The sequence below is a fragment of the Lonchura striata genome, chromosome 2 (assembly GCF_046129695.1).
Source record: "Lonchura striata isolate bLonStr1 chromosome 2, bLonStr1.mat, whole genome shotgun sequence".
Classification (NCBI taxonomy): Eukaryota; Metazoa; Chordata; class Aves; order Passeriformes; family Estrildidae; genus Lonchura; species Lonchura striata.
In genome coordinates, this window is record NC_134604.1 from 39632518 (window position 1) to 39686723 (window position 54206).

Sequence of the window (54206 nt, forward strand, 5' to 3'; positions counted from 1 at the left end):
GGAAGTTGGTTTAATGAAGTCCTTTCAGAGGTGCAAGTGACAGTTCTCATCACCAGAAGAAAGAAATCTAACAGGACCCCAGCTTCTTCCACTCTGGTTTGGTGCTTACAACCTCCGTTGCTGCCTCGTTTCACCACCAATCCCAAACACCCATGTGCCACCAACTTCAATATGGCAGCCCCAAAAAAAGAGAGCAGCCATCATGGACCCCATCTGGAAGTAAGCAGACTAACTGGCAGATGCATCCTTCACCCACATCCAACTCAAATTCACAGCTTGTTCTCCCAGTGCAGTTAAAATAACCATTTTTCACTGGAGAAAACCCAACTGCTTGAAATCCTATCCACTAGAAACAACTCAGAAAAAAAACCAGAAATAGCCCAATTTCTTAACAGGACTATTTCTGAGACAAAAGCTGGCTGGAGTGGCAGATTTTAAAGTAATGCAGATACCAAGGGGAAAAGAGGTCAATACTCAGCATCCAAATACAGCTTTTTGTGGGACTGAACAGCCTGTTTTCACTCTGCCCCTCACCCTGACTGCTGAGTATTTAAGCCCTTCAGCACACAGCCTGCTATACAGCCTCTGTTTCCATAAAACTTATCCTAACAGATGTCCATTGTGGTCTTTGAAATAATACTCTAGTATAAAATGCAAAAATAATGTTTTTCTATGCAGATGATACTGGTTTCAACAGAAAGCAATCAGATTTCTCTGTTCCATTCTTTTACCACCTGTACAGTGCTTTTCCCCTGTACTTCAGAATGCATTTCTTAGGCTTGGTGGCAAACTGGTGGGATTTGGATTAGGAGACATAATTTTTTTAGACATACATGACCCTTTCTTCTCATTAGAGCTGCACTAGACACATTAGAATTCCAAGCAATTTTGTGTGTTTATTTTTCTTTGTCTGGTTTAATGAAGGTTTCCTACTTGAAATGACAAATTTTGGTAAAAGCAGTGACATGAAGGCTCTGGTCCTCAGTTACTGGTCAGATACTACAAAGGGAAAAGAAAAACCTACTACACAACCCTCAGGTATATTCCAACTCTGAACAAAAGCAATTTAAAACTAGACATAGTCATTGTTTGATTTTCAATCTTACTTCCTCACCAGACGCAATATTATGGTCATTCTTGAGTTATATCTCATGATACTGCCACCTATGCCAAGAAAACAAAGTCAAGCCTGAGATACAGAAAAGCCAACCTGCCTGACCTCAGTCCAAGGAGGAAAGCAGCACAATAATATCTGTGATTGAACAATGTAAGATTTCAATTTAGTTTTGGTTGGTTGTGGTTTTTGTTTTTTGGTTTTGTTTTTTTTTTTTTTTTTTAATTTACTTCAAATTACTGACTGGGCTATGTATTGAAACATTAATCCTTTTCCTGCGTATTCACACTTCAAAAAGAGCTCAAAGCCTTTCTTAGGAAACATGAATTTTCCAGATGAGCCCATTTCTACTCTGCTTGCACTGTATCTTAGGACATGAAGTGTGGTAGCAAGGCTGTACTTGCTTCTATCACTAGATATGACCTTGTCAATCTGTCTTGGTAAGGAAGATACAGCTGAACTCACAACAAAACTCACAAAAAGATTTTGTTTCCTTGGAAGAAGCTTCCCAAAATAGGCATGACACAATTAGACAGGGAGTTTTGTTTTTGAGTAACAACTAATTGAAGTCCATTCTAGAAGCTGACAGGAGATGGAATAAGGGCTTCCATGGATGGAAACATTTCTCTGGGTATTTCCTTTCCCTCCTCCTGAATCTGTATCGCAGAGCACTATGCCATGAGAAAGACAGAAAATCAGAGAAGTGCCTACATGTGGTTCTGACTTTCCTTACAAAACCATAAAAAGCTTTGACTCCAACTAGCCCTGGCTGCAGATATGAATAAACACTTGAGTCTGAAGCACTTTCTGAGCATCAGCACATCCCTGCAAGTCTTGAATCCTAATTTCTTTGAAGTGAAACACTTGAGGGCAACATCCCCCATGCATTTCATGCTTTGACGTTATGTTCAAATCTCTCCTCCAGATGAAATACTTTCAGGTATTTGTAGTTGTAGAGAGAAATTTCAGTACCTCAGTGGGAACTGATGCCTGCCTGGCTGAAAAGAAACACTGGGCTGTCACCACAGCAGGCACCAGCTGAGTTGCCCATGAGACACTCCAAGGGAAACAGAACAAGAAACAGATCACCTCTGCACCAGGATTTTACTTCAAACAAAATACAAGTGAACAGAGAAACTGGAACTCACCAAAAAAGGTTTGTTTGGTTGGGTCTTTAAAAAAAAGAACTCTTTCTAGGCATTCATAGGATGCTTACCTGGTACCTATAATAATGTGAAATCCTGAAAAATGCAGATGGCAATCCTGCTGGTTGCAATAGGCAGCCTGTAATATTCAGCCATCTATTTGAGGAAGACAAATAGACACTAAATGTTTTAGAACCCTGTATACACACAGCACAATTATTTCCAGCTGCAGGACTATCATCAGTCTTTATTATTAATTCCTACTCCCCTCATAATGCATAATCCCCCTCAGATTCATAAAACATACTCAAAAAAATTTTGAAAGACGATGCTTTGTAAAAAAAACTTAGAAGTTTAACTGTTAGCCCCTAGAAAATAGATTCTAGTTTTCAGTTGCAATACTATTCCAAAGGTAGCCATAAAACAACAGGGAAACTGTTTATCAAGCAGATAGGCTTTGTCTACACCTACCTACCTCAGTTACCAGTTACCAGGAAGTTCAGGTGTTGCTTACAAAAACACAGGATTGAACAATTCTGATTGCTAGGAACTGCCAAATAATGACTTCCTTGAAATACTGAATGTTAACTCTGCTGAGAGCAGAGGTGTAGAATGTCAATCTGATTTATTTTTAAGAACTCACAGTCACACTGCAGTTTTACAAAAACAAATTACCTGCTTATTTTCCTAGATGCATGCAAGGAGCACAGTAGAAAATTAAACATCAATAAAGCATCAATACTGAAAGCACTTCCCTGACAAAAAAATCACAGAGCACTTCAGATTTTCCAGTACTAGTAAAGGAAGTTCAGGAATTAATGAAACAAAACCTACCAAAAGGTAAGATTTGAGATTCCTTAATTAGCATATTGTGTTGGTGTATTGCCAAGTCCTCAAATTGTGGGTCAGCTTACACTCCAGGAGGTTAAAATACAAAAACTTTGAGGGACAACATCAGAGATATAATCTGTAAATTCTGTGGAAAAACAATGCCAACAAAAAACCTCAAATGAAGCTGCAGTCCCTACAGACCCTTCTCCAGAACCTGCAAGGGAGGGAGCTACTGGGAGAAATGACCCAGCAGAGCTATGTGTAATGCCTCAATTTAAGAAAGGGATGCTCCTGCAGGTGTGCAGAACAGCTGCCTGCATGCCTGTGGAAGACTTCATTCAACCACAGCCATCTGACTGCTCTAAAGTTATTTTTTCCAAGAAAATTACATTACTTCAGGAACACAAATGATGGTCACTTTGCACGTGTGATTTTCCATGAGGGCATGGAAACTGGCATTCCATTTAAGTCTCCCCATCCAGTAAGACTCTATGCTCACTTTGGCACAGCAACCAGATCTCACAATATTGCGAGACCAAATGTATTTTTTGTTGTTGCCATGACAACCATGCTGCTAGGCTGGACCTAAAGCAGCAGCTGGTTTCTCCACTGCCAGGCCCTGAAAAGGACAGCCCTTAACTTCTTCCCATCTTCTAAGCATGTTGCCTATATACTAAGATTTTAGTAGCTTTATTTTAAAAGACTTAAAAATTACACCCATTTTTCTGCTTCCCAAGAATCATTTCTATCATAAGGCAGGCAGCAGAAATAACACAAACACATATTCCTCCAGTAGCTCACATGACCCCAAGCATGCTGAAAATCTCATTTCCAAGTAAAGGCGGGTATGAGCTGCTGGCATTAGTATGCTATGCATAGCTTAGTGAAAGGGTGGCAAATACAGCTAAAGCTAAGGAAAGCTTCTACAGGATACCAGTCATGCCAAACAAAAATCTGAAACATTCTGCTCTACATTTACTCTCTTAAAAAATAAGGTAAGTTTTCAAATTAAGAAATTGAAAATAATACTAAGAAACAGCATCTGGGAGAATGAACTCAATTGAGCATAACATAGGCACGGGAAAGGGCGAGAATTTTATATAAATACATCTGAGTTCTGCTACTGTCACCTCCTAGGCAGGGAAGTTAACTACTCCATTTTGAAAATGTTATGTTCCTATCCAATGTAACACTTGGCCAAAATTTCAAATGCAACTGAGATGACAGGAGAACAGATAAAAAAAAAAAAAAAAAAACAAAAACCTTCACATTTTAGCTTTTTTTGCAGTCATTCATATTTTATATCATCCTAAGTGTTAACATGGACACAGAGAAGTAAACAAAGTGTACTATGGTATCTTGGTATCACTTGTTTGATAAAAACACAAGTTTATGACAATTCTATTATTACCATTAAAGGATACACATGCAGACTGAAAAAAGAAACTTAACAAAGATTAATTAAGTTTCTAACTAGCTTTTAAGAGGGAGTCCAGTTTGCTACAGAAAGTATGGTTCTTTTCAGCTCACACTGCTTACCATACTCAGCTCTTCCTCACCTTAGACTGATGTCAGTATTAATCAAAGTTGTGTAAGTTAAAAACCATCATCACTACAAATACAGAGCATTTTGGAAAGCAATTTAAATGATCAGCAGTATTTATTGCAAATCAGTTTCTCTCTTTTACCATTTACACGTGGATAGTAAAAGTAAACACACACTAAGAAAAAAAACATTATTGAGACACAAACTGGTTTAATTAAAACACTAAAGGAAAACAATATGCAGGGATAAAAACTCCAGAGTCATAGCACTTATTATTATGAAGTTGTTGCTGATCTTGGAAAAGCATTTGAGAATCCATGACCAAACATTCAGCCTTAAATTCTGAGGGAAAGGGAGGGAATGGCCACAACCTACCAAGTCCTTCCACACTACTTGATATATTTTTCCATGAACTTTTTGTGAAACTCTGATCGCAGAGTATCATTGACGAATCTTTTGTCCTTTTTTGTTTCATCTATCCCCTTGGCACAGTTCTTGAAGACAACATCGTCATCCCACCTGAAAACAGAAGTTTTTAATTGCAGTAAGCTTGTAAGAAAATTAGGTGCAATATGTAAAAACATACAAATGGGTTTGACCGTCTTATAGAACAACTAGTCATTAGGATTAGATTTTAGCTTGGGGTAGAAAAATAGATAATCTTTTCTGAAAGACTATCTCCTACATACTTGCAACAAGATCTGAGGAAGGAAACAGAAACCAGCTACAGTGATAACATTTTCTGACTCTGAACAGCAAGACTCAGCAAAGGGATGGGTGTCACTGAAAAGACTGCACAGTACCTCCTTTTAACTTTGAAGTTTGCCTGAGGCTGTGCTGGCCCAGTGAGGTTCAGCAGTGGGTTACCACTCAGGATGTTCTCCATACGAATTCTTTCTTCTTCAGCCTTTTGCTCTTGTTCCTGAGGACCAGAAATGGATATATTATTTTCCTAGGCCACTTTTCTCCTCTAGTTGGTTGAGATACACATTATTTATCTTTGAACACTCAGCAGATGAAGCTTTAATTCTTAGCTCAGATTTTTCAGTGTTTGGCACTTGCATATGAGGAGAATAAGGATAGGAGCAGAGATACTCTTCAGAGCTTAACTTTGCTAATAAATTGTCAAACTAGCAACACTCCTATTGGCTCTACTTAGCTCTGAGGCACCATCAAATATTCAGGTAAATTCTAGCTTTACCATATACATATTTATTACATTAAAAGGTTTTCTTTATCCTCATGAGAAAAGACAGCACACCATACTATATTCACTAGGTAGAATAAACCATACAGCACGTTGAAACTTCTGTTTTCAGCAGCTGTTTGAATTTTACTACTACAACTTCCCAAGGGACTAATTAAAAAGAATACTGAGAGCCCCACAGTGAAATGAACAGAGGATGTCATAAGACTATTTAAGAGTTTCAATATTAAGAAGCAGACAAATTTTCTTGTCCTTGTACTCTTAAATGCATATAACTCAGGCCTAAGGGAAGCAATGCACTACAAGTAACACAAAAGTAATTTCACTGCCTACACTCACTTCTAAGCTCTATTAGCACATCTAGTGACTTAAATGTTTACAGACTTCAAAATTAATGTTTACTATTAATTTTACATATTTTTCCACAAGCTTTCACTATATTGCAGGGAGTGTTCTTTGATGAAAGAACTAGTAGGGAAAGAAAGTAATTCTTTAAATTAGGATGACTAAGTAGGTTTCCTACTCTGAAGTATGGTCTGAAGATACTGGTTAAAAAATGAAACCTCATTAGCACTTCAGAAGAATCAAACTATGGCTTTTACAAATTATATACACTAAAACCAAAGAGATTATGAGGTCAAGGTTTTCCCCAAGCTGGGAAAAAAAAACCCAAAAACTGCAGAAAATTAATTGCTGAGGACTTCTATAGGGTCCTAAGAGAGGAAACAATTTCCTTGTTGCTGGAGTTAACAAGGTTTAAATGCTAAACTTGATGCTGATGATAGCCAGAGTTCCCTAGCTTCTAACATTTAACCAATACTAAGTTATTTATTATTCTCTACAACTTACAGTGTTTTTCCATTAAAATGGTCAGGCATGTGAAATTTTGGAGGGGTGCCCTATCCCTGGATGTGTTTAGGGCCAGGCTGGATGGAGCTCTGAGCAATCTGGTCTAGTGGAAGGTATCCATGCCCACAGCAAAGGGGTTGAAAGTAGACGACTTTTAAGGTCCCTTCCAACTCAAACCACCCTGTGATTCTATGAAATTTTCTTTTAAAGTACCTCTGCTTTCTTAAGAACATGGATTTAATGTATACACGAATAGCAGATGATGCAGGATCACTGGTAAAGATTTTACTTTTCAAAATCTACTCAAGTTTTAGTTATGAAAAAACACCTACCATTACACTGCTTGTCACAAATAAAATGTAGAACCAGCTGCAATTAACTGCCAGTGGGACAGAAACGCTCCCCAGAAGGGCACATTGCTCAAAAACAACACACAGCTTCAGGACAAGCCCTGTAATGCCCTTATTAAAATATAAGCCTCAAAAAAACTTGCTCTTTCCTGCTACTGTATCCATGGAGCTTTAACACAAGCCACAACAATTAGAAGTTATTAACACTAATCAGCTGAGGTTTTGAATTTTCAAACAGCTCTAAATCTAACATTTGCAGTCCAGCTTCTGTTATTATCACCCCAGTAAGTATGAAAACATGGAGAACAAAAATTTCCTCCCATATTAGAAATATAAACTCAAATTATACTTTTCTCTGTGGATCAGAGACGAGAAATGCATGCAGCTGCTTATGCACAGAATGCTAACCTTTGATTTAGCATCTTCCTTCCACATAACATGGAATAGCCGAGAGCCAAGAAATCCCATTTACTGCAGTCTGTTGCCATGTGCTCCCACCAGAAGTCCAGCAGGCTCGGAGTGCTGTACAGCACATGCATGCAAAGCTGCTTTGAAAGCAAAATCTAGGATACTGGATCAAGCAAAAACCCAGTACTGATGTTCAGGTGCCTCCCAGGAGGTGATCAGATACTGCTTATGACCATTAGCAACTTTACAGATGGATGCGAACATGTGAGGCTTTCTCTGTGTTGTCCAAAATGAGGTGGGCTCTGCACCACTGTGCATCTCCAATCTCCAGTGCTCCACTAAAAGTGAGGCTTTGAAAATATAACAGGCCAGGGAAAAACACTGAGAGCAAAGGAAAAGGCTACAAACCAAAAATTCCTAATCAAGAGAAGGCAGCACTACTAAATCATTGTAAGAAATTAATAGTCCTCTATTGAAAAATGGTTCTGTGCAGACAACTTCTTCCAAGTTTATACATGCAAACAGATGCAGCAGTTTTTCATTTTAGAGCTGGACTCCAGCCAGGTGAGCTTTTCTGAAGGTGGCACAAAGACCATGGCACAGTCTTGTCCTCTAAGACATTAACTTCAGCTATGATCCAAAGTCACTGAAGCTGTGCACCATGCATTACCTCATCTGAGGCAGACATTACTATTCTGGTTTGGGTTTTTATGATGCATGAAAATGCATTCACCACCACTGACATACAGAGAAGCACTTCACATATGAATTTTTTAGTGGTCAAAAATCGACTGGAGTCAGGCAGCACCTCTTCAGGAAGAATTAGAGTTCCTCTTCCCTCCCTTTCCCCATTTCAGGTTTAATCTCATCAATTCCTACAAAGCTAATGATTCCAGCACTCTCCACCATGCATGAAGAGAAGCAAAAAGCACTCAATCATTTGAATGGCAAATATTTAGATACACTAGAGAAAGACAAAGCCAATATTAAGAATAATAAAAAATATGCATACAGTACTCCCATGTAGTTCCTACACACAGATGCACATTCTAATCTTCTACATTAAGATTTTTTAAAGGCATGTTACACGTCATCCTAACCTTTATCTGCTTTGACATAACCCACATAATATCCTTCAGCCTCAATCAGCCTGACATAGTTTGATTTCCGATAACAAAGAAAAGCATTAAGTGATAAAATGTTGTGATAGAAAAAAAAAAAATCAAAGCTGAAATAACACTTTTAAGAAGTGTTATACTGCAAGCACTAGTGTAAGACTGAAAGAAGGATTTAGCTCTGGGTTAAGACACCAAGAGCTGGACATGGTCCCACAGGCACCTGAGCTCACATCTTGGCAGGGACCTAGAGGATACAACAGGGAGCCAAGACAGCTTTTAGTGCTCGCACTAAACTGGTGTTCACACGGAATTATGACACAGGAGACCAACCACACTCCAGGCTCTGCTGACTGCATCTCCACTGCACCACCATGCAGGTTACGAGCCACAACTTGTACATTGTCCCCAAAAACTTGGCTTTTCAGGCTCAACTGAATTCTGTCTACAGTTGATTATTGCTAGCAAAAAAATTGCATAGACTTAAGTCAACTACACTTGCAGAGGACTGGCAAGTGGCATGTAAGTGGTAGAGGCAACCTTGGGAATTTCTTTGTTTGGCATATTTGTCTCTGACAGCATAGGAAAGAAAAACATCGTTACCATGTTTATTTTGAGCATGGTTCCTACCCTTAGCACACAGCAAGATTACTTTTGCAGAAAGTGCTGAAATTCCCCAAATGACTCCACTGTATTAGTTATCCTTCTCAGTTTTTATAGATGCTGAGCAGCTGAAAGAAAACCTGAAATACCCACATTTTATCTAAGGCTGAAAAAAAGTTTAAAAATATATAAATTGCATAACTGATTTAAATGCTAATTTTTGAATAACAAACTGGCAGCACTGCCTTTAGCAGCAGGGAAAGAAATTCAAGAATGTACAGATACACCCCAGTTATCTGACCCTGTGCAAGTTACTAACTCTGTGCAACACAGAGATTCAAATGATTTATTGAAACTTCAAAAACACCAAGTAATCACAATGGCAGTGTCCACATGCAGCTTTGTTGTGATTTTGTCCACAAGGAAAGAGATATCATCATGAGTTCCTGGCAAGGTTTAAGTGCTCCTGGCATATCTTAAACATTGAATGAATAAACAGACTCTGCCATCTGCTTTTGCCTCTTTACTGAAATTTTCTTAATCACTGATTTGATGTAGTTTTAGTCAGACCTGCAAGATTTACGTGAAAAAGTTAATATCTATCAAGACTCATTTTCTGATGTTTTATTTGAAAGCCTGTGACATGGCTAAAACAAGGGCCAGAGCTAAGATTTACTCTGACCACTGGTAAAGTAAAACATTCAGTTCCAGAGAAACTTGGTGAAATAAAACTGTTAAGAAAATAAATTGAAAACTTTAGGTCTGCTCTCGGCTAAGCAAAAAACAACTGGATATTAAAACAGGTTTTCCAGAACTGCACACATACATTCAGCTGCTCACTGGTTTGAAGTTTCTTTTCAATTATTTCAACTCAGTTTCTAAGGAAGCACTTGAAAACTGAAAAACAAGAACACTGTAAAGTTTAATTTAGAATATTGACATGTTTCCTGAAACCTATCCATGGATGGTTAACACAGACACTGATTTAGTGTTTGTACAGTTTTATAGAGACCTAGAATAATCCCACAGAAAGGACTTTCAAAACCAGAATTTCCTGGTGAGTTTAGTGTCTACTAGAAACAATCTGAGATTACAATTGCAGAGGAAATGTCAGGAGGACTCCCACGGTCAAACAATTTTTTAAAAACATCCATAGTATTTATTGAATGATTCTACATAACTTCAGGGAACTAAGCATTTTGAGACATTAACAACTTTCAGAGGAACTGTTTATTTGACTGACAAACTATTAGAACCTCTTAATATTAATATTGTCAAAATTAGATTTAGAGGATTTCTATGGAGATTTGTGCTACGCATAAGGGAAGTTAACAGAGAAGAGGATGCCCTGTAAAAAGCAGACTCTTATATTTTGTTTTTAACTACTGTTCCAGCACAGATGCATTTGGAAAGAAGCTCTTCTCCTTTAATGGCAGCTTAAATAATGGACACCGAAGTGATGAGTGAAGACTATTAACAAAAATACAGTTTACTCTAAATGAAGTCTCAGAAGTAATTGGACTAGCATTTTAATAAACCAAAATAACTGAAGTACCAGGGAAAAATCTACATTTGGCACAGGTTTGGGATATATTACCGTAGTTTACCCACCTAATCTTATTAAGACCATAGAATTTTCCAAGAAGATGACAAGAAGAGACACAATATTCAGCCTGTATAACAATGGGGTTAGAGAATGATGATCAGTGTGAAGGGAGGTATTCACTCCACAGTTTCTCTTTGCCTGGCCACTGGCTTACCCACGTTGTCTATGGACAGCAGCATTTCAGCAGGTAAAGCAATCCTGTAATTGAATTTGGATTGACAGCAATTGCACAGTTGAGATTTTCCATTAGATGCTATCCTGAAGTCATCTGAATTATTAATACAAGTTTGCTTACAAAATTAGGTCTGAATTATGGCTTGCAGTACATAGTAACATGAAATAACATGCATCTTAAGAGAAAATTATTTTATATAAAATAACTCTAAAATGCTTAGCCAGTAACACCTTATTCCAAAATCATGGAAAATAAGGCATAATCTAAACAAATTGCACACTAAAGCCAACAAACAGAAGACTTCTTTCCAAAGATGAACCTAAATCCTAAAGACTATTTCCAAAGCTGTGCCCCACCCCGGCTTTTACTTTTTCCATCAAAATAGTCTTAGTTTCCTATTCCCCAAAAAATGATAAAATAAAATTTCAGGTACCTGTAGAGCACCCTCTATTTATTGAAGATGCCAATTTTAAAGAGACCCTACCTGCCACCAACCAGTGAAAGGATGAACACTGTAGGTCTAGATTCCGAGTGTGCAATAATGGGCACTACTGCAAATAAATAACACGATTTTATTCAGTATGCATGCAGCACTGGACATTACAAGCCCTGCTGCTGCTGCCTAAGGAGAACATCCATGAAGGTAACACATTATACCTGTAAGAGACAGGAAAATAAAACAAGCGCTATCCCCAAATACTTCGTGGCTTTTAGCACCCTCTAGTGACAAAATCAGAATTTCACAGAGATTATGATGTTCCTGCTTTCCACACATGATAAAAGAAGCAAGCACTTGGTCATCTGAGCTGCAATTTACTAACCACTATCTTCCTAATCCAAACTTTCTACACTGAAATGTGACAGGTTATGCAGTTTAATCTTGATGTGTAACTTCAGCTATCAGGCAAAGTGGAAAATCCACACAGACCTACAATTTCATTTTAAGCACTGTGCATGGACAACTGAATTCAAAATCTTTCCTACAGGTGGCTACACTTAATTTGTAGTTTAGTACATTTCACATAGGAATACTGTTGAACTGCTGACAGTGTTTTTAAGAAATTTTCACCATGTTGTTACTACAATTTCATTGTTTCACGATGTGCCTCAAATACATAGATAAAGACACAAGAGATACTTTCAGACATCCTTTAATGCAGAAGACCTCTGACAGGCCAGATGGGCAATCAAGTGGCAAGTCTTGTACAGCACAATTTCTGCAATGAAGCAGCATGGTACAGCTTTCAGCCTTGCATACTATTTAAGTGTAAAACTGCAGAGCTCACTTGTTTTAACAGGCCTTGTTGATTCTAAAGGTAAATTTTTATATTGTTAGGCAAGAACAGGCTTGCAACTACAATGCTGGCAACAGCAGTTAAAACATTATCCTCTCTTAGCTGTTCCTAGTGTCTGCGTCGGCTGGAAGCTCAGCCCTGTTCACTGCCAGCTAAGCATTCATGAAAAACATTAAACTACGTATGTGTATGTTAAGCTACAGGAAAGATTACAAGTAGTTCAGAGGCACTAAAATGTTACATTGTCAAAGCAGCCTTTGATTAGTCTCCTGATCATCATCTAATGTAATTATTTAGCATGTTCTAAAAAAATACCTCAGATAAGTTTATACCCAGGTGACAGGTGGCTTGGTTTTCAGACAGACTTTTTGATGGTTTGGGGTATTTGTTTTGTTTTACACTAATGGAGAGTATACTTATAAAAATATACAAAACTATTCCAGGTGAAGGCACCAAAGTTTCACAAAAGCACGGAAATTATTTAAGCCCTACTCAAAAAAAGAGAAAGCACTTAGTAAAAGCAGATGAGGGAATGTTGCACATATCCACTAGTTCTGTTGCACCACCAGAGGAGAGTGTTTCAGCAGTGCAGATGAAATACCTGGACCCTAAATTCTGTTGCAACACAATGTTAGAACCAGTACCCAATATGAACCTAAAACCTTGTAAGTTTGACAACACAAACCACTCCCAGAAGCTAGTCCCAACTCCCAGTACCTAGAAGTCAAATCAATAGCTAGGAATTTTGCTGATGCACTCCATCCCAACAATCCCTCTTACACCAAGGATGTAATAGCACCACCAGCATAGTATTTAATCTCACTCACAGGAAAACATCTGTAACTATTTGAAAGGGGACTTTCTTCCCCTTTCAAGGGCAGAACATGGTGTTTCTGTCTGTAGAGAGAGAGAGATTACAGAGAGGTATGGAAGCTACATGTGAATTGAGTTTCCCAGTTCTGGAAAAACTGCTGTATTATTATTTGGTTTTGCAGAAAACTTTCAAATGAATTTGCCTGTGTATAAGCATATCAAAATAGTTCTGGTCTTACAGTTCAAATAGGTGTTTCTTGCAGCACCAAAGCTGCAAAAGTACAATTACTGTATAAAACCTGCAGCCATAAGAAGCAGCACCAAAAAGCACACATCTTTATTTCATAAATAAAAAAAGTATTTCTTCTTTCCTAAATCTAGTTAACAAACTAAATTACCCCACACTGCATGCAGCTCACTAATGCCACTATATCCTTTGGTATGACAGCTGAGTGCAGAGGACTTACACATGAAATCAAGATTATCTTGACTCACTGGCTCTACAAAGTGTAGGAAAAGGGAATAAAATGTTTCAATGAGTAAAATATTCAGTATGACTTATATAGAAAAAAATTCTTAATAATGATTAGACAGAAGAACAAATCCATCGTATCTGAGAGGTTTGAACAGCATTTTGTTTACCAGTTCTCACTCATTCCAAATATGTAAGACACACCAGTTTTAATAGACATCAGTTCACAAAAAACCAGTTGCTTTTTAATGCGTGAGGTTTTACCTTTCGAGCTTGTTCTTCAGCTCGTTCTTTCTTGATTTTTTCCAGTTCAGCCAGAAGAGCTGCAGTGTCATCATCATCACTGTCTTCCAAGTCCTCATCTTCATCATCTTCCTAACAGTAACAAATGGAAGGCAAGAATCAGCCCATTCATTTAATTTAATAAAAAATGGCCCTGGGCTGCCCAACTAAGGCTACAACTGGATGGCTAATTTCTGAAGTACTGCTGATTTTTTAAGTACTTGGGTAGCAACAAATACAGTACAAAGAGGGATTTTGCTCTTTTATAGTAAAGTCAAGAGAAACCCATATTTGTGCTTTTGGGATGACTGCAATTAAAAATGCTACATAACCAACAGACTCAAGAGAGTGGCTGTCTCCAGTCATTCTCTAATCACTGTGATACAAGTCATTCTGTGTACCTGATTAACCTGTCCAGTACTGCTGGGACCAAATACCATAGGATTAAAAACCTCAGAGCTTATTGGCAGACCTTTGACTTAACTCCTAGATGTCAGCAGTAAGAAGCATTTGTTGCTCATGCAGACAGTCATTTGCAGGTATCTCAACAGTTCTACCCTTATTAAGCCAGTGGCAATTCCCCATAAGTGGTATTTTCAGTTCCGAGATTTTTTGTGCTTTCCAAGAATACCATTACAGCATGGGCCAGAATCCTCTGAACCACTCTGGACTTTCACCACAGTACAGAAGCTGTAAAAGGAAAATACACTGGAACCTGTCTGAGATCTTTAGGCAATCTAGAAGTACATATAGCATTAATAGCAAATCCTTAAGGCAGGGTAATGAAAGGAAAGAAGACAGAAAACAAGACACATACATCAGTAAGAGGATCATCTGCATCAAGATTTGCTGCAGGAATCTGGTCTAGCCGAGGCTTCTTAGACACAGAAGATGATGTTGTATGTTCTATGATGTAAGAGTAAAAACAGAGAGTGTCTAAGTCACTTAATTTAACAGCATCTAATGTCAGAAAGCAAAACTCTTCATAATTTGTATTGAATTAGAGTGAGAGAAACAAGCTTATGCTTTACTTTCCCCTCACTTCTCAATCTTAATGTCCAGGTTAATTCCTCCCCCTAGGAAACCCCAACAGCAGCAATAACATCCCAACCTTACAATTTGGCCTCCAGAAGTTTTTTGAAGTCATTATTATTTCAATCAGAAAAAAACCCCATAAAAACAGATGTGGAGAAATATTCTTATTACATATATCCAGATGGAGGGTTCCCATTTAGGATGATCCCAAAGCATTACTGTTGGCTAGTTTGGTCCAAAACACATCTACTTTCTTCTGTGAATTTGAAAGCCATGCAATAGCTTCACACCTAAACCTAAAGTACAAGAGGTTGTACTTAAATACTAAAAATGAGTATTTCTCAAAAAGCTCTTTGATTTTGTTATTACTTCACCATATCTGAAAAGAGTAGCATACTTTTAAACAGATTTATTGTTACACTGGTGCTATAACAGCAGAAGATGAGTCATTACTCTTTCTCCTTCCTGTCTTGCTCGTCCAAGTACAAAAAAAAGCCCTTTATTAGCTGTGCACACTTGTTGCCAATTTATTACAATTCTATTGTATCAGCTGGGCATGTTTTTCTACTGGCTGGCCTAGATTTCTGCTAGCATGAAGCCAGCGTGAAAGACAGTGGACATTCCTTTGCAGGTCAACAGCTCTGAACTATCAGGCCAATACCTTAAATTCTACTCTCATGACATGCTGTCTGCAACTGCAAACTTCTTACAACACCAAATTTCATGCAGGAGCAATGTTTCACAAAGGCATTAAGATTTTTGTTTCTTGGTTTTTACCTCTGGTTGGTCTGTCTCTGTTCTTTTCTCTGGCAGCAACTCGCTCTCTCTCCTCCAGCTCCCTTCTGAAATCACGGTTACGCACCTCTTCAGGAGCATCCTGAGTGGTCTGTCTGAAACAACAAACAGGGAAAAAGCTTGAATTTTGACAGTCTGCAGCTGGGGACAATTTTTTCATGGAGGCCAGTAAATCCTGGGCTGAACAGGTAAGGATATGGAACCAGAAATGGGTTCCATGCAAACGTATGCTTATTCACTCTTCAGCAGAGCCCTCCTGTGTACATATGCATTACACACACAGACCTGCCACGCCACACACTCCTGCTCCTTCTGGTGGCTCCTGAATGAATGGAAAGACCCTACTCAAATTCCTAAAAAACAGGATGGTAATATCTGTCTGTATTTCACTATGTTGAAATATTCTATTCTCCAGCAGTCCAATCCCAGTGTCCTAGTAGACATCCACAAACATCATGGTCACCTTCCTTCATTGCTTCACTACCCAAAGCTGCTGCTGCAAATCCAATCTCTAAGACTTACAGAAAAGACCAAGACCAATAATAAAAAAGTTGGGAGAACAGGCAAAACACTTCATAAATACATGCCACCCCTCTTTTATGTAACAACACACCAGCAAAAAGCGATGAACTACATATATCTGAGCCAGATTAAATTCCACCTAGAGGCTGCTGAAATTTTTGTGGATGTCTTGAAAAGAACTAGTGAATAAAACAAGCAGCAATTGCTTTCACCTCTCTGTCAACTCAGTGCTGGAAGTAAGAGTGCCTGGAAGAAACCCAGACGTGAGCCATTATAAACACATTGTTTGCACAGCCTGTCTTTATGATGAAGCATTTAATTTGCTTTTGTAATTAAAAAACTGAATTTGGAATCATTGTTAGAGCTGCAAAATCTCCCCAAAGCCTGTGCCATGCAAACAAACATGAGTAGGATTGAAACACTGGAGTTGTCCTGCAGTGATGCAGTCCTGGCAATTTAACAAAGACAACATTTTGTTAGGTATTTGGGAGGAAGAACAGAAGACAATTGATGCTCCCTCTCACACAAAAGGATGGATTTAAAGCATTCATTGTATATTCCCATACATACCTATCCTCGCAGACTTCTTCCAAAGCAATAGACTGGTGTTCCAAACCCCACATGTTTTAAAAACAATCCACCAGGAATTTTCCTCATACCAGCAAAACACATTTGACAAAACTTTCCATGTTCTTTGTTTTGGTACTCTCCAAAACACTCAGCTACCTTATGAATATATATTCTTAAAAACCAAAGGGACAGGAGGGAACAGGTGACAGGGTAAATATCTACACAAAAGAGTGCAAAAGTAAAACCTTGACAGTAATTCCACTGAGAAGAGTAATACCAGTTAGATAAAATGAGCATTTTTAGACTGACACATTTAATTTAAATTCTATCATACTGACTCCAAGTTTTATTTACTCTTTCAAAAAGCTAAAAATTTATTATTCATTTCAAACATAGGAAAATATTCCAAAGATCACATTATCTTGCTCTTTGGTTAAAGAAATTTCTTCTCCCAGGACCTGCATAAACCACTTGCAGCTTAACATCAGCTCTTCCAGCACATCCCATTACCTGAGTGCTATTCCATGGCTCCCCTGCCTCCTCTCAATGCCCTTACACAGTGGTCCTTTGCCAAATACATAATGTGGTTTTCCTGCTTTTAAGATGTGCTCAACTTCACCTCTCTTACTCCAATGTGCTCTGCAAGTGACAGTACTCCTTGTGGCTCAGCCACAATGCCAACTCACTTTCCAACTCACTGCCCAAGAAATTCACCTTCTGATAATGAGTGAACATAAACAGCAACAAATTATCACTAAAATTAAACCTCCCCAAATCACCTACAATGCATTTGAGCTCGTAGCTCTGCTTTTGAGACTTTCAGCCCACTTGTTCAGCACTCCTGCACAATCTGTGGACCTTGCTCAGTGTCAAGCACATCAACATGTTTTGAGGAAATTTTAGAGTACCACTCAAAACAAAACAGTCATTCCCAGCCTGTTTTGCCTGACACTCAAAAAATGATACTAACCTGTATTTGATTTTTGTATGAGAAGGAAGATCTCTGCTAGAATATTGTTTGGATAGCTGGCTTAAGTCTCCTTCACCTTTTCCTCTTCCTCCTCTTGCAGGTTCAAACGTTGGCCTTGCTGCTGTCGTCATTTTCACTCCTACAGAATCAAGGGATAAAACAAGCTGTTACTACAATTCACAGTGTAAGGCACTTATTAGGAGCTACTTTGCTCCTGGAACTGAAGAAGCAGTGACAAGTCCCACTACAGTATACCAGCTGTCACCCAGCACATGATCCTCAAAATTTAAGCAGCATTTTATGGACAGATTCTATTCAGGTTTCACAACAGAGTCTCTTCCAATATGCTTAGAAAAAGATACATGGAGTCTAACTAAAATATGAAGCCACAATTGTAAAGTAAATAACGCCAGACAGAAACTGATCTTCCATCCTTAAAGCGAGCAGTACAGTCTTGTAACTAAGCTCTTTCCTCACCTGAAAAACTGCAGTCAAAAGTACCTGCCTACTGGGAAGAGCCCTTCACTATTGCCCAGACCATTGCTAGGTACCACCACCAGAAACGCCAGCTCACCGAGGCCACAGTGTGCCTAGGATGGTGCTGATCATACCCACTGATGGACACCTGGCAACATAAACAAAGTGCGAGGAAAAAAGCTTGGATAAAAGGGAGAAGCTGTCACCAGCTCTCCCCTAGAAACTGCAGGAACTCAGCATGTCCTAAAAACCAAACTGGCAGATGCCCAAATCTCTACTGTCATTCTGTGCCTAAGAGTGAAGCAGGTTGCAAGCAGCCTCAGCTGCCCTGGGAGTACACAGTGTGTTCAGCACTGCCTGATGGGACTGCAGAGCCCAAACCAAGTTTATGTTGTTAGTTTGTCACTTTGAATGAAAGCACAAAATACCCAACTTCAGCACCAAAGTGAGAATGTGTAGCTCAGAGTAACATTCCATCAGGCAGAACAGTTACAGCCACTGAACTATTACTCAAAAAACAAAATTAACAGAGGGAAACATCTTTAAAAAGAAGCGAGATGGTAACTAGCCTTGGCTTGTTAATCAAGGACAGCTGCCACTTCACAGTGATGCTGTACAAGTCAGCTAAAGCTCAGTGAAGCATTTTAGATCTGTTGGCAGACATTCTGTGAGGCCCATGATCCAAGAAAGTCACTTATTCCTATAACTTATCCTGTGCTAATTATACGTAACACGAGGGATCCATGAAATCAGGCAAAGAACAAGATCTGGTGTGGCTGCAATAGTCTGGAAAGCATCCCTGCTTCTCTTAGGTTACAGAATTAATCAGTTTGGAAAAGACCTCTGAGCTGAGTTCAACCTGTGACTGAAAACAGCCTTGTCAACTAGACCAGGGCACTAAGTGCCAAAATTCAGTCTTTCCTTAAACACCTCGAGGGATAATGGCTCCACTATCTCCTTGGGCAGGTCATTCCAATGTCCAATCACCCTTTCGGTGAAGAAATTCTTCCTAATGTCCAACCTAGAGCCCCACTGGCACAACTTCAGGTCCCTTCCTCTTGTCCTGGGAAAAGAGGCCAACCAAGTGGCTCCAACCTCCTTTCAAGCAGTTCTAGAAAGCGATAAGGTTCCCCTGAGCCTCCTCTTCTGCGAGCTGAACAGCTCCAGCAGCTCCTCGCAGGACTGAATCGGTCTGTATGCAGTCTGGCCTCCAAAGCCCAGACTCAGCCTTTAGCCTCTCAGATTTCAGAAATACTTGCAAAAGCCTCTTTAGCGCTACGAGGAGCTATCGGCCAAGAGAGAGTGACCGAGCTCGGCCTGCAGCTGAACCGCCTCGGCCTTGCCGGCCTGCGCCCTGACTGGGGGCTCCAAATCACAGCGCCAGCCCCGGCCGCAGCCCGGCCCCTCTCCGAGCCCGCCTCCCCCCGACACCCCCTGCCCCAGGGCCGCCTCCCCCCGACACCCCCTGCCCCAGGGCCGCCTCCCCGCCTTCAGAGCCCTCCCGAGCCTCCCTGCGCTGCCCCGGGCACTCACAGCGCGGCCTCCTCCGCCCCGCGCGGCCCGGCCCTACACCGCCGCCATCATCCCGCCAGGCACCCACAGTGCCCCGCGGCGCGCCCAGGCACGGCGCCAGAGAGGGGCCGGCCATGGAGAGAGGGGCCGGCCATGGAGAGAGGGGCTGGCCATAGAGAGAGAGGGGCTGGCCATGGAGAGGGGCTGGCCATGGAGAGAGAGGGGCTGGCCACGGAGAGAGAGGGGCTGGCCACGGAGAGAGGGGCTGGCCACGGAGAGAGAGGGGCTGGCCATGGAGAAAGAGGGGCTGGCCATGGAGAGGGAGGGGCTGGCCATGGAGAGAGAGGGGCTGGCCACGGAGAGAGAGGGGCTGGCCGTAGAGAGGGAGGGGCTGGCCACAGTGAGGGCCTGGCCATGGAGAGAGAGGGGCTGGCCGTAGAGAGAAAGGGGCTGTGACCAGAGAGAGAGGGGCTGGCCACGGAGAGAGAGGGGCTGGCCACGGAGAAAGAGGGGCTGGCCATGGAGAAAGAGGGGCTGGCCATGGAGAGAGAGGGGCTGGCCGTAGAGAGGGGCTGGCCATGGAGAGTGAGGGGCTGGCCGTAGAGAGAGAGGGGCTGGCCCTAGAGAGAGAGGGGCTGGCCATGGAGAGAGAGGGGCTGGCCGTAGAGAGAGAGGGGCTGGCCGTAGAGAGAGAGGGGCTGGCCATGGAGAGAGAGGGGCTGGCCACAGGGAGAGAGAGGGGCTGGCCACGGAGAGAGAGGGGCTGGCCACAGGGAGAGAGAGGCTGGCCATAGAGAGAGAGGGGCTGGCCACGGAGAGAGGGGCTGGCCATGGAGAGGGGCTGGCCACGGAGAGAGAGGGGCTGGCCATGGAGAGAGAGGGGCTGGCCACGGAGAGAGGGGCTGGCCATGGAGAGGGGCTGGCCACGGAGAGAGAGGGGCTGGCCATGGAGAGAGGGGCTGGCCGTAGAGAGGGGCTGTGACCATAGAGAGGGGCGGTGGCCATAGAGAGAGAGGGGCTGGCCGTAGAGAGGGGCTGTGACCATAGAGAGGGGCGGTGGCCATAGAGAGAGAGGGGCTGGCCATAGAGAGGGGCTGTGACCGTAGAGAGGGGCTGGCCATGGAGAGAGAGGGGCTGGCCATAGAGAGAGAGGGGCTGGCCATAGAGAGGGGCTGGCCATAGAGAGAGAGGGGCTGGCCATAGAGAGGGGCTGTGACCGTAGAGAGGGGCTGGCCATGGAGAGAGAGGGGCTGGCCATAGAGAGAGAGGGGCTGGCCATAGAGAGGGGCGGTGGCCATAGAGAGGGGCTGGCCATGGAGAGAGAGGGGCTGTGACCATAGAGAGGGTTGCGGGCGGGCCCGCCATGGCGGTGCCGGTGCGGAAACGCGCGGCGGCGATGGCGGCGGCCTCGGCGGCGGCGGTGGCTATTAGAACTAGATACTCTTTAAGGTCCCGTCCAGCCCAAAGCGTTCTGTGATTCTATAATCAGTGTAAAAAAGCCGAAGCACAAACGACGATCACTAAGGAATTAAATTCCCCCTCTTAAAGTGCAGCTCCTTCCTTGTGTTTGTTGCTCCTTTTAGACGCACGTTATTGCCAAGGCTCTGGAAGGTGAAGTGAAGGGCTCTCTGCTGCAGCTGCGGATGAGCGCAGCCACGCTTTCCCGAGTGCTGACACCCCGCACGCAGCTCAGGAGCGAGCCCGCAGAGGTCCCGCAGGCATTGCCGAACGCGGAGCCGAGCAGCAAAGGCACCTTGCATCAGCGAGCCGTCAGGGAAAGCGCTGGGGAGAACTGGGCCTTTAGAAAGAAACCAAACATTTCAAGCAAGTTGAGCTTCACTCTGAAGTTGAACAAATAGTGACAGTAATTACTATGTCACATCCTAAGAGCTACACCTGTCAATAACCAAGTATCCAGCATTGCGTTTTCTCATCTGCAAGTGTCCATTGTCACCCTTTGAAATGGGTTTATGATTTCTTCCACCACAGACAGTTTAGACTTAAGATCAAACCTTGCAGAGAAGTCTGGCTTCAGGGAATTGGTGTTGTTGGGCTGCAGACCACAGCAGCCTGAACTAAGTGCATCATTCTGCGATGCTGGGTGTTACTCCTAGATTACAAATCTGTGGACTTTAAATCAAGAAGCACTGACTGTTATGGTAATTTGACTGTCCTGGTGCAGCAGAATGTTGTGTTTTGCTCAGTGACATGTCCTGAAGGCAGTGCCTGCTGTTCAGTTGTAATTTCCATCTGGCAGAAGGTATCAAGTCTTGATTAAAGACCTCCAGAACTGAAGGGACCTCTCCTGCTCTTGGGTTAGAGGAAAAGGAGAGTATTCCATTGCCTGTTAAAAACTAACACAATCCCTGCTCTGAGCAGATTGGAAGATTCTTCAAATAGTGAAGGAATGGCTTTGTGTCTTTGGCCAAAACTCTTCCCCAGGGAGCTTCCTTTCCCCCAGATTGTGTGTACCAATGAAGATGTGTTTTATGGTGAAGAGCTTGGTTTCCTTAGAAGACTTGAGCACTAAAGAAGGATATTGGTGAAGTGGAAATGCCTGAGCTCAGACTCCTAAAAATACAAACTCAATTTCATTGCAGAAGCACTTAACCTTCACAAGTCCACAACTTTTGGGTGTAAAGATCTCAAATCATACAGAGCTTTTCCCAATCTTGAACTTGTTTGGATTTAGTTTAGGAGTAAGAAGTTTAGCACCATATTGTCTCCAGGGCCTAACAATAATAGCTGGTTTACTTCCCAGCTCAAGTACTCAGAGATCCTTCATCCAGTAAATATTCTCAGAGCATGCCTGCACTCATCAATATCACCATCAGCTTCTCAGTTCCTCTGGGTCATATCACAGGGCTCTTTCCCAAGGACTCACCCCACACATGGAGAATTATTGCCCCACACCAGGCATGCTTTGACATTTATGGACATTCTCCTTGTGTTTTTGACTAGCCAAGCATAAGGGAAAGGATTATAGATCTACCGAAGTGCAGGGATGTAGACGGGGATACCACTCAAGTTCAGTGTAAAGGTGGCAGGTGTGAATTCCTATGTTCCTATGATTCTGCATTGAAATGTCTACAGAGAGTGTAAACAAGTAGACAGTAACAAACCCCCAGATCTTCCCCCTTCCCATGGCTGCTCCAGTCATTGCTGAGCAATTTGGCTGTGGCAACACTTAGAAAGGTATTGTGTGCTGCATGGAAAACATGAAAAGCAGAAGTCACCACTTCCCTTGATCATTTCCTCCAGTGATTAATTATTCTCACAATTTAAAACTGCACCTTATTTTTAATTTAAGTTGTCTTTGTTTCCAACCACAGGTGCCTTTTGTGCCTTTCTGTGGTAATTTTAAAAGCCTGTGTTCTCACTGGGTATTTATCCTTTATAATCTAGTCTTGCTGCTGCTTGGACTCTTCTAATCTTCTAACACCAGTTATTTGAGGGCTTTTCTTGCTCTCTATTCAATCTATCAACAATAAAAATATAAAAATTGTTTCAGCATCAGCTCCATCAATGTGAACTAGAGAGATATAATCACTTTCCTGCCACAGCTTTCTGTGTGGTTGTTTATCTGAGGATCACACTGGCCTTTTTACACACACCACTACACTGGGGGCTTGAACCCAGGTACATGTCCATGATGACTCTTGAATCCTTAGAGTTGTCATTTTATGGATTAGAAAATTCCATGTAGTCTTTGAGCTGCAACAAATAAACATACTTGCTTGTGTTACGGGCATTTGTCTTAAAAGTAAATCCTTTGCTGGTGTCACTGGCAAAGCCTCTTAGTGTCCCAAATCCTTTATGGTACCTGTACACATTCTCAATACAATTTGCTTGTGGATCACACCAGGAGACGAACATTATTTGGTTATCCCAGTGCTTTAGGATGTTGGTCTCACCAAAGCGATCCTTTGAAATCATGGCAAGACTGCAAAAGACATAGTGTCCTGAAAAAGAACAAAAACATTTCTAAAAACCCTGTGCCTGTTTGGAACCTTGTTAATGTTTTTGTAGTCTACTTCTTAGCTTGTAGTGTTATGAAGATTGTTTATATTCCTAATGGACTTTAAAAACTCCCTTTTAGCCTTGCCAGTGTAGGGATTTTTTTCCTGTTTCCTGTGTAATTTTTCTATTCTTGAAATCTTACAATGTATATTCTTTGGATTTTGGGTCCCCTTTCTTCCATCTCTAGCATTACTCTTACTTACTGATTTTCACTGGTTTTTTTCTGAATCCAGAAAGGCATTTAGTTGAAGCAATTGTAATTCCTAAGTTTTCATGTCTCCCACTGCAGGCTGTCTTCTTCCCACCCTTGAAGTACAGCAGGACGATGTGCAATCTCCTCTTTCAAAGCAGTGCTCTGAAGGTGAGCATTTTCCCCAGCAGGGCAGAGGTTCAGTGCCAGTATGGAACTCTCCCAGCTTGAATTTCCCCCTTGCCTCCCCTTTCTTGTGCGAAACCGATTTTGGCCATCTGAGGCACAGCTTGCATGGCTGATCAGCAGTAAATTGTAAATCCTGTTTCTGCTTTGGAGTGGCCACAGCACTACAGCACCATTTCCTCCCTCAGGACACCGTGTGCTTTGAAGGATTGTGCCTCCTGCTGGGAAACAGATACAGAAGGCCACAGAGGATTGTCAAGAGTGGAAACTTGGTGCAGGAATGCTCAGCATCCAAACCAGCCTTAAAAGAAGTTCGTGGGAAGTTGCTGTTTCCTTGATTGGAAAAAGAATAGAAGCTGGGCAAAGCTGTGACTCAGCCGGTGAGTCAGCAGGGGCTGCTTTCCGAGGAGGCCGTCTTGTGTTCTTCTGCTCTTCGCCACACCTTCCCTGCTGCCTGCCATGGGACCGTAAAGGCCATTTACTGCTGCTTCTCTATGCTCACAAAGTCATTCCAGCCCGTGACCTCTGCCCTGACACCTCCCACTGCACCATCTCTCCAACTTTCTGCTTCTTCGCTCCATTCCATTCCACTCCTTGGGCTGCTGGGATTTTTGAGCCTTCAGTACTCCAGTCACGGGTGCATTTAGCAGCTGCAAACTCTTGCTTTGCAGCAACAGAGACAGACTGTGACCTATTCACCACAGAGGGAAAATCCCAGGAATGAGTAGGAATTCCCTGGAAGAAAAGACAAAGGATGAGGAGCTGATCTGGATCCTCCCAATGGCAGTGATGACCTGCATCAGACACCGCAGAGCGTGGTTCCTCAGCCAGCCATTAAACGAGCCAGACCAGTGCTGCAGGTCCAACACACTGGTTTTGAATACATCTTCTGTTCTTGTGCCTTTCTCTGTCTGCTTCCCCACACGTGTGGATCCCAGTGCTTTTCCAACGTGAGGGGTGATGTCAGCCAAAAGGCACTCGGGGACATAGGGAAGGGAGGGTGCTGCAGGAAGGAGTGGCGCCCCAAGACACACACAGCTAATGCTTCCTGGACTCACAGTCTTGGATGCATGCTCAGCTCCATAGAAGCTCTCTTGTTTCTACTGAAAGGATTTTTTTGAGCTTGGACAAAGCAAATAATTTTAGCCACGCACTATTTACATCCAGGCAAGCAGCCAGGACATACCTCTGTCTATGGTTGCATCCACTGTTAAGCAAAACTGTCCTACTGTTTTATTTATTAACCAAACATTTCTAATAGCCAAGCTAATTTTATCCTTTCCTTAATGCTGTCTGACAATGACTCAGTCTGACTGGGAGGAATCTCAGTAGCATGCTGCCCAGATTTTGAAAACTGGTGTTATATGGAGGGAGGGGCTGGCTGTCTGTGTACCATAGTGGCTCTGGCTTTGAACCTACTCACTTTACCTCTCCCTTTGTGTAGGTGTGGAATAAAGAAACCAGTGAAATATTCCACAAGTGAGTTTGTTAGGCAGGGTGGAGTGGAGATGACCTTGTCTCTGTAAGAGTCAGCTGCAGCTATAACTTTTAGCAATAACAGCAGCTGGTACACATACTTCTCTGTAAGTTTTTTAAATGTTTTAACACTTTATCAATATTTTCTGTCTGAATCAGTCCTCAGTTTATGGACATCCCTCCCTTAACTCTAGGAGTACTCTCATACAACTCCAGGTAAGTGAGATATGTAGTCTAAGCAAATCTTTAGGACCCTTTATCTGTTCAGTGGAAAGTGGCAGGTTCCTCTGGGAGGTGATTCACTCACTTAATTGAGCAATTCCAGAAAATCCTGATTTCTATTTCATTAGTAATTTACAAAACAAGCAGAAGATGTGGAGTTTACAACGTAAAACTACGTAAGTAGTTATGTTCCAAAGATGAGGTTAAGTTAAATTACATCCTTCTGGATTCAAAATTTCAGTTACTGAAAGCTTCAAGATGCAGGTAAGTACTTTTTGTAAACAGGGCTCTAAGGAATAGAGAACCCAGTGTGGAAGCACAGACTCTCCTAATTTATCTCCAGTCTCCAAACCAGGAATACAAGAAAGAGTTTCTAAAAAAAGTAAAACAGGTCTTGGTCATCTTGACCAAGTTAAAACATAATTCAAGTTCCTTTCCAGCAACATCTCAGTAGTGCAGTCCTCAAATCAATTGAAAAGAAGGTCAGCCATAGGATCAATTTCTACTACCTCCAAAGATGCCACATAAATACAACATGTGCTCCTACCTAAGAGGATTCTAGCTAATATCAGGCAGCTGTGAGTTCTCTTAACCAGTGTGATAACCTTTAGTTATCCTTAGTTATCCTTTATTTACTGAACTAGCACACTGAGTAAAGGGTTCGCCCACTGATGAGGCCAATCGGGCTTTGAAATAGTTTTAATCAGCCACATTGTTTCTTTCCGATGTGGGCAGAAGTCAGTTTATTCTGATTCAGATGGAAACAAAAAGCAAGAGCTTGAAATACAATTAAATTCCCACAAGTGGGATCAACTAGGTTGTTTTTCTTTTAGTTCTTGATTGCAAATTCATGGTATTTTAGCTGCTGAGGCCTCAAGGGAGTCTTTTGCTTTTGTGGAACTATGTCAGTGCAGAGGGCTGGCACTCAGGAAGCTGTTATTTTCTTCCTAGCACTGCCACGAGCCAGGGGACCTTGATAAAGTCACCCCTTCTCCCCAAGTCTTGTGCATTTCTCTTTTTATAAAACCACAAATAATGGACCAAGTTGCTCTGCAACTTGTAGATTTAATGTCCCATTTAAGAGCAGGCTCTGAAATTCAGTTTTCCATATTACAAATTTTCTAAATTTGGATGGTGCTGATAACATTTAGTTTTGCCATCAGAACCATCACCTCTCTTTGAGCAAGACTTGTGAACTGGGTCCTGTTGTGGAACTCAAACTAAGGATAAAGCAGGTTTCTCTTACAAGAGCAGTAACCCTGACTGAAACCACTTATGGATGACACCAGCCTGGCAAAATTTGTTCCTTTCCTGGGTTTTAATATCTGTTTTGTGATTTCTGCAAGAAGACAGGAGGGGTTCAGTTGAAGTTCAAGTGGTTAATACTGGTAAGGAGTATAAAAACACAATTAGCAGAATTGGTTGGTTCAGGATTTCTGGTGGCCAGTTCCTTCAGCTGAACATGGAGCTCTACTGTGGGTGTAAGCAGGAAGCCTTTTGAACAGGGCATTGCATGCTCCCCTGAAGACCTGGGGCACACCAAGAAGGTGCGTGTGCTGCAAACGCCTCTGCAGACTTGCCTTGTGCAAGACACTGCCTGTTTCTGTATCATTGCTATTGAGGATTAATAATTGCATCCAAGCTTTGCATTTCCCTCCCTTTTCTTGTTCTCCTTGTCCAATTGCCTGTCATGAGCATGGTGAAAGCAGCCACATCTCTGTCCCTGCAAAAACATGCACATTGAGCAGCTTGATCTCATTGCTCCTATACAGTACTATCTTACTGTGTCCATAATAACTTGGCTCTGCTATCCTTGGAGATAAAAATTTGAGGAATATAGGGAGGAGACCTGGTCCTGTGCAAGGTGCTGCATGCCACTGGTGGGGAGTCCCACCCAGCAGAGCACAGTAGTTCGTGAGCGGCTGTGGAGGGAAGACCAATAGAGCTGGTGCCTGTGGGGGTAGGGCTTGCATTGGAATGTTTGGCGTGTGATGAATGTGCCTCACTATTTACATCTCTCCCCCCTTCAAGTTTTCGTTGTGCTGGAGCCTGCCTGCTCCAGCAACTCCAGCTCCTGCGGTGTTTACCAGCTGTGAGCTTGGTAGTCTGTGCTTGGTCAGGAACACACGGAGTGGTTATACAGGCTGGGAGATTGGAAGGTTGTGGCACTCTCAAGTGAGTTCTGGTTCCTTTGGCTGCTGCACAGAGGGGATTGAGAGCACCATGTCCTGGCACAGGCATGGGGGCTGCTGCTCAGAGGGACTGTAAGCAGAGTGGTCCAGGCTGGACTGTGAGACTCTTGCTCTTGTACCTTCACTACAGAACTAAAGGGCAGAAGGTGATTCTCCTTCTGACAATCTGTGCAAAGTTCAGTGGTAAGCAGCTCAGGGCAGCAGAACAGTGACTCCTGTCACTGGTTCTTACAGGGGTGAGACACTTGAGACCAAACCTCTTCTGCATCCTGACGGAGATAAGATACAAACCTCAATTTCCTAGATGCTGAACTGAACTTGAGAGAGAGAGAGACGACAAAGTTACCTTTCCTCAGGGGCTTTGGTTTTGCATTTATAATTTAACCTGCAATTCCAACAGACACCTGTTTGTTTAGAGCTTTAATTTGAGGCCAGTGCTTCCTTCCACCCTGCTGTCAGTGTGACTAAAAGCACTGCTGCTTTTTTATTTTAGAGGAAATACCTTGTCCTGGCTGTCATCACTGATGCTATTCTGTAAACTCTAAGGGTAGAATCTGAACCTTACACTCATGGTAGTGGCAGGATCCTGGGACTGGTGATTGTGTTTTTCATATCTGAATTTTCCCCCTAGGCAGTACTGGTGCAGAAGCAACGTATGTGGAAAATATGATATTACGTTTATGCCTAGAGCAGTTGTAGTATGTATTTCAGTAGCAAGCCAAGACCTGAAATGAGAATGGAGAAAGAGCTGTTCACTCTTCTCTCACACAGCCAATGCACTTAATTTTTCATTAATTAAGTTTCTGTGGTGGCAGAAGTACATTAGATCCTTCCCTGAGGTTTGTCCGACCAGCTGTGGACATTCTGGGTTCACTTTAAAGCTGGTGCAGAGACAAGGCACATCTGAGGGATGCCACCTCGTCCTCGCCTGGCCGTGTAGCATGATGCAAGTCAGAGCCTTGTGTTACCTGCCTCTCTGGCTGTTGGCATGACTGGGGCTCCACAGGGGCATCTCCACTGCCAATCTGAGTGCCATAGAAGGTGCTGGAGCTGGGCAGCAGCTGGAACCTCATATCCATCTATCAGGTTTGGCCAAACCTTTAATGCAGAACGTCTCACTCCTCCTACTCCTTGGTTCCAAAACACAGTGGTGTTTCTGGAGACAGGCAGTCCTGGGTGTGGCTGCTACCTTGCTTCTTGATTAGAGGTTCTGCATCCTGCCAGACGGTTTAGCTTTCTCAAGGATTATGGCTTTCTCCTTCTCTCTTCTGAAGATGATGCAAGCCTGACAAGCCTGTACCTCTAATTTTCTTCCCACTCACCAGTCTTTTGTCAATGCCGACTGTCAGGAGCTGTCTCATGCCTTGTTTTGGGCAGCATGTAGCAGTCAGCATTGACTGAATTACACTGCACTTTTGAAAACATAAAATAAAACAAACAGTAAAAAAATCAATATTAATACCTAGAATAAAAGCATGTAAGTGGATAACTTCCCTGTTCAAAATAGATTTAAAGTGTGGAAGAACTGTTGCGGATCTGATTAACTGACAATCTGTAAAACAAAGGCCATTACAATTGAAACATAAACTTTTTTTTTTAGTTGTTATCATGTTAAGAAGCACCTTCTAATTTAAAGAATGGAGGTACTGGAGCTTTCAGCACATCTCTAAATAGCTCATTTTGACAGATAATCATTTGCAATATTAAAAACATTGCCTTATACTGCTAATCTACATCCATTCTGCTTTTGCTGTCTAGCATGGGATTGTCATTGTGCTTCTTTTAAAGAGTTTGAAGATTAACAGAGATTTTTTTTGAGTGTGAAGACTATGATAAAATGCCAAAGGAAGTACCCTTTGGATTTTATTAATTTTATTCAGTATTTATGCAATGCATTTATACTTCATGGTGTATGGTTCATTTATACTTGAAAAGGTGGCTGTCTGAATTTCACTGTGCAAGTTTTTGTACAAAATGAGAACATGTCTCTGTCCTAATGGTGTTACAATCCACAGAGCAATGGGGGTGCTTCACTCTTCCCAGTTGCCACCCTTTTCCTCTGATTGTACACCATGGACAACCTCCTCTATAATGTTTTGTTTAAAACTCCATGTTCTTTTTCTCTTCTGAATTCAGCTGCGACACCACTCCAGGGCATCCCCTGTCTGCTGTGGGTGGACACTGAGTCTGGACAGGAGAAAATGCAAGTAAAGAAGCAGAGGAGCCAGATAGCATCCCTGGCAATCTCACAGGCCACCCTTGATAGTGAGCATCATGGCAGAGTTGAGCAACAAAGCAGCACTGCCGGTGGGGGGCCATTCCTCACCAGAGCACTGTGGTGAAGGTGTGAAGACAAAAGGCAGTGGAGATTGGTATTAAGACCTCATTTTAGGTGGGAATCAAAATCCCAAAAATGTGTTTTTAAGCTCTACCCTAAAGAATTTGTTGTCCTTGTGCCCACCCTCTCCCCTTGCCCTTGAATCTTTTAGTTACAATTGGAAAATTGTTTCACTCTCGCTTTTCCCTGTGGCTCAGCTCTGGGCTCCCTTCCCAGAGCAAGTTTTTAAACTAATTTTAAAAAGAGACTGTTTCCCCATGAGACAGTGAGGAGGCAGATGTGCTGTCTGACATGCCATGGCATGTCTGCTGGCACTCTTGTGCTCCCAGTCTGAGCTTGGTATGCCTCCTGAAACAAATGGTGCCTCTCTCATGAGACTGCTTGCCCTTGGAGACACTGTCTTCCTTTTCTTCTCAGGAGGAAGAGACAGTCACATACAACACTTGAGTCTCACAGAGGCCGTGATAGGAGACTGGAGATCCAGCCTGGAAAAATATTTGAAGTCAAGAATGTTTTGAAAGGCTAGAGTAGAGGGGTCAAGCATGTGAGGGGATAAATTTTCTATTTGTAGCAAATCCAGTGTCAGTCGTGTGAACAGAGACAGGACTGGAGAAGCAGTGTGGGAAAGCAGACAGACAAGCCTGGCAGCTTCTAATGGCTAGAGAGTGTGGATGCTGACATGCTTTTCAGATTTGTTGTGAAGGGAAGTATTCTTCCTTTTCAGACATTGTTCTTGATGCTTGTTCTTGGTCCTCCTCTTGACCCTTGGGGAACAGGAAGACTGCACATCTATGTCAGGTCAATGAAGATGGATGTGAACCTTTCCTTTTCCTTTCTCCCTATTCCTCCTCATATTTTCTTCTCATTTTCTTATCACAAGAGACTTTCCTCAGATTTCTCTCATCATCTCACTTGACCTGTCACAACCTGGCTCTGGGCTTCCTCACGCCTATTTCCATTTGTTTTCCTTCTTCACCTTTTCTTAGCACCCTAGATTTTCAGGAATGCAGATCCTCCTCAACTCTAATTTTTACCCAATATCTTCCTTTTCCTGATGGTTAATACCATTTTCTGGATCCTTACCTCTTTTCTTCCCTTCCTTCTCTCCAGCCTCTCTTAATTTTCCCCAACACACTTTATCTCTGTCATGCCTTGCAATCTCTGTGTCTATACAGTTTGTTGTCTACAGCCTCTCTTGTGTCTCACAACCTCTGCCTGCCACTGAGTGATCAGCTTCCTCATGAGAGGAAGAGGAGGGGCAGGCACTGATCTCTTCTCTGTGGTGACCAGTGACAGGAATGGCCTGAAGTGTCAGGGGAGGTTTAGGTTGGATATCAGGAAAAGGTTCTTCACCCAGAGGGTGGCTGGGCACTGAACAGGCTCCCCAGGGCAGTGGTCACAGCACCAGCCTGTCTGAGATCAAGAAGCATTTGGACAATTTGGGCACATAGTGTGACTCTTGGGGTGTCCTGTGCAGGGCCAGGAGTTGGACTTGATGATCCTGTGTGTACCCTCCAAATTGGGATATTCTGCGATTCTATGATCACATTTCTTATGTGTCCCTTTGGCCACATCACTCTGCATTGTCCCTGGCTTCCCTCTGCTCCACCACATGAAACATCAGGCTCTCACCCACACTGCTGACACTGCTCAGCTTATTGCACTGTCACTCCTTGGTGGGTTTGGAGAAGGCAGCCCTGGGTGCCAGGGCCACACTGCTGCCACAGTTCATGCTGACACCACCAGCTCCCTCTGCCCATTGCCAACCCAATGTGTATTTTGCCAAAGCTCTTCTGCTCACATCAACAGCCTTAGGGCTTTTTGAATCTGACCTTAATACTCCTTTTGGCATCAGCTCCTGCAGGCATTGCTCGCTCACAGCCTATAGGGATGACTCCCTGTGATGCCTATAAAAGCATCTGATAGCAGATAAGCTACTGCAGCACTGGGTCATCAAAACCTCTGGCCAACTCCATCTCACTGTGTTTGAGTCCTCTGTCTGTGGTTCCTTGGCTGAGACTGTAACCTTCCTAGGGCAGGGCAATCTTTATCTTTTCAGCATGGTGAGTGCCACAGCATGATGGCACAAGTCCCTTTAGTAGTAGTGATGTTAGCAAGAGAAAAAAATACACAGCTCTGTGTTCAAGGATCACAACAGCTATCTTAAATTAGATAGAAACTGGACAGGCGCCTCGTTTGGACAGAAAATTGAACGGGGAGTGGAGGAGTGGAACTCCATGCTGGCTTCCAGCAGATGCTCCTCATGGGAGGTGAGAACCTGAAGGTCCTGCTCTTCAGGATAAGTCATGTTTATCTGTTTGCTGGTAAATGAACAGCTGAATTGGTAGACAGACCCCAGCCTCATACCTTGAAAGGAAAGAACTCCTCAGAGTTTCCCAAAAGCCCATAAAAGCTCTTGAGGGTCAGAAGAGAGCTTGGGTTTGTACATCTGATGAGACAGAGTTGCCGTTTTGAGGCAGGAGGTTGATTCACAGGTCTAGGACAGAGGCAGGATTTCCACCGGTTTCCTGGCAGAAATCACTGATCTGTTCAGTGTGCTGTGCCTGCTGTCATGCACATCTTGAGACACCTCATGCTGGATTTTCATTGGATTGGGACCATGCCCATCCTGAGGTAATGCATGTCAGCCTTGAAGTGGGGTGTTTAAATTTATTGTCTGACCTAGCTTTGCCTGCTAGTAGGGCTTACCATCCTTATGAAAATATTTTTTCTGCTGTCCAGGTAATTGCAAGTCTGGAATCAGAAAAGCATCTAACAGCAAAGGTTCAGCTTCAGTTCTTGATTTTCCAGGAGCCTTTATACATTCAGGAAAATGAAATTTTATTTCTGTGCTTTCCTTTCCAACACCTTTCCTGAACATGACTAACTCTTTCTGGCAGGGCTGGGTGACCAGTCATCTGCCTGGACCAAACCCAGGCCCACTTACTACATTTCCTGTTGTTCCCCAGCCTGTCCAGCCTGCCTCTGTCTCCCCTAGCTGATATCACCACACCAAAAGGTGTCGACGTATTTCCTTGTCTTGATACTTCCAGAAGTCATCCCTGAGTAGAGGAATGATAGTCATACAGTGAAGTCTATTTTTAGCCTTTCACGGACTCCTTCTCTGACATTCAGCAGGCTCACCACCATTAACCACTCACCATTCCACTTCATAATTTTCAGTGTGGACATAATCCTACCTTGTCTGCAAAGTACATGTGGAATGGTAGCACGTGGGAGGTTTTTTGCTTGGAAATTGTATTATAAAAGGGATTTGTGCCTTATTGACATCTAGGATTTTTTTAAATTGTTGGCAACACAGCTGATCACATCTCACTTCTTGGGTGGGAAAATGCTACCTTTTCTTGACTCCAAGGTCCTGCTCTGTGATCTCCTTTCCATCTCCACTGTTTAGAAAACATTAATTTTTCCCAGTCACTGAAGGAATACTGCTTTTACCCAGCAGTAGCCAAGGTACCATAGGCAGCTGTTTCTTGGGTGGATGGTTACTCTGCTGAACATAAACTTGGAGGAGCAGCTTAATTTCCTTTTTTTGCCAGTTCCATAGGTTTGGTCAAAATGTTCTGTGGTGGATGCTGATTAGGGATATGTGGTCTGAGGGTCTTCATCCTTCTGTGTGTTGTTAATCTCTTCTGAGAGAGGGTCTCCCGAGATGAGGTGATGCTGGAGGGTTTTGAGTTCCCAATACCGCACCAGGAGATACGGCAGGTGAATGCCTTTCCCAAGCATCTAAGCAGCATGTGGCTGGCAGCAATAGTGATGACAGACACCCCAAAAGGGGACAAAAAGGACTCCCAGAAGCTCCAATATTGCCACCTCTCTTCTTTCTCTCCCTCTCCTTTGGCCAGGCTCACAGCTGGAGAGGACAGCTAATACCTTCTTTGGGGTGGTGGAATCTGACTTTGCAGCATCCCCTCTGACAGCCTTAGGAGCATTTCTGGCTGTGTCAGCCAAAATTCCTGCCGGGGACTGCTGCAATGCAGCACACCACACCCCCGCCGGCGCTGAGCCCCAGCCTGGACGGTCGGTGCTGCTCATCTCCAGCGCTGCGGCTGCCACGGGCGCCCCTCCTCCTGTTGGCCGATGATTCCAGGTTGCCTGGCATCCCCTCCTGCGGGCGGCCGTGCCCGCGCCGTGTGTCACAGCGGCCCCGCTCGCTCGCGTTCGGCTCCCGGCGCGCTGCCCGCGGAGCGCGCCGCTCCCGGCCTCCGGTTTCGGATTTCATCCCTCGCACGCTGCACCCGAGCTCCAGACGCTCTCCGGCTTCGCTGCTGCATGGACTCTGAGCGCAGGTCCTTTGCCGTACCCAGCGGAGGCAGACGGGGCTTCCCTCGGCTCCAGGGAGTGGACCATGAAGACGTCAATTGTATTCTTGCTTTGCATCTCCGTTTTCCCAGGCTTTTCCCAGGGCAGAGTTGTTAGAGAGGATGAAACTGGTTTTGCCGAGTGTAACGTGTTCTTCTCTGGACAAGTCCCACCCGAAGGATTTACGGAGCCGTTCCATGCGAAAATCTGTCAGCAGTACAACAAAGAGCCACGCTTTGCAACCCTCTACAGCACTAAGGACAAAATCCCTCTTTATTCAGCTTTTAAGTTTACAAAGCCAGCTCAAAGTGAGGAGGAGAACTGGCTGGTTGAACCGCAGGTAAGGCAGCTTTTCCTTTGCTGAATAGCAACTCTTCCTGGAGAACATTTCCTCTGGGAAATGAAAGCTGGGGCTAGAATTTTGCAGAGGAGGCAGGAACTCTTCTTGTTGAACTTCTGTTGGTATGAATATAGCATGAGCAAAACTTATTTTTGTGCTTGGAAACGGGCAAACAAATACTTTCTTGTCCCAGGGAGCTTATAATGAAAACTGAGAGGCTGCTGCATGAAAGTGCAGTGCCAAGGGAGAGGAAAGCCCTCTCTGACACCAGTGATGTGTTTGTCCTGCCCAGCCAGCTTTCGTGGGCAGGGAGCGCTGCTGGTGGGTTAAACATCGCAGTGTCAAGTTCAGGTTTGTTCTGTTGCCAGTATGCTCACAGTGTTGATAGGGGTTCTTTAGCTTCACTGAGCAGAGATAAAGCATCCATTTGTGGTTCACCAAGTTGATGCTGCAGCTTTTCAGTGAGTCCCAGTGTTGCAGACTGAGGTAGGAAAATCAGTTGCTGTGTTGTGGGGCATGCAGGTTTCAGTCAGGTCAGAAGTATACAGTATAAAATGAATCTTGCCAGAGCCTCAGTGGTTTTTGTTTCTCCTGCCACTTGGCGTGTTTAACCAAGGCCTTCAGGCTGTTCAATTTAAAGGAAATCCTTTAAAAACTGATGGTGCCCTAAGAGAACTTTAGCTCTCCTATTTCCCCTCCCATTTCTTAGATTTTTCAGCAGTGATAATGACAAATATTGTAGCAAACATCAGGCTACCCCATCTGTTGAGCTCAGGAGAGATTATGAGTGTGTACAGGTACTTTATTAGGGCAGGAATGGCTGCAGTGTCAGAGCAGTGTGTTAGAAGTGTGGCCCTCAGCTACTGGATGTTGCCACAATCCTGCGGTGGCTCATTCCTCTGCCAGGAGAATGCTGTGCTTATTTTTCTCATGTGTAGTGATGAGACACTAAGGCCACAGGCATTGAAGACAGGAGATATTAAATGGTTATCTTAGCCTGGACTGTCTTCTGGCTGTCTGGGCTGGGTCTTGAGTTGCAGGAGTTTCTAAGAGCCTTTTTATCTGAGCTCCTTCCAATTCGCAGGCAAGCTGTGGGATCTTGCCCTTTGTTAAAACAGAGGAAACTTTTTGCAGACTCTGTCGTTACTGAGTTGTGGCAGGGTGGCAAATTTTTAAAGAGCAAAGGGGACTGTCTGGCAAGAATCTTTGGTCAGTGCCATGGAGGCAGCAAGGTAAAGCAGCAGAGATGAAATCCTTTCCCATTTGCCTTGGCTAGTGACACCCATCACCTTTAGCTCCCATATCTTTTCCTGCTTCTTGCGGTCCAGCTCTCCCACCCTATCTAGGTAGGCTCGGGAGCTGTTCCTGCCATGGAGCAGTGGGCAGCCCCCCCACTCCCCTGCCCAGTAACTTTGGTTCCCCTGGACCTCCCTTGAGCTGGTGTCTCTGCCCTTCCTGCCCCATCCCTTTTGACACTCGTCTTAGTTCCTGCCAGCACTCCAGAGTCCCAAACCTTGTGTGTCCTGCCACCAAGACCTTCTGCAGCCTCAGAAATAGTAGGGCAGGTGCTACCTTTATTTGATCTGGCTTCTCCAGAGCAGCCTCACAGGTTGACAATAATGGGTCTACTGAGACCCCACTATAATAATAATGAGACCCCCACTAATGGGTCTTCTTCATCCACTAGTGAAATGCAGATGTCTTAGAGGCAGGAGTCAGCAACTCTGCAGCTCCCTGGAGGAACCTCTGACTGAGACAGAAAAGTACTAGGACAAAAAAAAAAAAAAAAAAAAAAAAAAAAAAAAAAAAAAAAAAAAAAAAAAAATCTGCAGAAGAATATGTAAGGGGAAGAAATCAAGAATATGAAAAATTCCTATAACTCAAGAAATGAGTGCATACAGCCCTCTCAGATACTGCCACTTGGAGGAGAGAGTGGTGGGGAAGAGCTTTCACACCCTCTATGTGTGTTCTACCAAGGCTCTTCAGATGGCTGCTGAAGGGAACCCTTAGCAACACCTGCTCTGCAGCATAGCCCAGTGAGCTCATATCACCAATTTTCTGGGTAATTTGCTTGCCAAGATAGGGATAGCTAGGTATGAGCTGGCTCAGCTGCACAGTGGCATGTACTTGCACATGGAGATGCAGACACACAGCAAAGGGAAAGAAATCATTATAGAAACACTCTCAGCACTCCAGTGAGGGCCTCAAGGTTGTCATATGCTTTTTTTTTTGTTATAATGATGTAAGTGGTGAGGGCACCATCTCACTCCCTCCTCAGGAATGTCTGCCTGAGAAACAAATGCCAAATGTAGCACAGAGGCAGTAATTGGGTGAGGAGTGTGAGGAATGTCAGTGCCACCCACTGCAGATTGGCAGCTGGAAACAATGAATTAATTCAGCAATTAGTGAAAAATTAGAGAGCAGGAAGGGTAGGCTGATGAGCAGGGTACTGATGGGACTCCCGCAGGCGCAGGTCTGAAAACCTGCTCTGCCACAGATTTCCTAGGGGTTGAGAGCAAGTCACTCAGGTGTCTTTTACCTCATTCCATTTTGATTGTCCAAAAATCTCTGTGCTTGATTTTTTCTGTAGCTTAGAGAGAGATGGAAAACTCTGGAGTTGCTTTTTCCATCCTAATTTATGAGGGGCTAGATGAATTGCCTGTGTTTTCATTTGGTTAATAGCTACCACCAGGCAGACAACCAAGATGGGATTCTTGCCCAGCTATAATGCAGCTACCTCTGAGCTGCTCTTGCAATGTCTCTTGGTAGAGAGCCAAGAGAGCAGGCACTTCTAGAGCCACTCGTGAATGTCCTACTGCAGAAACTTCAGTGGTGTGCCTCTTCCCTGAGGTATGAATCCCAACTAAGGTTGGATCACACATTTCCACTTCAGTCAAAGGTGTAAGGGTGCCTGAGGAAGTAGTGGTGGGAGAGGGAAGCTGAAGTTCAGGGATCCTACATGCCAGGGTGGGGAAGGTGGGGGGTGGCAGAGTCCTGCCTTGTTAAATGACCAAACTCAGTGGAAGCTCCCTGCCCTAATAACTCTGTGTTGCCATACTTCTAATCCCTCTCTGCCTCTGTCCCTTCTGTCAAACTGCACCCTCCACTTAATGGCACACATCCATATTGTTATACGCTAACATCCATACAGGCTGCAGGCACATAAGTTATTTTTAAACCTCCATTCTATGATAAAGAGTTTACCTGTCTGCTTGGATTTTGCCCTGAGCTCTTCCAGGTTATTTGGACAGGTGGCTTCATGGGTGGCCCCATGAACACAGATATGTTTTGGGATGACACAAGCCAGAAGGTTTTCGAAGCAGGGAGGAAAGGTATCTTGCAATGCAGATCAGATGTAGTGCTGAGATGGCCTGCCTTTGGGATTGAGCTGGAGGAGGCATGAAAACCTCAGCTACACATTAGTTATGACAAACCATAATAGGAGTTATTATAAGCATAATTAGGTGATGTCAGAGCCTGACACATGAGCAGCAGACTGCTTCATTTTTATCATATTCGTTTTTAATTGCACCCAAACAATCTTGATGGAATGTGCAAAGGCCCCTGCAACTGGGCAGGTAACCAGGAACGTATTTACTTGATTGGATCCTCAAGGATTTCCTGCAGGAGCTCACAGGGAGAGAGAAATTTAGTTTGTTCTGCTTTGTGTAATTTGGTAATTTCTGCCAGGAGACAGAGCTGATCCATCTTAGGTTTATGTGTCCCTGTAGATTGACAGCCACTCACCATGGGAGTGAGATGGGGTGAGTGTCTCTGGGAGGGTGGAAAACTCCAAAAGGCCATAGCACTGAGGACAGTTCCTGGGCACAGCCTCACATCTATGCCCAATCCCCCTCACCTCTTGCATGCTATTAAACACACTGGGCACATCCCTTGTCCCATGGCACACCATCATCCCATCAGAAGGGGAGAATGGCAAGGAAAGGGGGGCAGGAAGAGACGGTGATTTTGTGGAATGCAAAATGTCTGGCCTCAGCCAAATGCAGTCTGTTGTTTGGGGTGACTGAACTAGAGGAGCAGCATAAGGCAGTAAAAATGCAGAATAAGTCTTTTCAAGCAGTGCATTTAGAAAAAGCTGTGACCTGTGCATCAGCACATGGGACTCACTATGATCCTCCCAGTCCTGAAGCAATAAGCACCAGATGCTTCAAATAAAAGAGCAAGAGGTGGGGTAATGCAGCCCTCTGCAATGTCCAGGCTTGGCACTGGGGCCAAGCTTGGCGCAGAGGGAGCCTTGTGCCTTGACTGCAGGGGTTTGGCTGATGCAGCAATCAGCCAGAGCTCAGCTCCCCAGTCAGGGTGATGGACAGTTGCTGACACTGGCCCTTTCACCCTGACTCTCAGCACAGGCTTGTGCAGAACTGTGAGGAGGTGATGTGCCACTAAGAGGATGCAAACTCTGTGTAAGGTTGCAAGGTCATAACTGGGTATCTGTCCAAGTGTCCTGCAGGGTGGGCAAGAGACAAGGATGGATGACCTGGCAATGATTCAGTAGACTGTGACCTGTCTGCCATAGATGTCTCCAAAGTGCATATTATATAGTGCAGTAAACAATTTATGGGCCAGGGGCAAAGGCAGAAGGTTTAATTGGGCCAGCACAGTGCGGGGACCTGAGGGCCACAGCCTCTGAAACAGAGACTACAGAAGGCAGTGACTGCCAGAGATCTTCTGCTGCCCCTGAACTTCTACCAACATGTTCACCCTCTAATTTGAGGAACAAAATGACAATTTGGCACAGCCCTCTGGAGCAGCTGCAGGCAGTGTCAATAGGAATGACTATGGATCAGACAGAGCTGTGGCCACCTGAGAAAGACCTGAACACACCCTGCCATTTAGTGCTTCTCCTCCCACTGCTCCTCACTGCCGCCGCCTGCCCCTTTCCCTCACGCGTGGCTCCAGGACAAATCCCCACGGCAGTAATTGCTACCTCTGGCTCCACTGCATGGGAACCACAAGCAGGCAGCACAGATTCCATCGAGGACCTTTGGTGATGGCACCCTCACCCATGTTATGCCAGGAGCTGTGTGGTCATTAAGGATGAGGTTCAGACTGTTAATGACACAAGGATCAGGTTGCTGATGACCAGCCCTGCAACAGCCCTAGGAGCTCACTGCTGTGACTCCTGTTCAAGGTGGGGCAGTTCAGGTCACCTGACATGATGTCTGGCTTCATTCTTGCTTCTTACACAATAGGTGGTGAGAGGTAAATGCCTTCTCTAGACATCTTATACGCCATGGCTTGTTTGGTCTTTTTTCTTTGCCCATGACTTGTATTTGATAGCTCAGACGGGCTTAAGGTGCCATGGTTAAGTTCTTAAATGAACTGCAGGTACCACCACAGTAGAAGATGAAAACATGACCTTAAATCTAGCCATCTATTAGTCTTAAAATCTCTTCTAGGACAAATTACAAGTCAGAGGCTTGGTATATGGTGCCTGGTGAGATTTTGAAGTCTGTACTGTGCTGTGTACCAGACTGGAGAACTGCAAATATCCTTTGGAGCCTAAACCAATGTGTTTGGCAGAGAAGCTAAGTAGAGAATACACTCCTCTGAAGCACTTCAAGGAAAGTAATGAGAGGGTGCAGGATATAATCCAAGGCACGGCGTGTACTAGCAGTCCTAATGTTAAGTATATGTCAGGGCTCATTTTACACATTGTTTTCTAGGAAGGTGAATTGCATGCAGTAACATTCTCTCTGCTCTTTCAGATAGATGATCCAGAAAATGACTTGCATGAAATGGTGCGTGAAGCTGATATTGGTGGCACTGTGGCTAACCTTGGTTTAAATCAAGCCCTGACCTCAGACTACGTGGGCTCTGGCTACGAGAGAGGCCTTCTCAATCCCAGTTTTCTTAATGAGGAGGATTTCCAGGTGGCCACTTACACACTCACAAATGCTGTCCCTTTGAGGCCAGCTCTGAGCAAAAGCTGGCACAGAGACATTGGGAAGGTAGTGGAGCAAGCTCTGATCCCTCACTGTTCCAAGATGGATCATCTATATCTCCTTGCAGGTGCAATTCCTTCCAGTGTCCAAGTTAAAGGCAAGGTGTCCGTGCCAGAGAGCCTCTGGCTGGCAGCCTGCTGTGATGCTCCAGAGGGATGGTCCCTGGGACTAGTGAAAAAAATCAGTGATGAGAACAGCTTGGCAGACCTCACGGTGAGAGAGCTGGAGAAGCAGCTTCTACCAGGAGTTCATTTGTTCAAAGGCAACTGTGGGAAAGACAAACAAAGCCAGAAGAAAAGAGAAGCAGTATTGCAAGCTGTCAGTCAGATCCGCTCTGGAGAGCAAGTGGGAACAAGTAACAACCCGGAGACCAAAGAGGGTAGCTGGGTGAGAAAAGTGGCTGGCATCATTGCTACCCCTTTCATCAAACTTCTGGAACTCCTCATCTACATCAGTGTGGAACTGGTGAAATTTGTGTTTTATTTTCTGTGGCTTGTTGTAAAGAGAGTTGTTGGTACAATTCTGGATGGAGTCTACAGCCTGTGGAAAGGGCTGGTGTCCTACCTGAAAGCCGTCAGCATGGTGCTCATCAGCATCCCCTATGATGTTGGGAGGGTCATTGTCAACATCTTCCTGGGCTTCCTGCAGATTGTTCGAGATGTGCTGTCCCTCACCTACAGCATCCTGAGCATCCCCGTGGCGTTTGTCCTTCACCTTGCTGCTTTCCCTTACCACACCATCTGTGCCATTCCCTCTGTCCTTAAAGACATGGCCACTGGGATCAGGGGCACCTTCTCGCTGTTCGTTGGTGCCACAGCCACGGTTCTGCGGGAGTTTTGTTACCTAGCTGGTCACATCGTCAAACGGTTTGTCCCTAAAGGCTCCTCTGATGACTGATAGGAACAGAAGCCAAGGCTGCAAATACATGGAATAAAGGAGGAGTGAGGCAATGCTTTAAGATACGTGGCCAAATGCTGTCAATTTCATTCTGGTATTTATTGTAGTGACATTAATAATAATGAACTGACTGGGGAATAACAAGGAGGGCCAAGGCAACGTTGCTTGGGGCTGTCACCACTGTAAACTAGAGTTCTGTCTGGTGTAAAAAGTTCGGGTTTTACCAGTGCAGGTCACAAAGTTTCTGTGATTTGCAGGTGTTAAGATGCTTCTCTGGGAAATGCACACTAAATGTGGTATGAGGTAATGTCTTTCTGGCTGAGATGACACTGAGACTTATGCAGTGGCAGTGAGCTCTGCAGAAGCCCAGCCCTTCCAAGGAGTAGGTGGTGGTGGTTAGGGGAGGTTAGGGGAGGAATGACTTACAGAGGGTTCCTGGGACTTGATGAAAGGAGAGGGAGGTAAGAGTGCAAGGGGGTGGGAAACAGCAAGGAGCAGGGTGGAATAGGGAAAAGGTGGCTGCATTGCTCATTTCTCTGGTGTCCTACTGGAGGGGATGCAGCTGGGCATATCTCATAGTCTTCAGGCCTTTCCAGACATCTGAAATTGCATGGATCTTGCTGCAAGGAAAGACCCACTGCCCATTTTTTTTTGCATGGTGGGAAAGCATTTTTCTTTAGCCATACCAAGGTCATCTTCCCCCAACACTTCCTTGCTTCCTTGCTCCTTCCACCCTGTCTGAAGGTCTGAGCCCTGAATCTTCAAGATGTGGTGTTCTCTGAAGGTCTAAACCCATGAATGTCTTAGCCCTGAAGCCCTTGTGTCTGCTCCAATGCCCAGCAGATCTGGGAGCCACACTTTCGGATTCAAATTTGTTGCCAACTGCCTTGTCTCCCTTGAGAGCTGACTGCTCCTGAAGCACACAGGGGACTATGGACTATCAGGTGGGAGGAGAGCAGGAGGGATCCCAGTCTGCAGCTTTTGTTTTGCTGTGTGAAGACCCACACACAGAAAGACACCTTAATGTCAGAGGCAGAGCCAACTCCTCTTCTACACTGCATATCCTCTCTGCTCTCTCCTCACCCCTTCTTCCCTCTGCCAGCATGAGCCATGTCCCCCAGCATCTGTGACATTGGAGCTGGGTCACACATCAGGGCTTTGCAGGGGCCAGCAAGTGTGTGCAGCCAGATGAGGGGCACAGAGACATCTGCCACTGCTGGAGAAGGGCACAGGAATGCTGCCCTTCCCTGGGGCTTGGCTCAGCAAGGGGCTTTGGAGCTCTTGGTGATCTGCCTTCAGAAGGGAGGCTTCCTGTCTCAGCAGCATTAACTTTTTGCTGGGCTCCACAAGGCCTTTGGGAGTCCTACGTACATGATTCCTTCCTTTCACACCCATCTTCTCTCCCTCCAGCAACAGCTTGGTGTGGACCCCTGATTACCATAGCATCCCATAATGAGTCCCAGGAGTGAGCAAGCTGGTGCTGCCATCTCAGTAGTGCTGTGTTGGTGGTGGCCTGTCCTGGGTTGAAGAGAACACAGTTACTAACACGGCAGCTTTGCCTCTGCATTGCATAGCCTGCAGCAAGACTGAGCTGGCATGGAGGGATTCAGAGGGAAAAGGAGATTTGGCTGGTTCATGATGGGACAGCGTTGTTTCTTTAGCTCAGGGGATGTGCTCAGTGCAACCAGATGCGTGTGCACATTCCAGCCCAGCACACCCTGTTCAATGATGCAAATGGCAAAGCTGGGCATGCCAACAATGGTGACGAAGTGGGGGAGCAGTGGCATGAGTGGAAAGAGAGGATGGCTCCTTGCCTCACCCTTCATGGGCCACTGCTGGTTTGTGGAGAAAGAGAGGCTGTCTGCAAGCAGAACTGGCTTTGCTCAAAAGGAAAAACAGCTTTTTTGTGCCAGTAGGGGTTGTAGTTGGGTGAAGTCAGTGGTGTTTTGCTATAGGAATGTTGGGTGCAAGGGCAGGGTCATGGCTCCTAACAGGCAGAGGGCAGCCAGTGGATGCTCTCCAAACTGAACTGAACTGGGGTTGCCACCACTGTTGCTACCCCACCTAGCTCAGGCCAGCACGTCTCTGCTGCAGCCAAGACTTCTGACAGCAAGTGGACAGACCTTGAAATCCAAGGCGCTGCAGCTCTATAGGATTAATTATTATTAAACAGTACTATTAAAATTGTCTTAACATGCTCAGATTTCAAATGCTAAGTACAGCAACTGGCATGGGGCATTTCTCTTCTGTGCTGCGTGTCTGAGCTGGCAGTGGAAAATCTGCCTTGAACGTCAAGCAATTATCACAGAACAAGCAACATCCTGCAAAAAACCACTGTTTGAGATTCTTCCTATCTAGGCATGATTTATGGCTCCTGAGCTTTCCTCTATCCTTGGAAATGTATGGCTTCAACAAAATAAAATTACTTTTCCTAAGAGGGGCTGGCATCGCTTTCTGTCACAGTTGCAAATGAGATAACCTAGGGTGTCCTGACTAATCAAGAAAACAGCAGCAGCACAATTTTTCCTTGGAACAGCTTGACATCTGATATGAATGGTTCTTTTGTACTTTTTAAACACCTTTCCTCTCTCAAAGCACTCTAAGACTCCATTAATTAAGCTGCAGAATAAGTTGGTAAAAGCTGAGGTGTTGCAGGCAGTGAATAAGACCGTGTGTGTGCCAGGAGAGGGGAGTGTTTTATTCTTGAGAGATGCAGTGAGATGTCCCTGGAGTGCTGCATGATAGCCAGTTTTCATGCAGAAATCACAGCACAGCAGCACAGCTCTTCACAGCTCACAGGGAGAAACTCCCTCTTGTGTAGTGCTGGTCCCTGCACTGGCTTTGTCACAACTTCCTTACCTTCCCTATTGGGGTAATTATATTCCACTGAAGGTATAGAGGTCCTGTGATGAATAAACCAGATATTGGCATCTCTGTTTTGCAAGTACCTCTCTTTGGGCAGATGAACCCTGCAGCTGAGTCTGCAGGAGCTGGTGAGGCACTGGTACAGTGCCTGGAGAAGCTGTGGGTGCCCCATCACTGGAAATGGTCAAGGCTGGATGGGGCTTTGATCATTGTGGTCTAGTGGAGGGTGTCCCTGCCTTAACCAGATCGCCCTGAGCTTTGACACAGGGGTCTCTGCACCTCGAGGTGACCCTTGTCTCTGCTGCATCCACCTTGAGGCTGGGCACCCATCATGGCAGAGGGACTCAGTAGCCCTGCAGGACAGCCCCTCAATCTCAGGCCCTCTGGGTCACACCTCGGCTACCACTGCACGCTTTCGAGCTGCTCACCTTGCATGGAACTCCATCAGCAGTTCTGTCCCTCCCTCTGGTCAGGGAGCTGCTCCTGTTCAGCGGGGAACTGAGCCATGCTTGCTCACAGGTTATCTCTCCAGTGTAGCCAGTGCTAGAAAATGGAAAAGGTATTGGATAATAAATACCAGTGTAACTCGTTTGGCCAGGAGGGATTGTCTGGGAGCAAGGAGTGTGAGGTGTGTCCAGGGTGTGTGTGTATTAGTGAGGTTGCGATACTGTGAGTTTGGCATGGGATGATTTCTCTTTGCTGCACAGACTCCTGGGCTGCTGGATTTACTTCAGTGGATCTCACACTGGGTAACATCTGCTATTGATTTCCACACAACTGGTGTTTCCAGCCAAGCAGAAACACCTAAAGACTTTCCAGTGGTGTTAGTGTTACAGCAGGTTGGAAAATCTCCAAGGAATTATATTCTGTCAGAATGGGGTGATTTATCAGACAGAGTTCTTTTCATGGCAATTTACCATTTTTAGTGGAAAATAGTTTTAAAGTTCAGGTTGGAACAAGGACAGGAAACATCCAAGAGCAGCCCAGGGTCTGGATTAGCTGTTTGGATGTTGACATTCAGCATCCACTCCTGCCTAACAGCAGGTTTGGCATGTGAACGTGGCTCTTTCTGTCTCAGAGGCATATCCTTCAGCTATGGCCCATCTTTGCATATGTGTGATTTTCTTCCATTTTGAAGGGTGAAAAAACCCTGTCTCCTTTCAAAAAATACTGAAATTGTGACAGTATTCCTTTTCTACTAAGCCAGCAGCAAAGTTACCTGCAAAACTGAAGCAGAGGCTTCAAATTATTCTGGAGTATCATCTTTATTAATAAGTTGATGCTATAATCTAATTTAACATGGTGAGAAATGGACATCTGGAGCAGATGTCACTGTGTGACTTTTCCAAATCCCCAGTACCTGCTGGTAGAAGAAGGTTATGGAGCAATGGAGCTGCAGCAGGTAGGCAGGATTGTGCTGATGGGCAGGGGAGGGTACGTGGGAGAAGAACATCAGAATAAATAAAAGGAAGATATTTCTTTTTAAATTAAGGTAAATTACAATGAGTAAAACCCTGGTACAGGTTGTCCAGAGAGGTAGTATGTGCCCCAACCCTGGAAAGATTCAAGGTGAGGCTGGATGGGACTCTGAGCAACCTGATCGGGTTGAAGATGTCCCAGGTTGAACTATGTGGCTTTTAAAGGTCCCTTCCAACCCAAGCATTCTATAATTCTGTGAAACCAAATGGCCAGTAGCTAAACAGTGGGCAGTAAGGGCTGAGAAATGGTCTCTGCTTGATCCTGACACCAACAAACTGCTGATGTGAGTGAAGCAGCTCCAGAGGGGTGATACAAGAGACTCATGGAGACATCACTTTCTGGATTTATGCCATCTAAATGTAGCCATTATAGTTTCTTCTCTGCAGGCATAGGGGTCCCTGTGTTCAGTATGAATATGGCACCTGCCTTTCACCTGGGCACCTCAGCTGGATGCCTGAAGCTGGGACCAGTGAAGCTTGGCTGTGACTGGTGGCTGATGGGGCTTGCCCCATCACCCTTGAAGACCTCTGAAGTGTCCATGGATGTGGTTCCCCCAGATGATGGTACAGGTGGGATGGTCTTTCCAACAGCCCTTTGGAAGGCTCTTGGGTCACTAAATCCCTCCATGCAGGTAGGATTAATATCAGGGTCTGATGCCTCCCAAGTGCTGCAGGACATGCAGTGCTTACAGCCACATGTGGGTGGTGGTGGGGGTTGTGTGTGGCCCTGCTGAAACAGATGGGATCAACCACTGTGTGCACCTCAGCCACACAGCTTGGCCTGACCTGTGTGGAATGAATCCAGCTCCCAAAGAACTTGGCCCAATTTTTTTGAGTTCATGGAAAACATGCACATTTGTGGGGTGGATGAGTTCATCCCTCACCCTCAGGCATCTGCAGGAGGTACACCTTTGCACTGGAGGTGACAGCCTGCACTTGAAAACACCACTACACCCTGCAAAAATGAGATGAGTGTCCAATGTAGGGCAAGGGGCTGCCTTCCCAAGGATCTGTGTGGGCAGAGCCCATGGCTGCAGAAGAGGCTGTCCTGGTGTCAGAGGGGTGCAAATCTGAAGCTCCTTACCACAGCAGTTGAGGGTGACTACTCAGATAGGATCATTGAGGTTGGAAAAGACCTCTAAGATCACTGAGTCCTACCATTGACATGGCACTACCAAATGCACCACTAAACTGTGTCCCCAAGTGCCACATCCACATGTTCCTTGAATTCTTCCAAGGTGGTGATTTACTAATTCCCTAAGCAGACTGCTCCAATGCCTGACCATTCTTTCAGTAAACAAATTTTTCTTAATCTCCAAACTAAACTTCCCCTGTGCAACCTGGGGCCATTTCCTCTTGTCCTGTCACTTGCTACCTGGGAGAAGAGACTGACCCACACCTGGCTACAATCAACTTTTACGTTTGATCAAGGACAAGTGAACAGGCTCTCAGGCTCCAGTGATGCAGGATAATTTTGTCCATTTCCAGATCCTGTCATGCTTCTGATCATGCCCCCATTCCCAGCCCAAGGGAGGCTTGGTGGTATAGGATCAATCTGGGTACCTGGTTCCAGTTCTTTATTTGTTTCCGGAGCTTATTCAAAATCTCATTCTCCATTCCCCATTTCCAGCTGTGAACAGATGCAGGTGCTCAACACTGAGCACATTCCTGCACCATGTCCTGCTGGCACTGCTGGGGCTCCTGTGGGCACCACAATGAAGTTTTGGACCTCTGTGGTTGTGGGGATTTGTACTCAGATCTGCTAATTAGAGCTGGTAATGATGCCTCGAACGAACTGCTCCTGTTCTGTTTTTCACAAAAAATTATTTTTGTTGTTTTGTTTTTCCATCAGGAAAAAAAGAAAGAAAGAAAAAAAAAACCTACGGGTTGGCTTAAATCTAATACCTTGTTTTCAGCTGATCTTTTCAGCATCACTGTGCTGTATTGCAGATGTGAGCTGAACGCTGCATCCCAACCGTGTTTCCCCTGACGTGGAGGGTGGAGGCGGATGATTCAGGGCAGATGTCACCCTCTGGTGGAGCCTCTGCCTCTCTCCACGCATTGCAGAGGGAGCCAAGAGAGATTAGTTAGGTAATTTTGCAAGGCAAATGAAATGCCTGTATTCAGGCAGCATCCCGTCCCCAGCCCAGCCCTTCTGGTGCTTCCAGAGACTCTGGGACATGAACCAGCACGGCAGAGGTGGTCTGGGCTGAAGCTGAGCCCTCCTCCACAGGGCTGCAAATTGTGGCAGCAAACTGCTGGGGAACTCCTTTCTGAGCAAGTCAACACTGAATGTTACAGGTCACCACTGCTAAAACACTTCTGTTTAGACTGTAATCACATTTTGTTGCATTTGCTCTATCTAGATTTTTGTCTATATTTTATTGCCTGGATATACTGATACTCTGAACACCAGCCCCAGGCAGGAGAAGGAGGAGAAGGAGGGCTTCCTTTCTGCAAAAGCACTTTCCTGCAGGTAAGAAAGGTTCAGTTTTGCTCCAAGGGCCTGAGAAAAGCCTGAGGAAAAAAACACACACATGGAAGATGAGAAGGGTTTTAATTTAGCAGGAAATACAAATGCAGTGATCATCTTCCTTATATATTGAAAAGCTTACAAAAAAATCAATTATATTTACATGAACTCATTAGCATGATAAGTGATGGCTCTAAATTTCCTGTGGCAAACCAGCTGGAGAGGTGAGGATGGGGTATGGGGTAACAGGGCTGTCCTCTCCTGTGCTGGGTACCCCCATCTGAGCACTCACACCACACACTGGATGTGAGCAGGGACCAAAATTAGGGCAGGGCTCACTTGGGGGTGGCACTGTCCTGCCCTGCTGGTCACCCGTGCTCTGGGACTTCTAGGGGCACAAGCCAGAATTCTACAGCATCCCTTGGCTTTGATGAGTACTACAAGATTTTTATCTTTTTCATGATGGTGCCCCTCCCAGTCCAGAGCTGCTCTGGCAACTGGAGGTGACAGCCACACCACCTGTACCAAGGGGCCTGGACCTAAGACAACAGATATTTTCAGAGTTTTGGAACTCCCACTGAAAGAAATAAATAAGCACTTTATATAAGCGCAGATATTTATACACATACATGTATTTATTTTATTGTGATCTGTGCATCCTGGAGCTGGAGGTAAAGTTACACCCATAACATCCCAGGTCTGCAGCTTGTGTTAACAAGTTTAGTCTTTCTGAGAGGAAATGATCATCTCCCCCAGAACAAACTTCCCTGGTGATCCCTCAGGACTAAGTCACCCTTCTCTGGGGATGGATGGGGCAGAGGGCAGGGTTTGGGCACTTGGGGGCAATTTGACTGCTAGGTAAGCTTGGCACTGCCCTAAGCCAGCACCCTCAGCACACATTCCCTCACGCCTTTGCATGCCCTTCCTGTTTTTATGGCTCTCACCCACTTATCCTCTGGGGTTTGCTCAAGTCTCCTGGGAAGAGGGATTAAATAATATCTGAATTGAATGATACATAAATTAAAACCCACTACAAAGGCATGGAGAAGAAGGGCACTTCGAGGACTGGATTTGTCCCAAAACACAGGACGTTCTGCTCTAGAGATGTGTTCCCCAGCATGTGGCAAATGATGGCTCAAACAGGAGTCAGATTTTATCCATTTTATTTAACCAATGAAATTCCTACTGATAACAATGAAAGTAATTTCAGCAAGTATAAATGCGATACAGTTTTAAACAAACCCCATTGTTCCGTACCTATAAATATATTTTTCAAAACCTCATAAAAAGTGCAGATTTATGAATTGCTGTTAAAATGTTAATACATGATTCCTTTGTTTAAAAATGCATTTTTGTCTCTTAACTCACAAAAAAAGAAAGTTCCTTCTGCATCTGTTCAGATAAATTCAAGTCGGGTAACTTAAAAACTAACAAAAGTCACACACAAAAAAATTCCATCCCACTAGGTCAGTCTGTCCTTTCAAAAAAAAGAAAAAAACCAACAAACCCAACCAGCAACAAGAGGAAAGAAATGATAAAAGCTGCTGTGGGAACCCACAGTGAGCTCCTAGCAGCTGCCTCACCTTGCAGGCAAACCTCCCCTGAAAGCATGGAGCCTGTGGCCTATCCCCGGGCTCAGAACAGGTGGTGACCAGAGAGGCAGGACAGGAGATGTGCCACTTGCCCACAGGATGCTGTAGAAACTGTGGGACCCACAGAGCTACCACACTTCCTCACTTCCTGGTGGTGGGAGGGAGCTGCAGTATCAGAGCTTTGTCCTTAACCCTCCATCCCAGAATGCCCACACGGCCGTAGCACACGGAGGAAGAGGCTGACACTGCTGGGCTGGGCTGGGTACAATTTACCCCTGTCCAGAGGGTCAGAGGTGGGAGATGCCATGTAACGCTCCTCTCTGGGCACGGTGCTGCCCTGCCTGCTGCCCCAGCAAGGGGGCTCAGACCCACGCTGCCAACAGGGAGCAATGCTGCCTCTTACCCCGATGTGCCAGGCTCTGCAGTCAGCAAATCAAGGGCTAATTTTTGCACTTGAGAGAGGCTTGGAAGCGTTTTGGCTGCAGAAGTGCTGTGACCATGTTTGTGGTCCAGCAGCTGGTCTGTCCATCCCTCTCATGCCAGCGAGCTGATGCTTGCCCCGTGCATTGGTGAGCAGAGTGTGGGAGGCAGCCTGAAATACACACCAGGGAGCTTAAATACACATCAGGCCCCAGCCTTGGCCGCGTTTGGGTCACGTATTGTCACACGCAGGGTGGCCGTGTGGCTCGCACCGTGCGTTGTGCAGAGAGGGGCTCGGCTCCCCCACAGTCGAGAGAGGTCTGATGCTTCTCCCTGTATCTACAGTGGTATTTTATCTACAGCAGGGTCTGTTTAGCAAGAGCAGTTTAAAGTGGCTATGTTTATCAAGTTTGCTACTTTATGAATTAAAAAAACAAAACAACAAAACAAAAAACCAAACCCCAACAACTATAAATACAAAGACTCTCACACACCAGACACTTGCAGCCTGCGTGACTCATAAACCGCATAATATTCTGTTAAAAAGCTTATTCTACTTAGAACTATACATAGTACAAGAGACTGAAAAGTGGCAGTCGTGGACGGGCATGCTACCTGCCCCAGGGTGGCCCACAGTCAGGTGCTTCCTAAAAAATCAAGGAGTTACAGTAACATGGCACAGGACTGCAAAGCCGATCACAGCTTCTGCTTACACTGCACACGAAGTACCAAGGGGAACACAAAAAAGAACTGGTGTTAATACTGATGGATTAAAGAGTAACTATAAAGATCAAAACAGACGTTCACAGCATGCTACATATATTGCTCACAAACTTTCCTTTTTTTTAAAAAAAAAAAGGCTAATACAAAACAAGGAGTTGGCAGTATGATTTTCAGTTATGTTGGATAGAAAGATAAAGCATATACATTCATCGTGTGGCTTTCCAGCAAAAGGAGAAAAGGGTAAAATTGAGAGATTTCAAGTTTGCAAAATTCCTGGTTTTTTTAAGCTACAGTTCATATCCAGTTCTGGTCACAGTCGTGAAAAGACCTCTGACTTCACTGCCTAGCAGAGTCCAAGGGTTGCCTATATATTATTACTTTTCCCCTAAAAATGGCAACATCACCCACCACAAGCGGGCTGCTCCTGCAGCCATGTGGGCATGCGGCAGCTGGGCTGGAGGGAAGAGGTTTGGGTCTGGTGGCACGACATGAGCATGAAGTGAGGAATGAAACACAGTTTTGGTGTTTGGAACTGCTGCTGTTGATGCCCCCCAGACTCCTCAACTGGAGACACAATGCTTAGTGATTGACCAATTTTGCCTCAAAACTTCCTTCAAAGGGCTGATGGGAAGAAAATGCAATTCAACAGCAGCAAGTTTTTCTTAGGCAGAATGGTTCCCTTCCCCTGCACCATGTCTGGAGTAAGGAAAGGGTCCCAGCTCTGTTCCCAAAGAAGCCCTCTGGACACCTTGGAAGGAGGCATCCTCCACCACCTCCCCTATGCACAGGCACACAGAAGAACCTTTCAGACACATCAGTGAAGTTTCTTCAGCTGACCAATACCTCAACTCCTTCTGTGTCGGCCCTGTCCCCTTGGGAGTGCCTGTGGTCTGTACACCTCCTGATGCCGACAGCATGGCTTGCTTCCCACAATTACTGTAACAATGGCATTTCCAGCACCTCTAACTACTGTCAGGAACAAGGCTTCTGTTTTCCACAAGCCCTGATGATACTCAGTACCCTAAGAACACCCAACTCTGTCTCCAGCAGCTGCTCCACAACATGCATTTGGATTTTTCCCCATATAGAAATGAAAAACCCAAATCCACTTGTTCCAGAGGTTGGATGCAGTCTGCCTGGCTGCAGGGCACCCATGGGACTGCCAAACAGATGGCCATGTAAGTCTGCCTGGCAGAAGGGGACCTCAAATTCCCTGTTAGATGTCCCTCTGAGAAACATGCACAGCTGATAGCTTAAGCATGGGGCATTTCACCAAAGAAAGCATTTCCTTAGTGGATCCACTGCATTTTTACTGAACTCCAGAGATAGGCTTTGACAGACTACTAAGCAAATACTGAGTTTCATCCTTTTGAACCACATTTAGCATTTTCCTGTCCAGAAATAATCTACTATGGCAATTAAATGTTTCTAAATGTGAGAAAGAGCCTCTGCCCTTAACAACAGGCAGTGATAGAGGAACCTTGTTTTCAAGGTTAAGGCTGGGAGGTTGTCCCTGCACCTGGGAGGCTGCTCAGGGTTGGGAATTGGGAAGACGGGAAGCACTTGATGCAGGACAGGGGTGGTGGCAGGCTGGAAAATGACAATTTTCCCCTTGATGAGCAGCAAAAGATTAAATATCTGCAAGAGAGACCTGATGCAGATTAGGGGGAGCAGCAGCACAACCACCTGCCAGGAAATGTGCACTAAGGAATAAATTAACACTGATCAAGATGCTCCTGAAGTTTCCCCATACTACTGTGCTCTCTCCATCTCTCACACCTGTAATCTATGCAGTAGGTATGAAATACTGTATTAATTTTCATTTGGAGATAAAATGTTTCATTTACAATTCCCAAATATAGGAAAGCTGGTAGATGCATCTTTTCAAACAAACATAATGCTAGGGGACATGAGAACAGTAAACCTGAAGTTCAGGTAATGAAAACTGACATTTTGTCCAGCTCTAGGAATGACTGCTTACAGCAACTAATTCTTACAGCTTTAGTCAGATCTGCTCTGGAAAAGTTAATTTACAATGAATCCACTCCTTCTTCCTTTGTTTTGTGCAACATCACCCCTTATTTATGGGAGAAGTAAGTGAAAGAACATCACTTGACAGCAAGAAGATTTGGGGTATTTCTTTTGATCCAAAAATTTTTAGTTCAGGCACATGCTATCCACTTACTACCACCAATGAATGTTTTCTGCAAGTAGAGGTTAAACAAATGAACCCTTCTGAAAGGGAGTCCAAATTCAAGATCATGAGCCTGAAATGCATGCCTGTGTTCATGGAAAACAACATGCATGAGAAACATTGAGAACCTGTTCTGCAAGAGCAGTGGCTTACAGTTTAACTGCTTTAGGAGAGAGTTCTCTAAATCTACATTAAGTCCCCAAAACAACTAATTTCATTAACAATCACTGTGAATCACATGGATCTGGTATGTATCATTCCTCCAGTCGCTATGGAAATTAATTTTATTCTATTTTATTTAGGTGAGTCAGTTTCTTTAAAAATCTGACTCAAACATTCAAGTGGGTATCTTCTAGGATTTTGCTGAGTGCCTGAGTGCTTAAACCCCCATTGCAATTTAGGCAGCTAGCTGCTTTTTTCAAATTCCATGAAAATATCAGTAGCACTCCAAACAAAAATACACTTGAAGAATCTGGTGCTTTGACTTTCTGCACTCAAGTAATAGAGCAACAACATGTTTTCCTTTTTGTTCTCTTCTGATCTGTTCTAAATTTATACTTACACTTGTAATTGTTTACTGCAAGTAATGCAGTAAAGCACTGATTTTCCCATCCTT

At 44.5% G+C, this 54206-nt stretch overlaps 2 protein-coding genes across 2 annotated transcripts; one reads left to right on the forward strand and one right to left on the reverse strand.

Annotated features, from left to right (window-relative positions):
• Positions 1–4360: 4360 nt before the first annotated feature.
• CWC15 (CWC15 spliceosome associated protein) lies at positions 4361–19838 on the reverse strand. The gene is made up of 7 exons (XM_077781337.1): positions 19714–19838; positions 17704–17842; positions 15624–15736; positions 14629–14717; positions 13794–13904; positions 5440–5558; positions 4361–5155 (listed from the first exon to the last, which is right to left on the reverse strand). The coding sequence occupies exons 2-7, from the start codon at positions 17832–17834 to the stop codon at positions 5026–5028; spliced, it is 693 nt and encodes a 230-aa protein (XP_077637463.1). The 5' UTR covers positions 17835–17842; positions 19714–19838; the 3' UTR covers positions 4361–5025.
• Positions 19839–34439: 14601 nt separating this feature from the next.
• ENDOD1 (endonuclease domain containing 1) lies at positions 34440–41954 on the forward strand. Its single transcript, XM_021544966.3, has 2 exons — positions 34440–34982; positions 40712–41954. Exons 1-2 carry the CDS (start codon positions 34689–34691, stop codon positions 41843–41845), a joined length of 1428 nt encoding a protein of 475 aa, XP_021400641.2. The 5' UTR covers positions 34440–34688; the 3' UTR covers positions 41846–41954.
• Positions 41955–54206: the final 12252 nt, after the last annotated feature.

What these genes read in the sequence shown, in the direction of transcription:
- CWC15 (XM_077781337.1), bottom strand. Translation starts at nt 17,834, where the DNA reads ATGACGACAGCAGCAAGGCCAACGTTTGAACCTGCAAGAGGAGGAAGA. An exon ending in CATACAAAAATCAAATACAG is followed by an intron (nt 15,737 to 17,703) that starts GTTAGTATCATT and finishes TTGTTGTTTCAG; the next exon opens with ACAGACCACTCAGGATGCTC. An exon ending in AACTTCAAAGTTAAAAGGAG is followed by an intron (nt 5,156 to 5,439) that starts GTACTGTGCAGT and finishes TTCTGTTTTCAG; the next exon opens with GTGGGATGACGATGTTGTCT.
- ENDOD1 (XM_021544966.3), top strand. Translation starts at nt 34,689, where the DNA reads ATGAAGACGTCAATTGTATTCTTGCTTTGCATCTCCGTTTTCCCAGGC. An exon ending in ACTGGCTGGTTGAACCGCAG is followed by an intron (nt 34,983 to 40,711) that starts GTAAGGCAGCTT and finishes CTGCTCTTTCAG; the next exon opens with ATAGATGATCCAGAAAATGA.